The sequence below is a fragment of the Eutrema salsugineum genome, unplaced genomic scaffold (assembly GCF_000478725.1).
Source record: "Eutrema salsugineum unplaced genomic scaffold, Eutsalg1_0 scaffold_14, whole genome shotgun sequence".
NCBI lineage: Eukaryota > Viridiplantae > Streptophyta > Magnoliopsida > Brassicales > Brassicaceae > Eutrema > Eutrema salsugineum.
In genome coordinates, this window is record NW_006256877.1 from 4286229 (window position 1) to 4347948 (window position 61720).

The following is a 61720-nucleotide window of genomic DNA, read 5'->3' on the forward strand; positions in this document are numbered from 1 at the left end:
TTCTCTGAGAGTGGCTTCATAAGTATGTTGAGGCCTGAAGGAAGTTGCGTGAGTTATCTTATTTCTTTTCCAGAAACTATCCGGTGGTGATCCACTAAGCTTGTAGATCTTATGCAATTGTTCAATCTGTAAAACCAAGAATAAAATTAAAAGAGAAGACATCAAGATACAAGTTATGTAAGAGTTCATTAGCAAAATACAACTAATCCTAAGACGGTTCTTTTACCTCGGTTCTGCCTTTCAGGATTGGTTTTCCCATGAGAATCTCAGCAAAAACACATCCCACACTCCATAAATCAATTGATACTCCATAACTAGTGGATCCCATAAGAAGCTCAGGAGCTCGATACCATAAAGTCACCACACGGCTTGTCAATTGGTTTCTGTTCTTAGCTGTGACCATATTTGCTAGACCAAAGTCTCCAAGCTTCAAAACTCCTTTGTTATTGACCAAAATGTTTGATGCCTTAATGTCTCTATGCATTACGCCTCGCATATGACAATGCTCTAGTCCCCAAAGTAGTTGCTGCATGTAACATTTGACCTTGTATACAAGAATCAAAAAGAAAGAATCTCAAAAACTCAAGCCAATGTCAGAGGAAAAAAATGGACACAAACCTTGATTTAATTTTTCTACAAAAATTACCGGTTTTGTACCTGTGCCTCAGTGAATCTGATGTCGGGATTCGAAGATAAACCCGCAAGATCGTGTTCCATATACTCGAAAACAAGATAAATGCTGCTTGAAGCACGAGACGTTACTATACCCTCAAGTTTCATGATGTTTGGATGGTTGAGTTTCCGTAGAATCAAAATCTCTCTTGCCATAAACCTAATGCTCTCTGGTTGAAGATTATCAAATTTTACCTTCTTCAATGCCACCATTTTCCCAGTTTCTACTTCCCGTGCTCGAAACACGCTACTATATGTTCCTTGTCCAATCTAATACAGACCAACAAAATTTCATCAATCCATTTCTATATATAAAATGGTTTTTGTGGTTACTTTCCTTCACAAGAAACCATATGTTTTACCTTCTCCAACTTTTGGAACGCCTCTGCCTTTAAAGGAACCCAACCATGGACAGCCTCAGACGCAGCCGAACATAGCCAAGCAGGCCAGCCAGCAGCCGCTTGCTCAGCCTCTACGTTCCTATGAGATAACCCGGAAATGAGGCTCACACCAATCCTTAAATCAGAACCGGCGCCTAACCTCTTTGATCTCCTTGACCGTCTGCTATTGTGACTCGTCTCCAATGAATGATCAACAAAAGCTCGATGTTGCTGGTTCGTGGAGAATTTGGGTTCCGGGACGTTTTCTTGGACCGGTGAGACACTCTGGTCCGTTAAACATGAGACGTTCTTGGAGCTGATGCAACCCATTTTTAGAGATAATTGTTTCCTGATTCGGAAACGGGTCTAATATCAGGGGAATCAACCCCTCATTAGACCAAAAAGATGAAATGGGATTGCAGACAAAGAACAAGAACAAAGATGAAAAAGAAAGAGGAGGGAAAGATAGAAGAAAAAAAATATTAATGAATCACATGACAAAATTATTAAAAGAAAAAAGGAACTTTTTTTTTTTCGTTTGAGTCTTCTTCTGAAAGAGAGGTAAGGGAAGCTGCAAAACACAACCGCAAAAACAGCAACAGAGAGAATTGTGGGACCAAAATTGGGTAAAAATCTTTTTTTTCTTCTTTTTCTTGTGTTAGCAAAAAAAAAAAAACAAAGATAAAGTGAAAAAGACATATTTAGCTTTGTCACCTTCATCATTTTTTCCTCTGTCATCTATCTGACAGAGAGAGAAATCCAAATCTGTTGGTGATAGAGATACCTAACAAATAGGGTAAAAAGCTAAGACACAATTAAGGTGGATTAGTTAGTTAATCTATCCCAAGTTGTTAAGATGTCTTAACAAAAACCTGAGCTCTCCAAAAGTACAATCATCATAAACCTAAATATCTTCTATGTACAAAACAACGGATTTCAAAAGGTATAATTAAGACGACTAGAAGGTGGTGTTTAATACTACTAAAGCTTATTAAAGTTGTACAAATGATATTTTTGGTCAAGATCATTAGTGCATTACTTTAAAGGGTTTTCTTTTTTTTTTTTGGTAAAAGGTTAAGATTTTGTACCAACAGAACGATTACATAGTTTGTCGCAAGCGACTACATACAATAGCAAAGATACAAAAAGACCCGATCTATTAGCTCAAGAAACCTAAATTCTGAAAATATAACTCAAGCAGGGAAGGAGTAGAGTGAGATTGAGCAGGGAAGCTGAGCAAACGATCCCGGATAGCCCTATCCACCGCACGCCGGATGACTAAAGGCGACGAAGAAGATGCCCTGAAGATCCTCGCATTTCGTTCCTTCCAAATCTGATAAGAGATGACTTGACATTGAAGCTTGAAGATGGTGTTGAGACGCGATAAGAGGTTGTTGCTATCACTGAGGAACCACGTCGACAATGCAAAGATGGAGAGAGGGAGGTTCGGCCAGGCCGATCCCTTGAATGGGGTCCAAATTTCCGAAGCAAACGGGCAAGAGAAAAACAAATGCTCATGAGATTCGGCCCGCGAGTTACAAAGAACACACTGACCAGAGACGGAGAGACCCCAATTAATAAGCCTGTCTTTCGTGGGGAGCCGATGCTGCATGATTAACCACAATATGAATGAACATCTCAGGATCTCTTCCCAGAACCAAACGAGCTTATGCCAGGAGACCGTTGGGCTGTGAACCCTCAGAAAATTTCAAGTTGCTCGGGAGGAGAATGACGGCACATGGTTGCCTGCTTGGTTTCTCCAGAGATAAGTATCATTACCGCGTGAATTGTCCGGGGGATCCAACACAGCAAGAGTAACATGAAGCAATTGGGTCTCGTCTGAACGAGCCGGAGGAAGCCTCCAACCACCCCGTGAAAAAGCCATACGGACCTTAGCGTCAATATGGATCCTCAGGTTACGCGGCCCATGGTTACCAAGTAAGGAGATCAGAGGACCTAACTCGGTCCAGGAGTCGAACCAAAACGATGCTTCTTCACCATTACCAATTTCACATCGCAAGAAATCAGCTAGATGGTGCTTCACCTGGAGCATACCGCGCACAGCTCTAGAGAATCGTCCAGCATCCTCTGTAATCCAAAAACTCTTCCTGCCAAATATATGCTTACGCAACCAGGCAACCCATAGAGATCCCGAGTTCGAAAAGAAATTCCACACCTGCTTGAGTCTGAAGACCATTTGGAAATCCTCCAGCAAGCGAATCCCTAGCCCGCCTTCCTCTTTAGGCCGACATAAGTCTCTCCAGGAGACGCGAGCACCTGAAGCCGAGCCAAGCTTGTTCTTCCATAAAAACGCCGCACACAGAGAATCCACTTTGGTGTAAAAGCTTTTAGGCAGGACGAAGACTGAACTCCAGAAATTAACCATGCCATACACAACGGAGCTAATGAGTCTTATCTTCCCGGCAAATGAGAGAAGTTTGACTGTCCAACTGTGCAGCTTCCCTGTTATGCATTCCAAAAACGGCTGCAAAGTGGTGAGCGAGATCCTGCGAGGATTCAGAAGGAGACCAAGATATCTGGTCGGAAACACTCCCAAAGAAAAGCCAGAGATTCCACTAAGCACTGCAGATTCAATCTCGGAATAGCCACTAAAGAATATCTCAGTTTTCTGCACATTCATATCAAGCCCAGATATGACCTTAAACTCGTTCATCACCTCCTTGATGCCTGTAAGAGAGTGCCTAAATCCATCCGAAAAGATCAACAAGTCGTCGGCGAAGAGTAAATGGGTGATACACGGGTTTTCGCATTGAGGGTGAAGCCTTATCAAGCTGTTATCCACCGCATTCTCAAGAAGCTTGGAGAGGGCCTCCATAACCATTATAAACAGATAGGGAGAGATGCAATCACCTTGCCTGAGTCCTTTCTTACCCGCGAAGAAGCCCGCGAGCTCGCCATTCATGGCGACCGAGAATCGAGGAGTGGAAATGCTTTCTTGCAACCAAGTTCGGAACATGGGAGGAAAAACCTGAGCTTCCAGCAACTTTAATGTGAAGTCCCAATTGACCGTATCAAAAGCTTTTCTGATGTCAACCTTGAGCATACAGCTTGGTTGGCAAGAGCTTTTTTCGTAATGCCTGATAAGTTCCGAGGCTTGCAAAACGTTTTCACCAAGGCTTCTGCCTTTCAGGAAAGCAGCCTGATTTGGGCTGATACACTCCTGAAGCACCGGTTTCAGCCTATTTGCGATGATCTTTGCGATCACCTTGTAGATAGTATTGCAACAACTGATGGGCCGAAAATCACCAAGCTTGCACGCACCGGACGTCTTGGGGATCAGAGCAATGATTGTCGTATTCAGATCCTTCAAGAGGCGACCATTTCTGAAAAACTCTTGAATGGCAGCAACCACATCGTCACCAACAATTTCCCAAGAAGCATGGAAGAACTCGATAGGAAAACCATCGGGGCCGGGGCTCTTGCTTTTAGGCATAGAGAACACTGTACTGAGGACTTCTTCTTTGGTAACAGGCCTTTCCAAATCCGACGCTTGCGCAACCGAACACCTAAATGGCATGAGCGCTTGGAGCTGAGTGACCGAAATCAAAGACAAAGGCAATTCAGTCTGGCCGAGGATATTCTGGAAATATTGCGCCGTGTGAGATTTGAGATCCTCAAAAGAAGAGAGAATCCTGTCATTCCCATCATTTAAGAAATGTATATGATTCCGGGTAAGGCGCTGGGAGACTGACCGATGAAAGAAACTAGTGTTGCGGTCGCCGAGCTGCAACCATTTAACACAGGATCTTTTTTTAAAGAACTTCTCCTCTGCAGAGATCAAGGATTGCCATTTCTCCCTAGCCAAGTGTTCTTCTCGGGCAATAGAAGGATCAGGGGAGGTTAGGAGAGCTTGTTGTAACACTGCCATCTTCTGCGCTTGCTCCTTGACCCTCGCAGATATCCCACTAAAGTGGTTTTTGTTCAGTTTCCTTAACACAGGTTTCAAACCCCGAAGTGCTCTGACCAATTTGAACTGATTACTCCCTACAATGTCCTCCAATTTCCAAGCATCCTGGACAGAACTCAAGTAAGATGGATGATCGATAATATGGTTATAGAACTTGAAGGGCTTCCGAAAGTTCCTCTTGACCGAGGGGATGTGGAAAAGACATGGTGCATGATCCGATTGGTCTGGCTCTAGAAATTCTGCATAAGAGTCAGGAAAACAAGCCGACCACTCTTGATTGATGAAAGCATGATCAATCTTTTTAGATACCACATCAGCTTCTCTGCTATTCCACCAGGTGTAAGTTAAACCCTTTGACTGGACCTCAAACAAGTCAGCATCCTGAAGCGCCAGGTTGAAGTCTTCAATTCCAGCTGTGTCGACATCCTCTGAGAGCAAGTTCGAGTTCTGAGAAACCCTCATTATCTGGTTAAAGTCTCCTGCCACCGACCACGGGTATCTGCTTGCAGGGGTGCAGACATTAATCTCTTTAATCTCCTCCCAAAGAGGAAGCCTGGCTTCTAGTTGATTGAAGGCATATACAAAGGTTACCGTCAAGTTTACGCCTTCAGCAGGGATGAATACTCCGCACGTAACCGCTTGAGCAGAGGCCTTATAGATAAACACGGTAACACTAGGGTCCCAAACTACCACCACCCTAGCTGTTTGATGGTGATCAAAATTCCCAAAAAACATCCAACCAGCTGGCACCGCTCTTAATAATCTGCTAGCATTTATTCGTTGAACATGCGTTTCGCAAAACGCGCCAAAAAGAGGCCTATGGATGTTAATCCAGCCTTTAGTCATGTTGTGGCGTCTGTCACTATTTAGCCCGCGTACATTCCACACAAAAAAACTCATCTTATATAGAGTTAAGCAGTTTTTGTGACCTTACGGCCACTCTTTCGGGATTTAACCAAAAAGAAAGGAGCTTCGTCATTGCTCTTTGCACCATCTATGTCACCGCGAGTAAGCAAGACCTCCGGAGGATCAGGTTCCATGACGGGAAGCGAAAGTGATTGTCCATGATTTCCAGCCTCCACCTGGTGGAGGAGATTATCGCCCACCGAGCCAGCAGTGTTCTTGATTTTAGGAATATAAACCTTAGTTGATTTGCTTCTCTTATGTGTTAGGATACTCCTTGTGGATTCAGGAGGCCTAAGCACAAGCGGCTCCTCAACACAGCCTTTAGCAGCAGTTGCCCCATCAGGAAAGGCAACAGCTGGTGGGATCTCTCCTTCCTCTAGGGCAGACTGCGCATCCCTCAAACGTGACGCTTTAGCCCTGCGAGCTCGTGATCTTCCCGGTCCTAAACGCAAAGGGTCTTCTTCTTCATTCAAAAGAGACTTTAATTAGTTTATACATTTTCAGCAGCAGAAAATAAATGTATATTATTTCATACATTTATATGGTTAGTTTAAATCTACAAATCGATATCAATAGAATCACCATTATATACACTTCTAATATATATAGTCTAAGAGCACACCTGATTGAACTTTCGCAAATGTAAAGTACATTGGCTGTAATGTCTCTCAAAATTTATGTTGGAGAAGTGTGCTGGTTGAAATTAAACTTATAAGATCATTCACAATAACATAAGTTATAAGAAATTATCACCTTAAAATGAGGAAGTACTAGAATTGTTTACATGGTCTAGTTTTCCCTTATCAACCATTTCATGTACCACAACAATTAGGTTTCAGATAGCAAAAATGAAAACCACATGTCCGGATATAATTTTTATTTTGTTCGCTTGATTTAGAAAGAGATATATGGCAACAAATGTTCATAAACCAATCCACTAACCGAACAAAAATCAAATATAGATGATGAGTTGCCAAACGCTAATACAACTAACTCTTGCATTAGATTAACACAAGGCTTATCAAATTTACATTCATGCTTAATTAGCATCTAATGGAAGTTAAACGAAACTTGGTTGTAACTCGGATTTCATATTGCATTTACACAAACCGAGCACACCTTGCTTTTGTAAGAGTTCGAGACTCACCAAGGCAATGTGTGTGATACATAGAAGAGCGGGAAGTTTGAAGAGTCCGCAAGTGACATGTAGGATTCAAAGGAGAAAGTTGACATGGCACCACAAGTGCAAGGCAAGTGAGAAGATCTTATGAAATAAGAAAAGAAGATCAGAATCTCAACAAGAAAGGAAAATGAAATATACACATGCTCGCGTGGAGATGTGGTACATATTCTGGATGATAGAAGCTTAGAAGGGTTGGCCGTTCTGAGCAAAAGAAGAGAGAATTATCACAAGAAATCTAAGAGAGGGTTTAGGGTTCTTGGTGAGCGATTGTATCCTAGTTGCACAACTGTTGTTGTGTTAGGTTGGGTAGATTAGGAATTGGTCAGTGTCAAATTACGTGGCAAAGCTGTGTAAAACTGATTAGACAGATCTGCAAAGATTGTCTAAGTTATTTCCAATAAAGAGCAAATAGTAGTTTGCAAGATTCATGTGTTTTCTTCAAGAGTCTCTGTGGTATAGTCTTACAATTGATATCAGAGCGGGTTGCCTATCTAGAAATTCTTTTCTATATCAGGTTGAGATCCTGTGAAGACCATGGAGACGTCCAAAGAGCTGATAGCTGTGCAAAAACTACGTGCTGGGAACTTTGGTCACTGGAAAGCTCGCATGCGTCATCACATCAGGGGTATTGACGAGGATGCATGGACTGCAGTAGAGGAAGGGTGGAAGAATCCAACAGTAGCATCAGAGGATAAGGACGGGAATAAAATTCAGATTCCGAAACCTAAGAACACCTGGAGAGAAGCTGAAAAGAGCCTCTCGAAGTTCAACTCAAAGGCCATATCAGCCATCTTTGTCGCAGTTGATCTGGATGAGTTTGACATTATTCAAGGCTGTGACTCAGCCAAAGAAGTCTGGGATACTCTTGTGAATCATTTCGAGGGGGACACAAGTGTCAAGAGAACTCGAATAGATCACCTGGCTTCAGAGTTCGAAAACCTCAAAATGGCCCCGGATGAATCTGTTGCTAGTTTCACCACCAAGCTGAGCACCATTGCAAATGAAGCTGTTGTTCTTGGTAAGACATACAAGGACAAGAAACTAGTTAAGAAGCTTCTTAGATGTCCTTCCGAAGTTTGCAGCTCACAAAACAGTTGTAAAATATTCCATGGACACCGACAATCTTGAGTTTGACAAGCTTGTGGGTCTCTTTAAAGCTGAAGAAATAGAAGCCACGGATGATCAAAAGACTGCTCAGAAGAGTATTGCGTTCATTGTGACAAGTGAAGAAAAGAGGATGTCACAAGTGGAAGAGAACTTGAGCCTTCTTGCAAGGAATTTCAACAAAATGCTGAAAAGAGTTGAAAAGGGTCAAAATCGCTACACAAAAGTTCAAAGATCTGACTCTGATCGAGGAAACTACAGGAGATCTGAAGGTGATCGATCTGGAAGAAAAAGAGATTTGCAATGTCATGAGTGTGAGGGATTTGGTCATTTCAAAAATGATTGTCCGCTGACTAAGAGAAAAGAGATTAAATATGTTGAATGTAAAGGGTTCGGTCATACAAGAGTTGAATGTCCAAATAACCTGAAGAGCAAGGACAAATCCATGATTGTCTTCGAAGACTCAGACACTGATGAAGAGGAAGAACCAGAAACTGAAAATCTCATGCTGAACTTTGTGGCTTTCACCGCTGATGATGAAGGCAAAGGTGAACTGACACATGTTGTTTCTGAATCAGAGTCAGATGATGAAGAGATAGACCCCAAGGCAGAGTACAGGAAACTGTATGACAGCTGGGTAAAGATGAGCACAGAGAATCTGCAATTGGTGAAAGACTCAGATGAACATTCTGGAAATGGAACGAACCACAACGTCAGTGGATGACTCTGAGAAGACCTCTGGTGAAGCCCGTGTAGAGGATGTGAACCTAAAAAGCGATTTAGCCAAAGAGCAGGAGAGCAGAAAGAATCTTGAAGACAAGCTCGATAACTTAAGAGAAGTGTGTCACCTCGAAAAGGAGAAGGCCAGGGATCTACAAAGTCAACTCGTAGATAATCATAAGAAAATCAGAATGCTTAATACTGGAGCAGAAAATCTAGATCAAATTCTGTCAGTAGGTCAACCACTGAAGAATAATTGTGGTATAGGGTACCGGTGAATTTCAAATTGAACGACTCACTCTTCAAGCTGGTATGTTACCAGGGTTTGTATTTGGGAGGACATCTTTCAGTAAAACTATCTAAGGAGTTCATCAGTGAAAATCAGATGAGACAAAAACCAGTTGCATCCGAAAAGAACTTCAAGAGTGTCAGAAGAGGGAAGAGAAAAAGAACCTGCTTCTTTTGTAACAAGGCTGGTCACTTGAAAAGAAACTGTTACAAACTCAAAAAGATCATAAAAATGCCTGGATTCGGCGTCTGTGCTATCCTGAACCAAGACACTTTGGAATGGTGTGGATAGAGAAACGAGTTCTCTATGGAAGTCCAGAGAAAAGTGATAATTCACAGAGGAATGCACCAGTCGAGGATATCGTGTGTAACTTTGCCAGAGTTAAGATCATTGAACCGGAAGTTGTAAGGCATGTTACTTATACCTCAACAAATGGAGAAACAGAAACCGCCTTGTACTTTGATAGTGGTTGTTCCAGACATATGACTAGAAACCATGAGTGTTTCGATAAGGTTCAGAAAGTTAAAGGTGGCCAAGTTACATTTAGTGACAGAGGACAAGGGAAAATCCTTGGTGTTGGCAGTTTGACTGGAGAAGAGCAACCACAGCTGTTGAACGTGTACTATGTACATGGACTGAAGGCAAATCTGATCAGTGTGAGTCAGTTGTGTGATGATGGTCTGAAGGTAATTTTCACACGTACTGATTGTTAGGCTGTGGATGAAAATGAGAACATAGTCCTGTATGGGATAATGTCTGGTAACAATTGCTACATGTGGAGTATCTCAGATAAATGTCTGTCGGTTCGGGAATCTCAGTTGGATTTGTGGCACAAACGCCTTGGGCATATGAACGTAAAATGTCTTAGCAAACTTGTTAGAGCAGAGGTTATCAGAGGGATACCCAGCTTGGATGCATCGTCTGAAACTGTATGTGGAGCTTGTCAAAAGGGAAAACAAGTAGAAGTGCAGCACAAACCACTAAGTGAGATACGGTCTTCCAGAATTCTTGAGTTGTTGCATATGGATCTCATGGGACCGATCCAGACGGAGAGTACCAATGGCAAGAAGTATATCATTGTGCTGGTAGATGACTTCTCTAGATATACATGGGTGAGGTTTCTGAGGGAGAAATCAGATGCTACAGAAAGCTTCAAGATACTTGCTCTGCAGTTAAAGACCAAGAAGGGTAACATAATTCAGATTCGAAGCGATCATGGCAGTGAATTTCAAAATGATGAATTCAAAAATTTCTGTCAAAGTCAGGATATCATACATCAGTACTCAGCACCTCGAACCCCTCAATAGAATGGTGTGGTTGAGAGGAAGAACAGAACCCTCCAAGCATAATGGCCAGAGCAATGCTCCATGGGAATAATGTGTCATCCAGATTTTGGGCTGAAGCCATAAACACTGCGTGCTACATAATCAACCGGGTGTATGTCAAGCCTGGTACCAAGACCACACCCTATAAAATCTGGACTGGTAAAACACCAAACCTGAGTTACTTCTATGTCTTCGGCTGTGTCTGCTATATTCTGAATGATAAAGACAATCTTGGAAAGTTCGACTCGAGGAGTGATACTGGGATATTCTTAGGTTACTCTCCAAACAGCAGAGCATTCAGAGTGTATAATCATCGAACAAATATGGTGGGAGAATACATTAACATGGTATTTGATGATCAGAATACCTGCGTTCTAGAAGAAGTCATCTCTGAAGAAGTAAGGAACACTGACAGTTGTGTGCCACAAGCTGAGACTCAAGATGAGGACGAGTGTGAGAATGGGAATGATCTTAAAAATTCCTCCGAGTGTTGTCACTCATGGAAAAGTTCACAAGAATCATTCAGCTGATGATGTTATTGGAGATGTCTTTGATGAACGAAGGACTCAAAACAAGAAGATCGACTTCAAAGCTATGGTCAAACTCGCTTGCTTCATTTCTTTTACTGAACCAAGCACAGTGCAGCAAGCCTTGGAGGATAAGTTCTGGGTATCTGCTTGTCATGAAGAGTTTGAACAATTCGTACGACTGGATGTGTGGGATTTGGTGTCTTCTCCACAAAATGTCAACATTGTTGAAACCAAGTGAAAATTTAAAAACAAGACTGATGAGGATAAAAATGTCATCAGAAACAAGGCTCCTCTTGTGGCTCAGGGGTACTGTCAGATCAGAGGAATATATTTTGATGAGACCTTCACCCCAGTAGCTTGCCTGGAATCGATCAGATTTTTGTTTGGAATTGCATGCAAACTGAATATCACCTTGTACCAAATGGATGTGAAAAGTGCCTTCCTGAACGGCATGCTTCAGATAGAGGTGTATGTTTCTCAGCCAAAAGGTTTTGAGGATCCTGACTTTCCTCACCATGTGTACATGCTGAAACGAGTACTCTATGGATTGAAACAAGCTCCCAGGGCATGGTATGAGCGGTTAGCTCAGTTTCTGATGACTGCAGGTTTTCAAAGAGGCAGCATAGATAAAACCTTGTTCATCCAGACACTGAAACAAGATACTCTGATTGTTCAGGTCTATGTCGATGATATAATATTCGGTGCCACATAGCAGAGTCTCGTTGATTAGTTTGTGGTGACCATGATAAAAGAATTCCAGATGAGCATGGTTGGATAGTTGAGCTACTTTCTTGGGTTACAAGTGAGACAAACGTCAGATGGTATCTTTGTCTCCCAAAGTACCTACTCCAAGAATCTGGTTAAACGATTTGAGATGCAGACTAGTAAACCGACAAAAACCCCTATGAGCACTACCAGCAAACTCTCTAAGGATGAAGAAGACCAATGTGTGGATGAGAAGATTTATCGAGCCATGATAAGCCGTCTATTGTATCTCACGGCAAGCCGACCTGACATCTGTTTCAGTGTCGCTCTGTGTGCTCGATATCAGGTCTCGCCTCATGTGTCACACTTAAATGCTGTGAAACGTGTGATAAAATACGTCAAAGGAATATTGGATTATGGCATCTATTACACTAAGGAGACTAATGTTAATCTTGATGGCTATTGTGATGCAGATTGGACAGGTTGTCTCGACGATAGAAAGAACACGTCAGGTGGATGTTTTTTCCTTGGAAAAAACATGGTGTCATGGCACAGCAAGAAGCAGAACTGTGTGTCTCTATCAACAGCATAGGCCGAGTATGTGGCACTAGGCAGTTGCTGCACACAGCTACTCTGGATGAGACAAATGCTTGCAGATTACGATATCACTTCTGAGTCTTTTCTTATTAAGTGTGACAATAAGAGCGTTATTGATCTCACAAAAAACCCTGTCCAGTATTCACATACTAAACATATTGATACCAGACACCATTTTGTTCGAAGTCTGGTTAAGGACAAACAAGTTGTTGTTGAACATGTTGCATCTGAGTATCAGTTGACAGATATATTTACCAAGCTCTTGGATTTAAACAGTTTCTTCCACATGCAGTAAGCCTTAGGAATATGCGAGTACTGAGCCAACGTGGAACTGAGGAGACTGTGTGAAAATGATGTAATTAATCTATGCTTAATCTTGTACAGTTTTTTTTTCTTCTCTAGGCGAATCCTTGATCTGGTGGCAATCTGAGTCTCGGAGTATCGGCATCGGAGGAGACATGTTCCAATTGATAGTCATTCAGGTTAGGATAGGGTGTCACCACACTTTACTTTAGACACTGATCACTGACTTGATTGGGGAAGAGTCCATAAATTCACAAGTAAAGGTGAGAATGGTTGTAAACCACATTACTGTATTTGGCATCACGTTTGGTCGTGTGTGAAAGCTACTTGGCTGAGAAAGCTGCACAAATGTGTGACAGTAGTAACCACAGAGAATCAACCACCAATGATCCTTCATAATTTTCAAAACAAAAACATTGAAAACGTTTTCGTGAAAAAATCTCAAAAGTCCTCAAGAGAAACAGTCGGGCATAACAACCATTGACTAAATGTGAATGCTCATCAGCTGAAGAAATGCAGCACTGTGTTTCTCTGTGTGGATGGTCTGGTCTGATCTGGTTGACTCTCTGTGGATCACTGAATGTGGGACCATTCGCTTTTGATGGATGAAGAGCACATCTTGAACGGTTCTCATGGATTTTTCGATCAAACTTGTTCTCTCTAGATGTGGAGAAATGAGGCGAGGAATTGCAACTGGTATAATGATGAGGTGTGTGAAAGCTTCGTGGCTAAGGGTATGCCGCACATATCAGCCTGGAGAATCAAGTTTTTTGCTTTTCTGCATCATGTCTCGTTTCTAAGTGTTTCACACTCTTCAGTGTCTCACGTTGCTCTGTCCGTTCTACCTCGAGGGCTGGTTCATCATCTGGCTGGTAATTTCTGCCTTGATACTTGGATGAGATGTAGTTCTTCACAGCATGGGGTCATCTTGTCCTTTCCTTGTACAAGATTGGAAGTTTTTGTGCCTGTGAAAACTAAATTGATTGTCTATGTCTCATGGTTGTGATGATTGGGCCTGTTCTTTCTTTATCTTTTTGGCTGTTGGCCAATTTGTATTCTGATATTAGGCTGAAGCAATTCTAGGGTTATTTTCCGCGACCCTTTAAAAGGTGCTTGCTGACGTTTCCTGTGCCATGAACCCTAATTGTGTGCCACAGCCTCTCCAGAATTCTCTGCACCTCACGATGCCGCGAAACACTCGCTCCGCCACTGCAAAAATGCTCGCCTCCGCCATTGAAACTTCACACCGCCGTGATCCTGCTGATGAAGAAACTATAAACGCTGCACTTCTACGTCTCCGTGCAAAGCGGAAAACTCTTCAGCGCCCCGGAAAAGAACCCATTGAGATTCTGAGTGCTGAAAAGGATGAGAGTGATGGCTCCACCGGGGCTGACGAGTTTCAGCACCTATTTGAAGGGTCGTCCATGCGACAGAAGAGCTCTCAAACCCCTTCGCTCAGTCATCTGATGATGCAATGGACGAAGATTCCGCAGATGATCTTGACGACTTTGTTTATCCGCAGAAACCTGGCCATCCTCTCTATCTGGATCTTGAGTCGCGGTATGCAGCCAATCGGCGCGAGCAGGTGGAGCGCGACCGCATGCATCCCGAGCTCACTCGCCCGATTCGTTGGCCTCACAACAACTGTGCCTCCCTCGCTGCTCAGGACAGGTTTGTCTCTTTCCGACTTCGCTCTTTTCATAATCAGAAGTTCCTTCCCCTGGATGATCCAAAGTTGGTCGGAGCTTGGAAGATACCTGGATGCTGCGGGTTTGATTTATACTGTCATTGATGTGGAATCGTATCGTCCGACGGTTGTGCATGAGTTTTATGCGAATGTGGGGGATCTGGAGTATCACAATGGCACAAATTTCATTTACATTCGTGACTAGATGTTCGAGTTCACACAAGAGATAATCAATAAGATGTTCCTGGTCGATGACTCTCTGCCTTACGGTGTCTGGTGGTCGGAAGAATCGTTGTAAGGATTTCCGTTCTCGGTATCTCATTCCACTCTTTGGTGTCATCTACAAACTATGCTGCTGTAACTGGATGCCTACATTGACTACAAACAACACCACCATGGTTAAAGAACGAGTCCGACTCATTGCCTACATTGTTCAGGGCAACAAATCAATTTCGGCAAGCTGGTGTATGACCAAATTCTGGTAGCGGCTCGTACTTCCGAGATGGTCAACAACAAGTTGATGTTTCCCAATCTTATTTTCCAGCTGCTTTGATTTCAGCGTACAGTGCCAGGACATCGCGGTGATCGGCCCCTGGAAGGCTTTCCTCTCAAGATCACCCTGGATCCGAAAGCAGGGAAAGGCTCTAGTGACGATAAACCTCAAACGGCTCCGTCACTGGCTGCTGATCTGGAACAACTAGCTACGTGGCTCAAACGGGTTCAACTTCATGTTCAAGGTAAATCTCTCTATCTGGATTCCTCATGATTATGCGATTTGTTTTATCTGAATATGTGCTCAAGCAAGGGGAGAATATGCTGAGCTGAGGAAACCAACAAACGAGGATCGAGGTGGATCAGTTGAGGGGGAGCAGGTTGATGATGGATCAGCTGAGGAGGAACAAGGAGAAGATCTTGAGGATGAGAACGAATGGACAGGAAACTAGATGTGTTACGAGTGCCTTTCTGAGTGTGTTTAGGATTCCCGTATGTTAGACTATGTGTCGTTAAGACTGGTTGTGTCAGTTTTTGTGTCAGCTTTTATGGCTTCTCGAACAATGTGTTACTGTGTTTTGGTTAATCATTAATCCTAAGCATTCACCAGTGATATTCATTTATATGTTGATATCTGCCGTATGCGTATTTGGGTGCTGGTGTGTGTCAATTGTTTCAGGTAACTTGGAGCATCATATTCAGAAAAAATGGGGGAGAATGTAAGAGTTCGGGACTCACCAAGGCAATGTGTGTGACACATAGAAGAGCGGGAAGCTTGAGGAGTCTGCAAGTGACGTGTAGGATTCAAAGGAGAAAGCTGACATGGCACCACAAGTGCAAGGCAAGCGGGAAGATTTTATGAAATAAGAAAAGTAGATCAGAATCTCAACAAGAAAGGAAAAGAAAATATACACATGCTCACGTGGAGATGTGGTATATATTCCGGATGATGAAAGCTTAGAAGATTTGGCCGTTCTGAGCAAAAGAAGAGAGAGTTATCACAAGAAATCTAAGAAAGAGTTTAGGGTTCTTGGTGAGCGATTGTATTCTAATTGCACAAGTTGTTGTGTTAGCTTGGATAGATTAGGAATTGGTCAGTGTTGAATTGCATGGTAAGATCGTGTAAAACTGATTAGACAGATCTGCAAAGATTGTCTATGTGATTTCTTTTTTTTTTTGAATCTAATGTTAAATTATATTCAAAAGAAAAAACATACGTTTTACAAGCGTTTTTTAGAACATTTTTGAATCAAAAGATTGTTAAGCTTCTAAATTTATCTCGTTGAAAACCAAATCTCCAGCCCGTCCGCGTACTTCATGGTTCCACAATTTCGAATGGAGCTAAGCTGATTCCGGATTTGCTTATCCATCATCTTAACTAGTCGTACAACCGTAGAGGGTTTTTCGCCATGTCGTCTGTCATTACGCTCCCTCCAGAGTGAATAAACCGCGATATGGAAAGTGTATTTTACCAAGAAAGCTGTTGTGGTTTTGGGAAGATGAGCAAGCAGAGTCACCAATTGCCCCCAACTGTGCATATACTGAGGCCCAAGCAGTCGCCTTACCAGCAGCTCCCACACCTGTTTCGTTTCAGAACAAGTGAAAAACAAATGGTCTCTAGTCTCCAAAGCATTCTTGCAGTATACGCAGGTGGTATCCACGTTCAAGTTCCATTTCTGCATTCTCTCTCCAGTTGCTAATCTGTCCTGAACAGTTAGCCAGACCATAAAAGAGTGTTTTGGTGTAGCTTGTGAGAACCAAACACCTCTGTACCATTCCACCCTCTGTTTGACTGTTCGAATTTGTTGCCAAGTGTCTTTGGTGACAAATTTGGGCTGAAAGTTCCCGTCCATGCCCTTCTATTTGCTGATATCCTTTGCAAATAAAGAGCAAATAGTAGTTTACAAGATTCGTGTATTTTCTTTAAAAATCTGTGGTATAGTCTTACAGCTTTAAGAGCATGTGCAACGGCATTTTTTTAGGCGTTTTTTAATTTTTAATGAATTTAATTAAATTAAAAAGGAATAAATTTGTCAGAGACATCTCTTAATCAAATATAAGAAACATTTCTTATTACATGTGGTGCCGTGTGAATGGACAAAAAAATTAGAAGACAAAGCTTTGTATTTTTTTTTTTCCTTTTCTTCTCTTCGTGCGCTGTATTTTTTTGTTTTTAAGAACACAACTAAATTTCTACCATTGAACACCTTAAAATGAGAGTTTTTAACATAGATCTTTAAACCCAACTTAATAATAAAAGAATGATAAGAGATCCATGAAGGTCTCTCCCATTAAACATGCTATAACAATTTTTCTAACATTTTTTTTGGATAACTTCGGAGAGTACAGAAAAAATGATAGAGAAATTTGTCATTGTCACGAAATCCACAAATTTGCGAGAAAACAATTTATAGCATGCAATGTTACGACAAATTTGTCACGTACTTGGAAATCGAAATACGTGACAAAATCGTGGTAAACGAATATTTTATAGGTAGACTTGTCAAGGATCGTCACTAACCTTCCATGCCATGACATACGTGGCAAAATTTGATGAAGTCTCAACCATTTCATCGCCACAAACGACAAAATCTTTTGTCCAACAGTCGCACTGCATGACGTTTATCTTTCGTGTGCTAAATGTGAAACAACGCGTAGTTATAGTAATATCTTCCTACTGGTTGTCGTTGTCGGTGGACACAAATCTCCATAAAAACTATCTCGCAGAAATATCTCTCTCCAAGCCAAAAGTATCTCCGTCTCCGAATCCGATCACAAGATGAACCCAACCCAACAACCCGGCCAGGTTTACGATATCGTCATACTCGGAGCATCTGGATTCACCGGCAAATACGTCGTTAGAGAAGCTCTCAAGTTCCTCCAAACTCCGTCTTCTCCGTTAAAGTCACTAGCTTTAGCGGGTCGTAACCCGACCCGGTTAACCCAATCTCTCGAATGGGCCGCCCGCCCGAACCCGCCTCCTTCCTCTGTCGCTATCCTCACTGCTGATACATCCGACCCGGATTCACTTCGCCGTCTCTGTAGTCAGACCAAACTCATCCTCAACTGTGTTGGACCGTTTCGTATCCATGGCGATCCCGTCGTCGCCGCTTGTGCCGATTCAGGGTAAAATTGTCTTCTTACTCTGTTTTAGCTGTTGTGTTACAGTGTGAACTAAAAAATTGGAACTTTGTGTTTATGGGTTGATGCAAAATTAGTTTGAAATGATTGTCGAAATTTGTGGTAACTAAGATCAAATTTTTAGGTTTTGTTATCTCGAGTCCTTGACAAATGATAAGATTATGTTCACTTCTTCAGGAGAAAATACTCAAGAAAAAGCTTTCCTATTATCAACTTTAAAGAAAAGATTTAGCTTGTAGCTTGAAGAAGTTAGAACTTGATGAAGACAGAGTAATCCTGTTAAGCTCCATTTTCTATAGGAGCAAATGAAATGATTCGTTAAGACGTAAGAGAAATACTGAAGAATGCCTTTTGTTATCAAATTTATGGAATGATTAAAGTTGAAGCTTGAAGACGTTCGAAAATCCATTTAATGCTTAATGAAATCAGTCTAATCCTGTTAAGTTACGTTTGCGATATTATTTTTATAGAGTGATTATCTTCACTTGTTTAAGAGATAAAACTTAAGGAATGATTAAAGTTGTAGCATTGATGAAAAAAGTGTAATCTTGTTATGTTTTGGTTTGCTTGCTACGTGGTTTCTTATAGGTGCGATTATTTGGATATAAGTGGTGAACCTGAGTTCATGGAGAGAATGGAAGCTAACTACCACGAAAGAGCAGAAGAGACCGGCTCTTTAATCGTATCAGCTTGTGGTTTCGATTCAATACCTGCTGAGTTGGGACTTCTCTTCAACTCCAAACAATGGGTGCCTCCATTGGTTCCTAACCAGATCGAAGCATACCTCAGCTTGGAGTCTAACAAAAAAATCGCCGGAAACTTCGGGACTTACGAGTCTGCGGTTTTAGGTGTAGCCAATGCAGAAAAGCTCAAAGAACTGAGACGCTCAAGACCAAGAAAGCCAAGGCCATCGGTAAGTATGCATATAACATAATGTGACATTGAGTTTGAGATATTATCCACTTAGCATCTAGTAAAGTTTCCATTTGTACATTCTTGGTAATTAGGCTTTGGCTAATATTGAACTTTTGAAATGTATTTGCAGATTCGAGGTCCACCAGCTAAAGGACCAACACTAGAAAACCAGAAGAAGATTGGTCTTTGGGCTTTAAAGCTACCTTCTGCTGATGCAGTAGTTGTTCGTAGAACTCTCACAACTCTAACAGAGAAACCACATGGGCTTCCTGGTCTTAACGAGAGCCCTGAACAGATACAAAAGAGAGAATTATTCTGGTCAACGATCAAGCCAGCTCATTTCGGTGTAAAGATAACATCCAAATCTCTCTTTGGGATATTCCGATATGTTACTCTCGGTGTGTCCCTTGGTCTACTTTCCAAGTTCTCCTTTGGAAGGTGGCTTCTTTTGAAATTCCCTTCGGTTTTTAGCCTTGGTTGGTTCCAGAAGAAGGGTCCAAGTGAGGAAGAGATAGAAAGCGCTACGTTTAAGATGTGGTTCATAGGCCGTGGCTACAGCGAAGAGAGTCTCGTTTCAGAAGGAAAGACCAAGCCTGACATGGAGATTATTACTAGAATTTCAGGACCTGAGATTGGTTATATAACCACACCGATAACACTTGTTCAATGCGGTTTGATAGTCTTGGGCCAGCGCGAGAGCCTAGTTAAAGGAGGAGTCTACACACCTGGTATTGTGTTTGGTTCAACCGATATTCAGCAGCGACTTGAAGACAATGGCATATCCTTTGAGGTGATTTCAAAGATCAAGACACAAGGCTAAAAAGACATCTCTTCTCATGCTTTTCTTTTCTGTTTTTAAGTTATGTTTCTCCATATAAGTTGCTTGTGTTTGAGCTTCACACAGACACGATGAAAGCTTAATGTTAAGTTTTTTTTTTTTTTTTCCGATAGTAATAAAACCGTTTCCTTGACTTTTGATACAGAGATGTAAACTTAAACTGGAAATAGACCATCCTAGTGAAAAAATGGATGGCGAGAGAACCCCAAAGATCACATTACGTCTACCATTTACCAAAATTGCAGTCCCTGCTTCAAAAAAAACATTGTTGAGAAAGCATTCGTTTGCTGCTAAGATTTCTCATGTGCCTCTGCATTTGTATATGGAATCAGCCACTAAAGTGTTTGCAGGATCAGCTTGAGCTATTCAGAACCCTTCTGGTGGCTGCTCTTCTGAAACAGAACTGTTAAAAGACTCATAATCATATGATATGAGCTTTAACGATTCGATTTTAAAAGAGCTGAGACGGAGGCTTCAAGAGATTGAAAGGTCACTGCGGGAAACAAGCTTTCCGGATTTGGTAATAGCTGGACCAAAAAGCAGCTCCAAGCTAAAATCAGGACCAGATATTGATCTTCCATTACCACCAACTTTATCCAGCTCCCTTATGGAAAACTGCAGGAGCAAAAATGGCTATTGATAAGCATGTCAAGGAGAATATATAGCAGCTTAGAGAAATTTTTACCTGAAGCAAGCCGTTGGTTATAAAAGCTGTGTTGAAGCAAGTATAAAAGAGACGGCTTCCAATCATTTTCTGGTAGAATGTGATGCGTATGTCTCCACTCACCTTTCAAAGAATCACATGCTTTTTTAATCAGACAATCTTATCTAACATTGTCTGAAACATTTTGTTTTTTGTGACTTACTTTCACAGGTTTGTCAAAGTAGAAATCAAGACATGTTTTCTCGTCGATAATGGAACTCTCTGTATCCATTTGAACAACAAAGCGCGGCTCTTCTCCATCTGTTAGCACCTCATCTTCTTCTGAATCATTCACATGTGATATATAATACCGTGGACTCGAGCTTCTACAATACCCTCTCCTGAACTGTCTACAGCAACCTCTTGCAAGTTCTACAGATGGTCGATAGATCTCATTCGGAACCTAACATCACAAACAGAGTCTTCCTTGCATCAAACCATATATAATACTAAGCCGAAACCGAGTCTACAATGCATCAAAGTGAATGCACCTTACTAAGGTCTAGAGAGTTCCAGTTTATTTATCCAATACATAATATCAAGCAGAAACAGAGTCTACAATGCATCAAAATGTGTATATCAAGCAGAAACAGAGTCTACAATGCATCAAAATGTATCTGTCAAGCAGAAACAGAGTCTACACTGCATCAAAATGTATATATCAAGCAGAAACAGAGTCCAAAGTTGCATCAAAATGTATATGTCAAGCAGAAACAGTCTACAATACATCAAATTGTATATGTCAAGCAGAAACAGAGTCCACAGATGCATCAAAATGTATATGTCAAGCAGAAACAGAGTCTACAATGCATCAAAATTTAATGTCAAGCAGAAACAAAGTCTACAATGCATCAGAATCCATATAACAAGAGGAAACAGAGTTTGCGAGGCATCAAAATGTATATGTCAATCAGAAACAGAGTTTCCAATGCATCAGAGTCTATATAACAAGCAGAAACAGAGTCTGCGATGCATCCAAGTGAATGAATCAAGCAGAAACAGAGTCTGCGATGCAACAACGCGTATTATATCATTACCTCCTGAAGTTCTGAGACCACAAAGAAGACGGAATCAACGTTGGCTGTGTCGTAAAGTCTAATTCTCAGCAACTCTCTGCTATGTTCTTGAGGTAATCTAACCTCTGGAGGTCCGTTTCCGATTCCTTTACGAAAAGAGAGTAAATTTGACCAATATTTCACATAACGACGTTGGCTTGGTATTGAGACCTGTCAAGGTATGAATCAAAGAGCGATTTAACGTAGGGTTGGTTTTTTTGCCTATTCGTAACTAAAGTGAGGACTTACTCCATTATTGTTTGTGGTTCTTCTGCTTGCATACATCTCAAGAGCTTCTTCAGCTGACATTCCTCCATAAACAAGGTACGCCGATACCATTAACCCTGTTCTACCTTTTCCTGCCTGCAACATACGTACATTAGAATCTAATGAAACCAAAACTGTGGAAGAAACTTGGTTTCGGTTTTGTCGTTATATACCATGCAATGAACAACCGCGATGTTCTTGGGATCTAACGAGAGCCAAGAGTGAACACTTTGGCAGAAAAGTTGGATCATTTTAAGAGATGGGACATGGTTGTCATCAAATGGAAATCTCTCCACGCGGCCATAAAAGTTGTCTGGATCATAAGATTCCTCTATGCATAGATTATAGACCTAAACAAAAGTTTGCAAGAAATGTATTTAGAAAATGGATTGGTTTAAATGTTTTGATTTGATCAATTGCATCTCTTCTTGACCTTGTAGTGATCAGGATGTCGCATATCGAGCACGGACTTGACTTGCCAAAGAGGGTTTCTATAAACAGCTCTCATCCGTTCAGCGGGAAACGACATAGCCAACAATCTGTCTGAGATGTAAGACATGTCGAGATCATATCCACCAATGATTAGCCGTCTTCGTTTCTTGGACACCAAGCTACGTAGGTAAGAGCTTGTGGTTAGGTAAGTCAGAATGTGGCCCCTCGTTATTTCCAGAGTTGATTTCTCTTTTCCAGGCCCTCTTGAGAGCTTGAGACCCATTCTGACGGAATAGACGTATATATTAGGTTATGTGCCGTGAGTTGCAAGAAAAAAAGATTCTAAGGGTTTTTTGACCTAGAGAATTGATCATGAAGCTGAGGAAGCGATTTTCAGGTTCCCAAATTTAGGGAATTGGGAACCTGAGAAAGAAGAAGAAGAAGAGTTCTTGAGGCAAAACGAAACAGAAAATGTTTAAGCTTTTTGGGAGAAAATGGGTTTTGTTTCACCTGAATGGAGAAAATGATCATAGAAGAAAATGATGAACAACGACGCAATTCCATTTTTGGAGCTCCTGAAATTTAGCTAAGCTTTTCTTTTAAATTTAGGGCTCTCTCTCTCTCTCTCCTCTTATTTCTCTCTTTCTCCCTGTAGCAGTTAGTTTTGGCGAATTATTTCGAGTGGGCTATATATGTTGATAAGTATGCACAGGGAATGCAGAATCTAGTCTTCAATACAAATCTTGAATGAAACAATAAGGTATAAATTTGTTTTAAATGATAACGTCTATGTTATTCAATCTTGAATTTTTTTTAAAAAAACTCTAAATTTATTGTTATTGGTTATGATTTTTAAATGTCTTTTAAATCTTATAGTACTAATGTTGAATTGTTCAAAAACATTATTTTGAAATGTACTGTTTTCTTACTTCATTTTCAAATATACTTTTTGATAATGATTTTCTAAATATACATTTTCAAATACATTGTTACTAGGTGTTTAGCCCGCACCTTGCGGAGGCGTAAATGTTTCATAAAATGATCATATTAATTAAATGATTAAATTTATTAACGAACATATATTATGAAACATTACCTTAAAAACAACAACATAAAACTGATAAAGTAAAAAACTACATTTATAATCAGAATAAACCGAAATTAAAAACACAGAAGTGATGAAATAATAGTGATAGAATGTCGATCAATCACTCTATCTCACTTTCTCTCTCTCGCGCGCTCTCTCTCTCTTTCTTTCTTATGTACACTTAACATGTATTTGAAAGTTTTAACATTTTTGTTTAACCATGTTAAACAGAAATAAAAAAAAAACATAAGATATACAAATAAATGATGATAAAATATTAATCAATTGCATGTCCCAGAAGATTTAACTTTCTCTCTTCTTTTTCTCTCTCTCTCTAAACACCTAATTTAAATCTCCCTTCATTCTTTCTCGAAAATCTCCAACATGTTCTCCTTCATAAAATATAATTTCGCAATAGATAGGTTGAGCTTTGTCTCCTTCAATTTCTCCTTCTCTCTTTTGTTTTCTTAGTTTACCTCCAAACATCTTTGCCTTCTTGTATTTCTCATTCTTCATATCAAACACACATTTTTTCGCCGTCAAAATATATTCATCGCTTTAACAACTATTTTACTGTACATTTTCCTCAAACATTTCAAGCAAGACTTGGAACCAGTTTTAAATTATCAAATTCAATATCTCTGAAATTTCTTTGATCATACATCAATATGCTTTGAGGATCATTACCATTTTCTCATGTGATATTAGAGCTTAGGTAAACAAACCATTTAGTAGCTTTCGTCTCTCTTTCTTGTCGAGTCTTGTCTTTCTCACAAATATAAGCGAAAAACATGATATCAAACGTAGATAAATAATTCTTTTCGTAGTTTTGATACCATGTTAAGATTTTTGTTTTCAACAATTTAGCCATACCTGAAATCATCTTTCTAATTTGTAACTGATTCTTTTTTTTTTCCGATGTTTTAGTGAAGGTTTTAAGCGGCAGAAACATAGACTTCACTGCCTGATTTAAGCATACTCTTTTCTTTTTTTGTCGAGATTTAAGCATACTCGTGACCCAAATATTTTTAATCTCAGATTCTGCACCACCATAAATTTGGAGATTTCATGTTTTAGGTTTCACCAGTTAACATGTTTCAAATGAAATTGTAATTGCTATTTTTTGTTTGTTTAATAAGACATTTAATTGGAAAAACTAATGCACGAGCTATTTTAATATGTAATGCTAGTTTCACAAATTAAGAGTCACTAATAGAAATTGAACCATTTATATAAACACCCACTACAAAACTATTCCATTTTCTCCAAAGCGACATTAAAGAAAAATGAATTAGATTCATATGTATTATTATTATATTTCTAAATAACATTTTAATCACTTCTTTGACACACAATTGACACACAATAAACTGATTTGAGTCTCAAATCTAAGGAAAAAAAAAAAACAAATTTGGGTAACATATCATATCGAAATTATTAACATTTCTTTAAAATAAAAAACCTCTTCAAAATATCAATGCTCAGAACTTTAAAACAATATTAAAACAAAAAAAAAATTGATTGAAGGAACAAATCGTTATCATCTGTAGTTCCCACCTTTTTTCAAGGGTTTGACAACAGCAAATTTCGCATAACTCATTATCATTTTCTTAGATCCCAACTTCCCATCTGTAATAGACTCTTCTTTGATCTTTGTCTCCATATAAATTGGCTTTTCAACTTTTCTGTTAAAAGAATAAGTCACATGTCTGCAAAAGTAAAAAAATCCCCCAACGAATTTCTTCAGAAAAACCTCATCACTCGTAATACATCAGTTCTCAAAATCTCCTTACTTCCCTTTTTTTACCTCTCCTTTTAATATTATAGCCTCTATGACCACACTTGCTGCATGTTGATTTATCAAGAATATCCACATTTTTCTACACGTGCTTTCTGCATATTTATCAAGGATTGTTCAACAAAGTACGACTAAACCACAATCAAGAAAGCTTTGAGATGTGGTATGTCTTTGTGATTAACAATAAGACACAAAAATGGCGGACACACAAAATTAAAACCATGTTAAGTATACAACCGCAGATTCTCGACACCCTTTATTTCCTCGTTTAATCTGCATTTTGAGCAAAAATAAATCACACCAGATGCAAAACACAGAAGAACTCATTCAAAACTGTGAACGAACGCATTTTAAAGTGGAGGTCAAGGTCAGGAAAACACATTAAGCAAAACATTTGGACACAGACACAGTAAGATTTATGATCAGATAAGTGTATATTAAGATCATTTTAAATTTACATGAGGCAAGAGTTGAAGTAGAGGTAATCTTTTTACCGGGTTCAAGAATCATATCCGCTTTGGAACCATTTAGTTTTGGAATTACATTTCACACTCCTAACGTTTGTCTCCAAGGAACAAACAAAGAGAGACTCTTGATATTGACCAACGGAAACAAACCTTATGAAGTATGAATTAATATATTTCAAGCCCCAAGTTGTGTTACATTTTAAGAAACAAATGATTTAAAGAGAAGTGTAACTGCTTCAAATGGCTCACAAGAATCCTAAGAGATTAGGAAAAGTGACTCAAAATCTCGAAGAGAAACTGAGCACATAGAGGTCAATTATTGATCCAAAGTCGCAAGCTTTACAGCTTTTTTCAATCAATTCAAATACTCATGCCTACCAAGGAACATGATTATTAACAATTTAAAACAGAATAGATCAAAATCAAATTTCTAGAATAGATCCATCTCATAGCTAATGAAGTGAAAGTATAACAAAGGATTGATGGGATTGTGTAATCAGAAACAAATGATGACCAAAACCCATTTACGGCAAACCAGAGCCATCACCACAAATACTGAATTCAAAACGAAAAAGATAAAAAGGAAACTGAATCCAATGAGAAAAATAAAATTTGGTATGTTGATCATCATAAAATATTCTTCTTACGAGTCAACATGTGCATTTGGTGCCTTTTGATCTTGTATTTATGATGGTCTTTAGGTATAAAAAGGTACCTCATTGACACCAGGTTCAAACCTGTAAGCGTAATCCTCGGCAGCCTCCACCGCAACGGCACCTTGTTTCTGAACAGACCCATGCCTTTGCTATGAAGCTTCCTCGGACTGTCTTTTCGAAAATAGAAAAAGGACAATCGACTGATAGATTAAAAGATAACCTTAAGTGAATAAAATAAACAATAACATTTAAATCCAAGGCTAAGGGAATCACCTGAATAAGATGTAAGAAAACCAAAGCACTTAAACTCAGCCTTGCAAACTCGTCTGTATAGACAGCAATGAACACAATTCCTGTAACGGATACAAAACCACAGAGTTAGTTACACAACAACCACGGAACTCAAAACCATGTAACAACAGAAGATAACAAACTAAAAAAAACAAAGACGAACGCAAAGATATAAACAAACAAAACAAATATGTGGTTAAGAAAATAACATAGACCTAAACTAAATAACAAACGACAAACATTAAGAACCAGCAAAAACTATGAAAGATTTAGAAAGGCAGGTTGATATAAATGTATAGTAGTCTAAAGATCTAGGTCAAGTTAGTTTGTAGGTTATCTTTTTTTTCCATTAAAACAGTAGCTATATGTCAAATGGATTATAGACCCAATTAAGTATTCTATGTATTAAAACCAATATTAAACTACACTACAAATTATAAATTGAAACCGGGTTTGGCGTTTTTTATGTAAACCATGTTAAACTTAATTTAAACCATTAATTAGGATATTAACCAAATTTTAATAAGGGGTAAAAAGTAATTAACCACTATAAAATTAGATGAGAGGCCTTAAAACTAAAAATTTACTTCGCTTTTAATATATATGATTTTGGAAATATTTAAGGACTATTTTTTCATGACTCTAAAATTTTTAAAAGGATTTTTAGTTAAAATACCAATATCCAAATCTTATAGTTTTAAATCTAACTAATTAAGTATTTTGCACATATATTCATTCGATTGTATGTTTAAGTACTTTTGTATTACGTACAAACATATTTCAACTAATGTGGCTTATCTTTGTCCTGTCGATGTCACTGCTACTGTGAGCGTTGTGATCGCCGCCACCACCACACAACATGCTTAACAAATTAAATTAAAATCATCACAAACAGGAAAAAAGGAAAATGTGATGACAACAACAAATTTTAATCCTCTGAGTGATATCGTCGATTAGCCCACTCATCAGGTTTTCTAATGGGCGCCCTAACGTGTGACACCATTTTCGACTAGCCAAATAGAAATGGTTAGATAATTCCGCATTTGCAGGGAATCAATCCATGACTTAATCCAGGCAACTCTTCCACAAGTGCAAACTACTAGTACACCACCATTACAAAAAAAAGCTTGTTATACATTATTTATTTTAATTATTTATATTACTTATAAATGATGCATCATTTTAAAAAATGATTCTAAAAGTGGTAATTCAAATATTTTGCATCGATTAGTTTAAAACCGATGTAAACATTTTGAATATTTGCATCGATTATCATAATTGATGTAAATATGTGTCAATTGCAAAAAATGATGGTAATTTTAGTATCATTTATAAAAAAATAATGTTAAAATTAGTATCTATTTTAATAAGTGGTGCTGATATTTGTATCATTTATAAAACATAATGTTGAAATAAGTATCAATTTTAATAAGTGATATTAATATTTGACCCGTCCAAAACAAAAACAAGTATTAAATTTTAAATACATGTCAAATTAAGAGTTTACAGAAGACCCTTAATTGATGCAGCCGAATTTAGTGAAGCAACAATTGATGTATGCACACCCTATTATATAGAATTTTTTTTTAGTTTTGTCTTAGCTATTTTGTCGATGTCGGACAGATTATGATGAAGATGTTTATTGGCTGAGGGATTGGAGTAGACCTAGTTTAGGAGCGAATTCGTCTATCACAGATAGTAGTTATATATTCTTTCTATTGATTTAAAATTTGTACTATTTTTATAAGTGATGTTAACAAAAATAAATAAATATATTGATTATCTAATTGATGTAAATTAAACATTTACCATCAGTTTTGTTGAATTGATACAAACCAATATAAATTGTATCAATTAAAATTAACTGATGTAAAATATTTAATTATAGAATCAGTTATTATAAATGATATCAAACCATGTATATTTGTTTCACTTATAAATAAGTAATTTAAACTAATATCACTTAGAATTGTGATACAATTTAAGTGATACAATACAGTCTTTTTTTTTGCAGTCTTTTTTTTTTGTAGTGATTCTGTTTATGATATTTTTTCTTTTGGATAAATTTTAAATTTGCTAATCATAATGAGGATTTTACAAAATAGGAGACCAGGCCAGTCACTATTTTGATACGAAAGGCAACATCAGTAATGCTCAAAACTTTCTGCCGATACAAAAGGCAACACCAGTCACTGGATCTAAAAAGCGTGAAGGGGTTAGTATCAAAAACCCTCTGCCTATACAAAAACATTTCATGCAAACAACATCATCGAAAGATAGGAACACTTAATACTAATGTCATTTGAATTCGAACATGTTTAATAGTGCTATGTACTGTGTGAGATTATTTACTTATGTTTTAAAAACTAGTTGTTTCCACTTTCAAGACTATGATAAAACATGTAACTAAATTATAGCAATGGTGTTGTTATTTGTATATTTATGTCTGTTTGTGACAATAAACTGCAGAGTAATTCAGAGAAAGAAGATGTTCCTATGACAGATAATGTGAACGTTGGTGAGAGTGAGAGTGTTAATGCCCCAGGGATGCAAAAGGAAAGAAGGCTGCCGTGGACGAAGAAGAGGCCCCCGATGCAAGCATTTTTTAAGTTGACCCGGCGACGTGTGATGTTGACTTCGGCGCGGTTCAAATTGCAAAATATAGCAAAGCCAGAGCAGCGGCTCAGATAGTTGCCCGAGCAAAGAGTGAAAGAAATCGTCAGCTTGCTGCAACACAGAAGAGTAATTTCATAGGAAATAACACCGCAAAGTCGATCATTCCAGCATCGGGTTCTCACTCCGGCCGTGGTCGTGGATATGATCCTTTCGATCAAACCGGTGTTAAAGAGAAGCATATTACTCTAATGAAATTTGTGAAATCAAACCCATAAGTAGACTTCTCTACTTATGTTAGTAGACTTCATCACATTCTTATTTTCCTTTCTGACTTGTTCACTTATACAGTGCCTGGCCAAAATGTCCAAGACACTCTTCGATCGAATGATATTATATTCTACGGACACCGACCAAATGGCTAGCTGATACGGTTTGTGTTTTAACCTTTAATAGTAGACTTCATACATAGACTTCATACGTAGACTCCATATGTAGACTTATATAGTAGGCTTTGTTTGCAGACTTCACTCATGTATTATTTTCATCAATGTGCAGCACATGGAAGCTTATATTAACTTACTCAGGCTCCGATTAACCAAGCATCCTGAGTGGTTTGTATCCGATCGGATTTGCTTCCTCAACTCCATGTTTGCTACGGTTTGGAGGCGTGACTAAAATGACTTCGTTAACTCTGATCTGAATGAAGATGGTTCTGGCAAACTTCTACCACCAGGCGCGTATTCGTACTTCACAGGCGAATTACCTATCTACTGCCAGACTAAAAAGATGTGGACCTATGAAGTCGACCATTTGTACTCAGTGTTGCACATCAGGGGGGACCATTGGGTAGCTATCTGGGTTTCATTTGTGACGAGGCATATCACGATATGGGATAGTCATGCGGGAACCAAACATGCATCTGACGCCTAAATTGACGAAGATGTGGAGCCTCTGGCTGTTATGATACCCTACCTTCTTCAGACATGTGCACCTAATGAAGAAAAGTGGAGATTCTCCTACGCGCCTTTCACACATTCGCGAGTACCAGGTACGGAGACACCTCAAAACCATCAGAGTGGTGATTGCAGAGTCTACTGCCTGAAGTACATCGAGTGTCATGCTTTGGATTTTCCATTTCCTCTGCAACTTTGTGATAAAAACATCCGAGCAATCAGGGAGAAAATGGCTGCAGAGATCTTTGAAGAAATAGGTGCTAAGGGTAATGAGCAGTTAAATGCTACCAGACTGGATCTCTATGATAGGAAAGAATAGGGTATCTGTTTTTTAAAACTAACTTTGTTTTTATGGCAACTTTTGGGCTACTTGCATAAATGACCTTCAATGTGATTGCAGGTCATTTTAGCAATTGGTAGATGATAGGTGTGGAAGTTTTTTGGCCAGCTATCGTATAATTAACATGCCAAATATGTTGTACTTTCGTTTAGAATATTGTAATTGTACTGAAGTCTACGACTAAAGTCTACGACTGAAGTCTACGACTGAAGTCTACGACTGAAGTCTACGACTGAAGTCTACGACTGAAGTCTACTAAGTAATTAACATGATTGTATTTATAACTACCGATTATCTACGTAACACTGAATCCTGTGAAATATTATTGAATATGGACTATTTTTCATGTCTACAGAAAAAATTTGGTAGAAGTCATAAATATACTATATTGCTTACAATAAATATAAGTTTACAAACGAAGTCTACTACATAAGTCTACTAGTGTCAATTAAACATAGAAAGCGAGACAAAAACATTAAAAATAGAGTCAACTAAATTCAACGCGGCCATTCATTTGCAAATCTAAGAATTGTTATCTAGAATATGGCACATTCCAACTTCCAGAAGCAAGGACTGCATAGTTTGTCACCATATGAGTCGACAAGGCTTTCATCATTCATCCAGCGCTAGTTTGGCAGATTCATACAAGCACAACTCCTTGATTGGGCCTTAGCAAAAACTTGGAAGACCGGTTCGTGAAACTCGTGAGGCTTCTTATAAGTACACAGAGACCTGTTGATGTGCTGCATAGTCTTCCTCATCTTCGTTGCCTCTGCCATCCATGGTTAAAGAGAACATAACCATGGAGTAAGTAGCCATGAGGCATCCTCCATTTGATGATACTTTTATTAAATCAAACCCTGCTTGGATGCTGTCTTCATAGAATATTAGAGAAACACCTTGCAGGAATTGCGATGTAGGATTCCTACACTCCAAACAGCACCAAAAGAATGCGTCAACCCTCCCATGTTGATCCCAGACCCATGGAATGTTCAAGGTTATTAGATCAACAGCTCTTAAAAAACCCTTTTCATTAGAAACCTCATTTAGATTTTTGGAAAAAAACCCTTGCTTTACATAGAGCACCGTACGAATGAGATGTGTTTTTTAAAAGGATATCCCACAGAATGTCGGAAGGGAGAGAGTTGAAGTTTATCAGGTTGGACATCTTCTAGGGTCTGGAATGAAACTATAAGTCATGGTCATCGAGAATTTATAAGCAGATTTAACAGAGACAAACAGATACAACGGTTATATGCACTGTTAAAGTCGTTAAAGCAGTTACCTAAATGAAGTCGTTTCAAATCTAACCGTCAACCAAATTTCACATAGACTAATAGCGTAGACATACATAGTAGTCTTCTAGCGTAGACTTCCAATGTAGACTTCCAGAAAACAATAACAGCCTTGTCGTTCTATTCTGGAGCCTTCTTGTTATTGTCCTACTGAATCTTCGACGTCTAAGTGAGACACATCAAGTTTAGTAAATAAATCTGATAATATTATAATAGGACATTATTAGTTGAGTAGCTCAACTTACACAATTCGGTAGGGTATAACCAGGTTGCTTGCATTGTGAGCAGCTGTACAGTTTGTGCAACTTCCTTGGCTTCCTGCTTTTCCTCCTAGCAATTTCTAGCCATGGTTGCCACCGAGACTTCTTCCGTCTGCCTGGTTTGCGGCGAATATCTGGTGGCAGACATAGTAATAGTTGGACTCCTTGCACCTCTGAAATTTGGGGAAATATGTTAGCGGAGTATGCAACAAACAAGTAGTTTTTCGAGTAAGTAGGACATACAAGGGAATCCACAGCTATCCCACCGGCTAATGCAGCTGCAATAGCATGTGAACAAGGGATTTTTTTTTTTTGATATAAAACACACCACATTCACACATTCCATTTTCCAAATCAACAAGACAATTAATGTTTCCTCCTTTCACATAGTATTTCCAAGTGTCAATTCGTTCCACCTCCATTGCATCTGCATAATATCCACGAATCGCCAGCAAATACTCAACTCCCCAAGTATTATGTGTTGTGAGACTCAAAGCATCCTCTCTGCGTTTTAAAAACCACCGACCAAGGTTCTCTCGTATGAAATCCAAGAGGAATGATATGGGATAGCCACAAGCCTTCTTAAGTGCAACATTTATAGACTCTGCAACATTGATAGTCTTAATATAGTATCTGTCTCCAACAAAATGAACTCGGGACCAAAGGGAGATATCGGTTTCTTCCAAATAGTCAGCGAACTCAGGCTTGATCTGTCTTAACTCTGCCATGTACCGGTTGTAGTCATAGAAGTTGTAAGCATAAGCCACACGTTTGACCAAGTACAGCAACTGCTTCCCCTTAAACTTTGTTACTATGTTATGTTGTAGATGATAGTAGCATATCCCTCGTTTAGCCCATGGGAAAACAGTTTGACAAACTTTCTTAATAGAAAGATGCCTGTCAGAAACTATCACCAAAGGATAACCATCTAAGACAAATTCACGCAGTTTAGAAAAAAAACCATTCCCATGAAGCATCATCTTCACTATCAACAATTCCAAAGGCTAAAGGAAATATCTGAAAGTTTCCATCTTGTGCGGTGGCCACCAACAAAGTACCTTCGTATTTTCCTGTTAGATGACATCCATCCACCACAATAACTCTTCTCATGTACTGAGAACCTGCAATCGATGCTCCAAATACGAGAAATATATATTTGAATTTGTTATTGGAATCTACATGAAGAGCTGCTACAGTTTCCAGATTGGCTTTGTTAACTGAATGTAGGTAAGCTTGGAGACCCGCATATCCATCTTCAGCTGTTCCCCTGACCAATTGTTGGGCATATATCCAAGATCTGTATGAAGTAGTGTAATCCATCTTGATGCCAAACATATGCTTCATTGAATCCTTGACATATTATGGTATAAGACCATCAATGATGCCCAAATGGCTTATAAACAGCTTGCCAATATACTTAGGAGTAGACTTTCCACGCTGAGCCATTCATTGTCCTATAGAACATGTGTGGTCTTTCACATATTTTGTCACCCAAAACGTGGATGCATCATTCTTCACACTCGCTCTAACCATCCAAGCACATCCTTCCACTCGACATTTAGCCACAAACAGGGTCTTCGTAGACTTCTCTGTTTTAAAAGCAAATTTTAACATGATCGCAGTCAATCTAACCTCTGATAACAGCTTGTCATTTGTAGGGAAACTTGCCCTAACATATATATTATCAGACCATGACATGGGCGTGCTTCCTGTTTCACCATATCGGTTTCTGACATTATCAATACAGATTTCATCTTCATCATCATCCTCTTCTTTCACTTTACCGTAGACACTGTAATCTTCTCTTCTCCATCCTCGTTCTCATCAGAACTAGCTGCCTCATCATCGGTAGAATGTTCTGAATTTTCCTCAGACTCCTCACCTAAATCATCATCTGAGCCTTCACGGTTCTCCTCAGTATCCATCTCCAGTCGACTGGACACATAAAGGCGTACCATATGCACTCTGCTTAATGCAATCAAGCTTGAAACTTGTCTGTCATTGGTGACATGCATTGGAGGTGTATCTGGAGCCATAGTTTGCAACATAGAGTCTGGTAGTGAGTAGGTTAACTCGATGAGCTCAGTCTTCTTGTCCAAGTTATAATCATCTCGCGCCATCTCAGTAAGCTCCCCCAAGGTGCAATCATCGTTCAAAAAAAAACATTCTTCCATCTTTGCCCATGTCAACCACAAAATGCCATGAATTCTCCTCAATCTTCCATTCCCCGTACACAACAGGAATTTGAGACATTCTCTGAAAAAATAACCAGATAAACCATATTAGCAAACACTGTAGAAAGACTTTTGTAGCAAGAGTAGACTTCTCCCGCAAAGAAGACTTCAAACGTAAACTGGAGGAGAAGTCTACTTTTTCATAGTGAAGTCTACTAAAGAAGTCTACTTAAAAACATGTTATTTTTGCAATTGACCAATCCGTTGACTTTTCCTTCTGTAGACTTCATAAGTGGACTTCTGGCCAAAAAGTTACTTTAGCATTTGACCGAGCCATTGACTAACAAAGTAGACTTCTATTGTAGACTTCACAGTTTACTCAAAAAAAAATATTCCTTCTAAGTTTGACCAAAAAATATAAGTAGACTTCCCTAAGAAGTCTACACTTTTTTGTGAAGTATACTAAAGTTTTTCGGAATTTTTTGAATTTTTTTTTTTTAAAACTTTAGTCAAACACTAAAATGACCTATACATTTTTGGTCAAACTACAGAAGTAACTTTAACGTAGACTTCTTATGCAGATGTAAACAGTAGAATTCATACGGAAGTCTATATTAAAAAGTCAAAATACGGTCAACTACAAAAATAACCTATTTTCTTTCGTAGACTTCTTAAGCCTTCAAACGAAGTCTACTAAGTTTTTTTTTGTTTTCAAAGGATATCGAGTAGACTTCTCGTGAAGTTTAATGAAGTCTACTTTTAAGAAGTCAATTGCAAAAATAACCTTATGTTGACTAGTAGACTTTAATATACTTTACGAGAAGTCTACTTTCGCGATATGAAAACTGAAATGTGGAGAAATTGAAGTGTGACGATTACCTTTAACAAAATTGAGCTTGCCTACGGTTCTCTTAAGCACACAAAACTCAGGATTTCACCAAAAATAAACAACCTAGGTGTCGAGTAACCAGAAATCACCGAAAATGCATGGACTTTTGCATTGTAACTTAGCCCAGATGTTTTGGAGAAGAAATTATGAAAGAATGAGCAAGGTTATGAGTGAATGAGCTCAGATATTTACTTATTACAGCTTTAAAATTGGTTGAGAAACATTTATTCCCATTTTGTGGTTGTTCATGGTGGTTGAAGGAATTGAAGAAGATGGCATTCTCGTAATTAAAAGGTATTTATGAGGATCAAGGAGACTTTAGCCAAATTAAGGAAAAATCGAACTAACAGATGTATAATGGCATTTTCGTTAATAGTTTGAGTGGAAATGATAAAATTGTGACAAAATGACAAAAGTTGGAGAGAGAAAAAAAAGAGGTTAGTTTGGTGTTTAAACTTTAAATATAGGTTAAATCTGAAACTCTCCCTTTTAGTATTGATCTTGAAGCATTAATTTAGACATTGTATCTTTTATTATGGAGCAGTGCTAAATACATTAGCCTCGAATATCCTAAACTCGATGACTATGTAGACAAGCATTAGATAATTAAATTGAGTCATATCATTTTGTTTTTGGTGGCTTTATAGTGTTTAGTTCAAATTCTTAATTCTTTTGATCTAATGTTGTGAAAAGAATAGAATGAAGAGTTAAATAGAGCAAATTTTTCTTCAAACTTATATTTCTCATATTTTATTTTGTTTATTTTCTTTTTATAAAAAAATAATTGCACCAGTTATATCTATTTTATGTCTATATTTTGATACCCATTTTATAATAGTTTACATATTATATAATTTATATATATTATATAAAAAAATACACATATACATATAGTGTGTACATGGATATCATATTATCGTGAAGCAGCATGTATATTCATGTAATTGCATCCACGTGTACCATATTATCATGGAGCAGCATGTATGTTCACGTAATTGCATCCACGTGTACCATATATGCGTGAATATGTTTATATATCCATGTAACTTCGTCCACATGGACCACATATTCGTGGATACGTCTAAATATGGATACATGTACGTATCCACGTGGACACAACTATATAACTGCATGTATGTTTTATCTAATTGTACGTATTACATATAAGTAAACTATCGAAAATGGTGCTCAAAATATAGATATAAAAGAGATATAATTGATAGTGTAAAAATAACTATGAAATTATTTTTTTTTTTAAAAAAAGAAAATAAACTAAATAAAATATAGAGAACATAAGTGTGAAGAAAAGAGAGGAAAGAGAAAGAAAAAAAGAAAAAAAATGTCAGAAAAAGGGAGATAAGAGAGAGAATGTGACTTTTTATTTTTAATTTGATTTATCTTTAGTCCAAAAATTACAAAGAATAAAAGAAGAATAAAATTGTAATATAGCCAATGTAAAAGCTGAAAAAGTATTATAGTAGCAGAAAGTGATATTCTGTGTAATAAAAAGACATAAAATGATATAATTTGGTTTGAGTCGTTTAGTTTGTTGGAGGCGTCATCTTTGTCGAACTCAACAACGGTGCGGTAGATGGAAGCGTTGGTGAGGAGGAAGAAGAAGGCGAGAGTTGCGGAGAAGAGGAAGAGCTTGTTGGCCATTTGCTATATTTGTGTATGTTTTGGTTTGAGTGAAGAGTGAAGTAAAGGGTCGGTTGGTTTTTATTGACAAGAGAGGAATTTTGCATGGAGATCACGTGTAACATTGCATGCATGCATTTGTATGTTTCTGATTGTGTGAGTCTGAGAGAGAATCTCTTAGGCTGTTGTCGGAATTAGGTGTTGGAAACTCAAAATGTGAGGAGTGATGAATAATAACACGTGAACTCACCTAAATTAGCTGCATGTTTGTCTTGAATTAATCCTTGAAATTGAATCCGAGTGCATATATAGCCTTATAGTTATAAATCATGATTCTCGTTAATTAATGATTGGATAGTAAAAAAATCATAACATCATGATGAAGATGAACCACCACGTTTTTCCGTTCGTAAAGACTTTGTCATTCATTATGTAGCTCATTGTCATCAGACTCATCACCCCAACAGTGAGTGTGAGTCAGTACCATATCAGTACATTAATTGATATTTTATATTACGATTGGATGTTTTAGTATTTTTATATTAGGTAAGAATTTGTGGTTAAGTAAGTCAACATTGGATAAGCTTGAAGTTAACTTAGGATAAAGTTAGAATATTTCCTAGAGTAATTAGGAAATACTTATTGATGTTTTAGGAGTTATCTAGAAAAAGGAAATTAGTAGTTCTAAAGGAATTAGGAGTCATCTATTCCATCTACTATATAAGGAGTTACCGGACTGTGGTATCACTTATGAGTTTGTGTGAGAAGCTTAAGTTTTGAGTGAGTTTCTTAAGCAATAAAAAAGAGTTATTTCTTTAAGTTTTATGTGTTTCTAATCTTTGAATTATAGAATTGGTATCAGAGCATTATCTAGAATTCAAACACCATGGGCGATATAATACCAACGAACAACAAAACTAAGAAAGGAAGCGGAGCAACTTCCATCCAATGCCCTATGCTTAGCACAACAAACTATATGGTTTGGGCCATGAGGATGAGAGTGTGTCTCAAAGTACACAAAGTCTGGGAAGTTATCGAAGTCGGGACAGTAGATGACGAGAAAATCAACTTGGCGATGGGATTATTGTTTCAATCCATACCAGAAACCCTTGTTTTCTACAAGTCGGTGAACTAGATACAGCGAAGAAGGTTTGGGAAGCAATAAAATCACGACATATGGGAGCTGATAGGGTTAAAGAAGCAAGATTGCAAACCCTAATGACTGAATTCGACCGCCCCAAGATGAAAGATACAGAGAATATTGATGATTTATCGGGTAAGCTATCTGAGATCTCATCAAAGTCTGCTGCGTTGGGAGTAAACAGTGAGGAATCAAAACTAGTCAAGAAATTTTTTAAAAGCCTCCCAAGGAAGAAGTATATTCACATAGTCGCATCTCTAGAGCAAGTTTAGATCTTAATGCTACAACCTTCAAAGATATTGTTGGGAAATTGAAGGCTTATGAAGAACGTATCTATGAAGGAGAAGAAGAAGAAGCTCAAGAAGATCAAACTAAACTAATGTGGACAAATACAGAGTCTCAAAAACGAAATTTTAATGGTGAAAACAGAGGTAGAGGACGCAGAGGACGGTACTACTCAAGAGGAAGAGGCCGTGGACGTTTCAATGGAGAAAGAGATCAATCACGAAACGTTGATCTATCGCAAATTACCTGTTACCGTTGTTACAAGCAAGGTCATTACGCTTCGAGCTGCCCTGATCATCTTCTCAAACTGCAGGAAACTCAAGAAAACAGCAAAGAAGATACAGAAAATGCGGATGAGCCTTTGATGCATGAAGTGGTATATTTAAACAAAGAAGAATTGTACTCCAAGCAAGTATGAAGCACAAGTCGGTGAAGAATACTTGTGGTACCTCGACAATGGAGCGAGTAACCACATGACAGGAGATTGCAGATACTTCACAAAGATTGATGAATCTGTGACAGGAAAAGTCCGATTGGAGACGATTCATTAACTGACATCAAGGGCAAAGGATCTATATCATTTGTCGACAAAAACGGTGATATAAGAGTGATAAAGAGTGTTTATTAAATTCCAGACTTAAGAAGCAATATAACCAGTCTTGGACAAGCTACGGAATCAGGTTGTGATATAAGGATGAAAAGAGATTATCTAACAATGCACGATAATGAGGGAAACTGCTTGTCAAGGCAACCAGATCACGAAACCGCCTTTACAAGGTTCGAATGCATATTACAGATGATGCATGTCTACAGCTAACAACAATGAATGAATCAAACAGATGGCACGCCAGGTTAGGGCATGTCAACATGGCTAATATCAAAAGTATGATACAAAGAGAGCTTGTAGATGGAATTCCACAAGTCGATATCGAGAAAGGAGTCTGTAAGTCGTGTTTACTTGGCAAACAAACCAGGAGGGTATTCAACAAGCTACATATCGAGCCAGCAAGAAACTCGATTTTGTACATGGTGACTTATGCGGACCAATAACACCAAGTACAGCAGGAGGAAACAAGTACATCTTTGTACTTATTGACGATCATTCAATATATATGTGGACCATCTTACTAAAAGAAAAAAGGGATGCTTTGGACAAGTTCAAAAGATTCAAGAGTTTAGCAGAACAAGAAGCTGGAACAAGACTACAAACCTTTAGAACAGATAGAGGAGGAGAATTTGTCTCACAGGAGTTTAATGATTTTTGCGATAAACATGGAGTAAAATGTCACCATATATGCCGCAACAAAACGGTGTGGTGGAAAGACGTAACAGAACGATGATGGGAATGGCAAGAAGCATCATGAAACATATGCAAGTGCCAAACTACTTATGGGGAGAGGCGATAAGACATTCCACTTATCTCCTAAATCGAGTTGCTACAAGATCAGTTAAGGACAAAACTCCTTATGAAGTTTACCGAGATAAGAAGCCAAACATCAGCCAAACATCAGCCATCTTCGCATATTCGGATGTGTTGCTTATGCTAAGATGGAGAGTCCTCATCTCAAGAAACTAGAAGATCGATCAAGGAGGCTTGTTCATCTTGGAACAGAACCTGGATCGAAAGCATATAGGTTGCTAGATCCTCAGACTCGGAATATTATTGTCAGTCGTGATGTCGTGTTCGATGAATCAAATGGCTGGAACTGGAACTCTGGTAATGCAAATCAGCGTCAAGATGGAAGCTTTGAGATAAAACTCAGAAATTTTGGAAATCACGGCATCGAAACAGAGCAGTCCGAAGCAGAACAAGAAAAAGATACAGAGACTCATGAAGATGAAGATGAAGCAGATAATGATGAAACAATAACTTCTCATGAAAACAACGACTTTGACAACGAAACACTTCATCAGTCTCCACCAGTTCTAAGAAGGTCACAAAGAAAACCCGCTAAACCAAAGTACCTCGAAGATTTCGTTTGTCTTGCAGAAGAAGAAGGAGAGAGGTTATTGCTGTGTCTAAATGATGAACCAAGGAACTTCATAGAGGCGAGTGAATCAAAGGAATGGACGATGGCTAGTGAAGACGAGATCGCGTCGATTAAGAAGAATCAGACTTGGAGTCTCGTAGACTTACCACCTGGAGCAAAAGCGATCGGTCTGAAGTGGATTTTTAAACTCAAACAAAATTCCAACGGAAGCATTAATAAACATAAAGCTCGTTTGGTCGCAAAGGGCTATATGCAATGATACAGAATTGATTTTGAGGAAGTTTTTGCTCCAGTGGCTCGTCTTGAGACAGTAAGACTCCTCATTAGTCTCACAGCTTCTAGAGAATGGGAGATACACCACCTTGACGTCAAAACGGCGTTCTTACATGGAGAGTTGAAAGAAACCGTGTTTGTGTCCCAGCCAGAAGGGTTCGAAGAAAACGGAAGTGAAGGAAAGGTGTACAAGCTGCATAAAGCCTTGTATGGCTTAAAACAAGCTCCGAGGGCATGAAATAATAAATTGAATCAGATACTTGTTCAACTACAGTTCAAAAGATGCTCAAAGGAACCGTCAGTTTATCGAAAGAAAGAAAAATAACATCTTCTCTTAGTGGCAGTTTATGTGGATGACTTGTTCGTAACCGGAACCTCAAGAAGTGTTATTAACGAATTCAAGGAAAGGATGGCATCAAAATTTGATATGAATGATCTCAGCAAGTTAACGTACTATTTGGGAATTGAGGTTCATCAATACAGGGGAGGAATATCATTGAACCAAAGAAGATACGCTTTAAAGATCTTGGAAGAGTCTGGAATGGCAAACTGCAATTTAGCACACACACCAATGGAGAACGGAATACATCTATCGAAATCCATCGAAGAGAAGGAAATCGATGCTACAAAGTACATGAAGACAATCGGATGTCTTCGTTACTTGATCCACACACGACCGGATCTATCTTTTGCAGTAGGAGTTCTTAGTCGCTATATGCAGGACCCCCAAGAGTCTTATGGAGCTGCAATAAAACAGTGTTTGCGGTATCTACAAGGAACTACTGAACTGGGTTAGAGTTCAGGTGCTCAAGGTCAGAGATACCAAACCAAAATTAGTTGGTTATAGCGACATTTCACACAATGTTGATCCGGATGATGGGAAGAATACAGCCGGACACATCTTTTATTTTGGAGAGAGTCCAATCAGCTGGTGTTCTCAGAAACAAGAAATTGTGGCTCTATCATCTTGTGAGGCTGAGTTCATGGCAGAAACAGAGGCAGCAAAGCAAGCAATATGGTTGCAGGATTTACTTAGTGAAGTTACTGGTTCACCGAATGAGAAGGTTGCTATAAGAATCGACAATCAATCAGCAATTGCACTAACCAAAAGTCCTGTCTTTCATGGAAGAAGCAAAACACATTCATAGGAGAGTTCATTTCATAAGAGAGTGTGTTGAGAATGGACAAGTTGAGGTTGAACATGTTCCCAGCAATGAGCAGAGAGATGACATTTTGACCAAAACTTTAGGAAGGATCAAGTTTAAAGAGATGAGATCTCATTGGTGTGCAAGTTTTGAAGAAAGATGACTTCAAGCTTAAAGGAGAGATTGTTGGATAAGCTTGAAGTTAACTTAGGATAAAGTTAGAATATTTTCTAGAGTAATTAGGAAATACTTGTTGGTGTTTTAGGAGTTATCTAGAAAAAGAAAATTAGTAGATCTAATGGAATTCGGAGTCATCTATTCCATCTACTATATAAAGAGTTACCAGACTGTGGTATCACTTATGAGTTTGTGTGAGAAGCTTAAGTTTTGAGTGATTTTCTTAAGCAATAAAGAAGAGTTATTTCTTTAAGTTTTACGTGTTTCTAATCTTTGAAATCTAGATCAGAATGTGACCCCTCATTATTTCCAGAGTTGATTTCTCTTTTCCAGGCCCTCTTGAGAGCTTGAGACCCATTCTGAAGGACGAAACGTATAAACTAGGTTAGGTGCCGTTAGTTGCAAGAAAATGATATTTTAAGGGTTTTTTTACCTAAAGATTTGATCATGAAGCTGAGGAAGCGATTTTCAGGTTCCCAAATTGAGGGAATTGGGAACCCGAGGAAGAAGAAGAAGAGGTCGTGAGGTGTAACGAAAACGGAAAATGTTTAAGTTTTTTGGGAGAAAATGGGTTTTGTTTCACCTCAATGGAGAAAAGGGTCATAGAAGAAAACGATGAACTACGACGCAATTCCATTTTTGGAGCTCCTGAAATTTAGCCAATCTTTTCTTTTAAATTTTGGGCTCTGAAACTCCCTTTCTCTCTCTCTCCTCTTATTTGTCTCCTTCTACCTGTTAGCGGTTAGTTTTGGCGGGAATGTATAAGGGTATTCAAGAAGAGAATGTCTCCTGTACTATGGAGTGGTTATGTTGATAAGCATGTAGAAATATTGCAGAATCTAGTCTCCAATACAAATATTGAAGATAATTGGTTATAAATTTGTATTGAATGATAACATCTAAGTTATTCAATCCTGATTTTTTAAAAAAAAAAATCAATGTTGTTGGTTAATTATAATATTTAAATGTCTTATTATTGTTTTCTCTAATATTATTGACTTATATAAAAAAACTCATAATTTCTCAGTTAAACTTAAATTTCATAATTTCATAAAAACTCATAATTTTATCATTCCCACGCGTAGCTACTGGCGGTGAGGGAGTTACTTAAAAAAAATAGCTCCGTGAGTGGGTCAATTAACTCCAGTAAAATTTATAAATATATATTTTTGTTTATATTTTATGAGTTATCTGAACTCAAGTGTGTATATTAACCTCCATGACTTTAGGTCTAGTCCTCTAAATAGGATATTGACATTTGTTAAGTTCTATAAATAGAAATAAAATCACGAAGATTATGAATCGTAGCAGCTGTTGTGACCAATTAGGCAATAAGAAGAAACGAAGTATAGTTAGTTTGCTGCCTAAGTTTTTCTTCATTTTAAGTTTCGCAAAGAAATTTGCGTTATATTACGACAAATTTTTTCTACGAATTTATCAACATGTTAAAATATTATATCGTTAATATAGATTAAAATTTCAAAGCTCTAAAAATATCTCCAATAGTGAACCTCACAAAAGAGTTTTTAGCCATTTTTAATAATTAATTTTCAATTAATGAAAAGGTTGGAACTCCATAGTTTTTCCTCTTGGTGAACCTCGTTAGGGGTACTTACCCATTTTTTTTTCAACTGATCGTAACAGAAAAATTTTGGTAAATTGATGTGTGATTCTTGCTAAATTTGGTCACAAAAAGATCGAGTAAACGATTAACTGTAGCCATAACAACACTTGTAGGTGTGCATTTGTTGTTTTGGTGCTTCTTCTTTTGACATGGCGAAAGGTAGCAATGCTTAAAGGTCAGAAAAACAAAACTAGCTATGTCGGTTTACTATACACCATTTTGGTTCACCCTTTGAAGAGAAAGATCGGTTAATTCAGAGAATTGAAGCTTTAACAAGATGTGAGTGCTCTGAAATTGGGTCAAGCTCAACGAATTGCCACCAATCTTCGAGTTTCAAGTGTTATCTACTGTAACAGAATCTTTTCTCTCTGTTTTATAGACTTGGAAACTATGAAACTACATGGTGATTATAATGAACCTTCAGAAACTGAATTTCACAAATGCAATCCAATATACTCTTAAGCGAAAAAGAAAAAAAAACCGGAGAGAATGTATTCAATTGTCAAGAGAACTACCAAGCGTCGTTAGCTCGACTGGTAAAAGGACCTTAGGCAAGGTCACAGGATGGAGTGAAACTTGGGACGAAACTAATATTACATGAAACTAATATTTGTGGTTTTGGGGTTAGGGGATTATGGGCTTTGAGAACTCTGACCAACAACAAAATGGCCAACAAAGAGAGAAAATTCGAAAAAACAACAAGTACTTAGAGAACAAAACAAAGTTTTAATGGCATTTGAATAATAAAGAATATCTAAGCTTTGATGACTCTACCATAGAACTTGGCTTTCTCTTGAGCAGTCTGGAAACGATCGTGTCCAAATTTGGAAGAAACATCAATGAACTTGAGCCTGATCTCCACCATAGCAACTCTAGACGTCTGCTTCACCAATGACTCTCTCAAAGTCTCTATACCATTCTCCTAGTTCACGTCCAAATCCACTGCGTTTGATTCCACCCCATGGAGCTTGCGTAAAGCAAGGCTCTGAGCAGTTAATCCAGATAATCCCAGCTTCAAAGGCCTAACAAAGTAATAGAATGAATCATTCAATTAATGATATGTGGTTTGATCAGAACTTGTGAAATACAATTGGGTTCATTACCACATCAGAACCTGGCATAACATCATGAATAAATGAGAAGCTGATAAAAACTGAACCAATCCGCTAACAAAATAGTGTAGATAAAGGAAGACAAGTGCTCTCAGGCCTGTTTTGAGTGAAATATAAGTGCTCTCAGGCCTCCTCTTGGCCGCCCGCGCCGACTACTGCGATTTGGCGTATCTCCAAAGAAGAGATGAAATTCATGGACCGAGACACCTTGGATGCCATCAAGATGGGATTCGATTTCGCTGGGAAACTCAGATCAACTTTATCCTCCTCCTGCGATTTGAGATTCTTCAGCGCTGGCTGCTGCAAATCCTCCATAATCGTTTCGAGGATGAGAGAAAATAAACAAAAATAGACATTGGAAATTCACAGAAAAAAAAGCCAATAACAAGAAGATACATGTCTCTAAGAGACAGTCTCTAAAACACCTAAGAACCGGTTCTTAGCAAACTGGGCCTTTTCCTTTGTATTTTTTAATACCAGTTTGCCTTTTGGAGGTGGTTTTAGAGCTTTAACCCCTGTTGAAGGTGGTCTTAGAGTCTTCTGATGTTTTTGGTCAAGAACCCCTCTTGAATCTCTGTTGGAGGTGGTCTTAGAGCCTTCTGATGCTTTCTTTATCATCTATAGTTTTGTTTTTTAACTATATTCGCACGTATTATCACGCGCCCCCAAATTCTCTCTATAATAGGAAAAAAAAAACCTAAATCATTTTCTTTCCGACTCCGCCGTTGCGGTTTCATTGCCGGCTGCTTCCCGAAGCTCTTCTACAAAGGATCACTAACCTCAGACATTGGTGGTCCAGTCATCTCTTTCATTCTCCCGTTAGATCTTTATTTTCACCATGGTTACAGGAGAAATTTCAGTGACTGATTACGATTCAATGATACCGTCGTTGGAGAGGATAATGAACTCGATTACACTGGAACTAATTCACCCAGCGGCAAAACTTGCTTCTGGAAGCTCTCTGGTGACGAAAACAGTCCCTTCTACCAACAAAAACTCTCTAAAGCGCAACATTTCGGAGACTTCCGACATTGTCGCCGTTAACTCCTCTTCTCCAGATCCTCGGTGGCCTATTCTGAATCGGTAGTCGGCTCATTCCACTCAATCCTCGCTGCCCTTAGTAAAAGAGACTTTGCAGATTGCATCCAATCCTGATGCATCTCTTTCTGTGACTTGTGTCTCAAATCCGGCAGAATCCTCAGTTCCAATTGTTGATATTCCAGTGTCGTCATTCTTTATCCCTTGAGGTTAATCAGAAAAACTTGTTGAAGCTTCGAAGACTTGTGAAAAGCTCCCAGCTCCCACATTCCAGAAAAGTTCACAATCTTCTCAGGCAGTCGCTAATCCGGAAAATACACCGGTCTAACTGATAAGTGGCTTTAGCAGAGGATGTGAGTGTCTGGAAGGCATTGGAGCAAAAAGAGATGAAAGTGAGCAAAAAGGAGCAGATTTTCATACGCAGTTGGAGAAGTTTTCTGCGGAGCACCTGCTCCCGATTTCGACCTTCCGTGGAGCACCTGCTCCAACCTCTGGAGAAAAATAAGGAAATAATTTTACCTAGCTCCAAGTTGCGTGAAAGGGAATAAGAATACCAGAGCCGCCTATTCTGTTTTTCTACGCTTTCTTTTACAATTTCTAGACTAGAGAGTTTTTGCTTGTAAGCTTTTGGGAGAGGAATTCCTGCTACACTTTGAGAAGAATTCTGAATCCCCTTATCGTTTCTTAGATTTATTTCATGAATTCCTTTTCATTTGTTGTTGTGTTTCTTTTCTTCATGTCTGAGTAGATCTCTTAGCTAGATTAAGGTTTTCAAAGGATTTAATGAGTTAGAGAATTGGATACAAATAGGGCTTGATATCGATTGTCTTCACCATTGTTAAACTTAATGCTTAAGTTAAACTTATCACTCAATTTACGATCATAGGTTAATCTATTCATCAAAAGTGTAATAGGTTTTGTCCTTAGCCAACGACAGTTGAAGTTAAGACAAATCGTGGACAGATCAAACCTGTTTGTTAATGCTTGTCTGCAATTTTCTAGGTTCAAACGACAGTTTAGAATTAGGTTGCTAGACAAAGTTATCGGTGCCACGACAGTGGGTTGATATGCGTTTATGTTTGAGTTCGAGACCTGCATTTAAATTGTTTCCTGAATAGTCATTTGATTCTCTTCTCTGAAACTCCTGCCAATTTCCTTGGTCTAGTGCTTGTTTTAATTCGAATTTCAATCGTCTTTAGTTTGCTTTTACTTGTCGTTAAAGTTAAAATCAAGTTATCTTTCGTCTTAGCTTTGTTTCAGTCCTCGTAGAGTCATAGAGTAACACTGGTCCTCAGGATTTCAAATCATTTATATTAAAATCTCAAAGATGTTCTATTGCAGTAGAAACTAGGAGATACATCCTGTTAGAATCAATTTTTGGCGCCATTGCCGAGGAGGAGGTTAAACCCGAATCTACAAGATGTTGTTAAGAAGGAGATAATGAAGCTTCTAGAAGCTGGTGTGATTTATTCAATTTCAGACAGTAATTGGGTTAGTCCGGTAATGTTTGTTCAATTACTCTTTTACCCGCAAATGCAATATAGGCATATCCGCATGTACATTCCCATAATGATGCTGTTTTCGTTCATGTAGTTCTTAAGAAAGGTGGCATCACTGTGATCAAAGATAATAGGAATGAATTGATACCAACTAGAACTGTTACTGGGCATCAAATGTGCATAGATTACAGGAAATTGAATGCTGCAACTCGCAAAGATCATTTCCCTTTGCCATTTATTGATCAGATGCTTGAGATATTGGCTAACCATCCTTACTACTGTTTTTTAGATGGTTATTCAGGTTTCTTTCAGATCCCAATCCACCCAGACGACCAGGAGAAGACGACATTCACATGTCCTTATGGCACTTTTGCATACTGCAGAATGCCATTTGACCTGTGCAATGCCCCGGCGATTTTCCAACGCTGCATGATGTCGGTTTTTACTGATCTGATTGAAGACATAATGGAAGTTTTCATGGACGATTTTTCTGTATATGAAAGCTCATTTTCTGTCTGTTTGTCTAGTTTGTGCAGGATCTTGCAGCGGTGTGAGGAGAAGTATCTGGTGCTCAACTAGGAGAAATGCCATTTCATGGTGAGAGATGGGATCATGCTGGGACACAAAATCTCAGAGAAAGGGATCAAAGTAGACAGGGCAAAGATCGAGGTGATGATGAGTCTGCAGCCACCAACATCAGTCAAAGAGGTCTGCAGTTTTCTGGGTAATGCTGGGTTTTACAGACGCTTCATCAAAGACTTCTCAAAGATTGCTAGCCCTCTGATGCAGTTGCTGTGCAAGGATGTGAAATTCGAGTTCGATGATGCATTTAGGAGGCATTTCATACGATCAAAGGAGCTTTGGTTAGCGCTCTTATTGTCCAACCACCAGATTGGGAACTGCCTTTTGAGGTCATGACCGATGCTAGTGACTATGCAGTAGGAGCAATGCTGGTTAGAGGAAAGAAAAGAGGCTCCATGTCATTTATTATGCCAGCCGAACACTCGACGAAGCTCAGTGCAGATATGCCACAACCGAAAAATAGCTTTTAGCAGTGGTTTATGCCTTTGAGAATTTCAGGTCTTACCTTGTTGGATCGAAGGTTGTTGTCCACACTGATCATGCTGCGCTGAATTATCTCTTGACGAAGAAGGATGCCAAGCCAAGGCTCCTTATATGGATCCTTTTGCTGCAGGAATTTGATTTGGAGATCAAAGACAAAAAGGGGATCGAGAATGTTGTTGCAGATCACCTTTCAAGGCTGAAGATGATTGATGATGACATTCCACTAGATGACAACCTCCCTGATGAACAAGTATACGCCATTGATGTTTCTGGGTTCGACGAGCACCTGCTCCAGCCTAGAGCACCTGCTCTGACAAATTTTTGCAGCTCAGTTGAAGTAACTTGGCATTCTGGTTTCCCTTGTTTTGGAGAGATTGCAAACTACCTTGCTGCATAAAAGGAACCTGTGGATTTCGTGGGAATAAGAAGAAAAAATTCTTGAAGGATGTGAGACATTACTTTTGGGATGAGCCTAACTTATATAGACATTTCTCTGATGGGATTTTCAGGAGATGTGTAGCTAATGAGGAGGTACCTGGGGTCTTGTTTCATTTCCATGGTTCACCTTATGCTGGTCACTTTGCCACTTTTAAAACAGTGTCAAAGATTCTCCTGGCTAGGTATTGGTGGCCTACTATGTTCCGAGATGCGCAGAGATTCATATCCAGGTGTGACACATGCCGGAGGCAAGGCAACATAAGCAGGAGAAATGAGATCCCGCAGAACTTCATTTTGGAAAGTGGAGATTTTTGATGTCTGGGTTATCGAATTCATGGGGCCATTTTCATCATCTTATGGCAATGAGTATATTCTGGTGGCAGTTGACTATGTGTCAAAGTAGGTCGAAGCTCTGGCTAGCCCTACAAATGACGCTAAAGTAGTTTTGAAGATGTTCAAATCTGTCATATTCCCAAGGATTGGTGTGCCTCGAGTTGTGATCAGCGATTAAGGTTCTCACTTCATCAACAAATTTTTTGAGAACTTGTTGAAGAAGAATGGTGTAACACACAAGGGGGCGACTCCATACCATCCTCAGACGATTGGGCAGGTTGAGATTTCCAACAGTGAGATCAAAAACATTATGCAGAAAACTGTAAGCACCACAAGGAAAGATTGGTCGGTGAAGCTTCATGAAGCTCTTTGGACGTATAGGACGGCTTACAAGACACCTTTGGGGACTACACCATTTCACTTGGTGTATGGAAAAGCTTGTCATCTCCCAGTGGAACTCGAGTACAAAGCTGCTTGGACAGTAAAGTTTCTGAATTTTGATGCTAGAAGTGCTCATGAGAGGAGAGTAATGCAGCTGCACGAGTTGGAGGAGATTAGGCACCTGGCCTATGAAAACTCGAAAATTTACAAGGAGAGAACCAAAGCTTTCCATGACAAGAGGATCCTCAGCAGGAGTTTTGCACCAAACGATCAAGTGCTGCTGTTTAATTCTCGATTGAAGTTTTTTCCTAGAAAGCTGAGATCAAGGTGGTCTGGACCCTTCATCATCAAAGAAGTTTGACCATATGGAGCTGTAGTGTTACTGGACACTAAAAGAGGAGAGTTCGTCGTCAATGGGCAGAGGTTGAAGCCATACCTCACTGGTCCACATGTCACGGAAGGTGAATCACTCACCTTAAGCGACACTCCTCAAGCCTGAATGGCCCTCAAAGTCAAGCTAGTGACTTAAAACGAGCGCTTGGTGGGAGGCAACCCACCGGTAAGAGTCTCTAACTTTGTGTCTTTCAATTTCTTTTGCTACTAACTTTGTTTAAGGTTCTTTGTTTTCAAACATAAAAAGAAAAAAAAGAAAAAAGAAAAAAAAAAAAGAGGTAGATAGATTTTCAGCAATGGAGGTGAAAAGAAGAAGAAGAGAAAATCAATCAACCAGAGCACATGCTCCGCCTGCTGGGTTGGTTGCTCACCACGTAAAATCTGATGAAGGAGCACTCCCCCCCCCCCTGTCGGAGCACCTGCTCCACGGGGTGCTCACCACGGACAATGTCACGAAGGAGCAACCAGAGGGAGACGGGAGCACCTGCTCCGCTTGGTGCTCCAGACGAAGAAAAGACGAGGGAGCACCCTGCTCTGGTCCAGAGCACCTGCTCCGCCAGGGTGCTCTGCGCTGCCAGGTAAGTTTTCAAGAAAATTGGGAATTTTAAACGGAAATCGGGGACCAATGTGCAATTTTTTTTAAAAAAAAAAGATTTTTCCCATAAATCTTTTATCCTACCCGACTTTTCCCTTTAAGACCCCGACCCCAAACTCTTTCTCTTTCCTCTCTATTTCTTTGCCATTATCGACCCTTAAAGCTCCAAAACCCAACTTTTCCAATTCTCCTCCGTTTTCAACGTTTTTTGGGTCTAAATCGATCGGTTTTCTGCCCTCTATCTGTTTCTGCAATCAATTTTGACACCCAGCACAGGTATAATTCGCAATTCCCCTCTTTGAAATTCGGCAAAAAAATTTGAAAGGGAGTTTTATGGTGTCTAAGTGTTGATTTCGGTATATGCATGTGCTGTTGATACTTTAGAGTAAAAATGATTCCAACTGGATGTATCTCCTAGTTTCTACTGCAGTAGAACAGTGATGAGATTCTAATAGTGATGAGATTCTAATAGTGATGAGATTCTAATATAAAAGATTTGGAATCCAGAGGTCCAGTGGTACTCTAAGACTCTAAAAGGACTGAACTAAAGCTAAGACTAAAGATGGTTGCTTTATAACTTTAACGACAAGTAAAAGCAAGCTAAAGACAATTTAAATTCAAATTAAAACAAGCACTAGATCAAGGTAATTTGCAGGAGTTTCAGAGATGAGAATCAGATGACTATTCAGGGCACAACTTAAATGCAGGTCTTGAACTCAAACATAAAAGCTTATCGATCCACTGTCGTGATCTCGATAACTTTATCTAACAACCTAAATTCTAAACTGTCGTTTGAACCTAGAAAATTGCTGACAAGCATTAACGAGCAGGTTTAATCTGTTCACGATTTGCCTTAACTTCAACTGTCGTTGGCTAAGGACAAATCGCTCACCAGTGTTTGTTCTAGCAACCTATTACACTTTTGATGAATAGATTAACCTAAGATCGTAAATTGATTGGCCAGTTCAACCTAAGCGTTAAGTCTAACAGAGGTGAAGACAATCGATTTTAAACCCTATTTGCATCCAATTCTCTAACTAATGAAATCCTTTGAAAACCTTAATCTAGCTAAGAGATCTACTCAGACATGGCGAAAAGGAATTCATGAAAATAAAATCGCAGAAGTAATAATACGGTTCAGAATTCTTCTCAAAGTGTAGCAGATTTCTTCTCCCAAAAGCTTATAAGTAAAAACTCTCAAGTCCAGAAAACTGTAAAAAGAATACATAAAAGAAAGTCTGTAAAACTTCGTTCTGTTTTTGAGGCGGCTCTGGACTTTTTATTCTCTTTCTGATCCCAAAATTAGGTAAAAGTCGATTTCCTTATTTTTCTCCAGGCGGTTGGAGCAGGTGCTCCACGAAAGGGTGAAATCGGGAGCAGGTGCTCCCGACCAAGAATGATCTAACTTCGTGTAAATTGGACTCTTTTGCTCAGCTTCAGCTCCTTTTTACATCAAAAGCTCTAGCTGCTCCAATCCATCGCCTTAACTCTCCTAGTTACCTGAAACGACTTGACAAAGACTCAAAAGACTCAAAAAATATCAGTAAACACAGGTTATAATGAGTCAAAATTTCCACTTATCAATTTCCCCAGACTTAGACCTTTGTTTGTCCTCAGACAAACTAAAATCTAGTTCCAGAAAAATTGATTAGACAATGGTGGGAACTCGCAAAAACTCATAAGACCGTAAATTTGACCATAGCATGCGAACGACCTGTTGCAACATTAATCCAAATCGAACCTTCATGTACTTCTCCGCAGACATTGCAGCTTCCCAGATTAGATCCATAATTTCACGACATTATCCATATTCCATCATCGCTGGGTCTCACTGATGAAACCAATTCCAATAGCCTTCTAGACTCATTCCCATACTATACCATGACAAACTGACCAAACACACAAAGGTACTCTTCCTCTCCCTCGAACTTATTCATTTGCAGCCGTTTTTATTTTTTTATTTTAAATAAAAGTTGTAGGTGAATAATGAGGTCACAGGAAACTTTCCTACCTTTCACTTCCAATCCTTGTGTGATCATTTCTCTCTAAAGTAAAATAGTGAGGTCACAGGAAATTTTCTTACTCCTTTACTTTGAAAAAAAAATCATCTCATCTTTTCAGCTTTAGTTAAGGGAGAGGAGTACCAAATTTTTTTTTTTTCATCACACAGGTCCTTGTTTGTCAGGTATGAATGAGGAGTCAAGTCCTGTGAACACTGATCACATCGATGAGGTAAAAGGAAGAACTCAGAAATTAGGTCAGGTCAATGGATTATGTCAGAAACATGTACGCCTCTAGTCCGCTGGTCAGCCCTTAGATTTTCCTTTAGTCGGATCTAGACTGATTTTGCAGCATGGTCACTAAAAAGAACATAGTCAAAATTCACAAATTGTCTAAACTCATCATAGATTTGGTCCTAGTTCTCACAAGTTTTGACTTAACTCATATGACAGACTCACTCAAAAAAACAAAATGACTCAAAGAAAGTAAAAACAACTGACTCAAAGAAAGTGCTAAAAGAGTGAGGATAAAATAAATAAGTACAAGAGGCACGACCCTCCCCCGGACTTACTTCACACCGTCCCTGGTGTGAAAATAAGCTAGAGAAGTACCTAGAAAACTTACCTTGTTCGCACATGTAGAGCACCCTGGCGGAGCAGGTGCTCCGGAACAGAGCTGGGTGCTCCCTCGTCAATTGTTTGTCTGGAGCAGGTGCCAGAGCAGGTGCTCTGGTTTCCCTTGGGTTGCTCCCTTGTCAATGTTTCGTCTGGAGCACCCCGTGGAGCAGGTGCTCCGACAGAGGTGTGGGTGCTCCTTCGTCATTTTTTTACGCTGCGAGCATCCAACCCAGCAGATGGAGCGGGTTGCCTCTTCTTCTTCTTCCTCACATCCTTTCTCACGCTGAAACCTTCTACCTGTTTTTTTTTTGATGAAAACAAAGAACCTAAAAGCAAAGTTAGTAGCTAAAAATTGAAAGACACAAAGTTAGAGACTCTTACCGGTGGGTTGCCACCCACCAAGCGCTTCTTTTAAGTCACTAGCTTGACTTGGAAAGCCATTTAAGCTTGAGGAGGATCGCTTAAGGTGAGTAATTCACCTTCTGCGACATTTGGACCAGCAAGATATGGCTTCAACCTCTGTCCATTGACAACGAACTCGCCTCCTTTAGTGTCCAACAACACTACAACACCATATGGTCGAACCTCTTTGATGATGAAAGGTCCAGACCACCTTGATCTCAGCTTTCCAGGAAAAAGCTTTAATCAAGAATTAAACAGCAGCACCTGATCGTTTGGTGCAAAAGTCCTATTGAGGATCCTCTTGTCATGGAAAGCTTTGGTTTTCTCCTTTTAGATTTTCGAATTCCCATAGGCCAGATGCCTAATTTCCTCCAGCTCGTGGAGCTGCATCACTCTCCTCTCATGAGCACTTCTAGCATCGAAATTCAGCAACTTCATCGCCCAAGCAGCTTTATACTCGAGTTTCATTGGGAGATGACAAGTTTTTCTATACACCAAGTGAAATGGTGTAGTCCCCAATGGTGTCTTGTAAGCTGTCCTATACGTCCGAAGAGCATCATCAAGTTTCACTGACCAATTCTTTTTTGTGGTGCTTACAGTTTTCTGCAAAATGTTTTTGATCTCCCTGTTAATAATCTCGACCTGCCCACTTGTCTGAGGATGGTATGGGGTCGCCACCTTGTACTTAATTAACACCATTCTTCTTCAACAAGTTCTCAAAAAATTTGTTGATGAAGTGAGAACCTCCATCACTGATCACAACACATGGCACACCAAACCTTGGGAATATGACAGATTTGAACATCTTCAGAACCACATTTGCGTCATTTGTAGGGCTAGCCAGAGCTTCGACCCACTTTGACACATAGTCAACTGCCACCAAAATATACTCAGTGCCATAAGATGATAGAAATGGCCCCATGAACTCGATACCCCAGGATGAAGTTCTAAGGCATCTCATTTCTCCTGATATTGTTCCCTTGCCTCTGGCATGTGTTACACCTAGATTTAAAACTCTGTGCATCTCGGAATATAGTAGGACACCAATACCCAGCCTGAAGAATCTTTGACACTGTTTTAAAAGTGGCAAAGTGACCAGCATAAGGTGAACCATGGCAATGAAACAAGACCCCAGGTATCTCCTCATCAGCTACACATCTCCTGAAATCCCATCAGATCAATGCCTGTATAAGTAAGACTCATCCCAAAAGTAGTGCCTCACGTCCTTCAGAAACTTCTTCGTCTTATTTCCCACGAAATCTGCAGGTTCCTAATCTGCAGCAAGGTAATTTGCAATCTCTCCAAACCAAGGAAAATTGGGATGTCGATCTACGTCAACTGAGTTGCAAAAACTCGTCAGAGCAGGTGCTCTAAGCTGGAGGAGGTGCTCGTCGAACCCAGAAATATCAATGGCGTAAACCTGTTCATCAGGGAGGCTGTCATCTAGTGGAATGTCTTCATCAATCTTCAGCCTCGACAAGTGGTCTGCAACACCATTATCAATCCTCTTTTTGTCTTTGATCTCCAAATCAAACTCCTGCAGCAAAAGGATCCATCTAAGGAGCCTTGGCTTGACATCCTTCTTTGTCAACAGGTATTTTAGCACTGCATGGTCTGTGTGAACAACAACCTTCGACCCAACAAGGTAAGACCTGAAATTCTCAAAGGCATAGACCACTGCAAGAAGCTCCTTTTTCAATTGTGGCATATCTGCACTGAGCTTCGTCGAGTGTTTGGCTGGCATAATAGATGACATGGAGCCTCTTTTCTTTCCTCTGTCCCAGCACTGCTCCCACTGCATAATCACTAGCATCGGTCATGACCTCAAAAGGTAGTTCCCAATCTGGTGGCTGGACAATAGGAGCGCTGACCAAAACTCCTTTTATCGTGTGAAATGCCTCCAAACATGCATCATCGAACTCGAATTTCACATCCTTGCACAGCAGCTGCGTCAGAGGTCTAGCAATCTTTGAGAAGTCTTTGATGAAGCGTTTGTAAAAACCAGCATGACCCAGAAAACTGCGAACCCCTTTGACTGATGTTGGTGGTTGCAGACTCATCATCACCTCGATCTTTGCCCTGTCCACTTCGATCCCTTTCTCTGAGATTTTGTAAGAGTTTGTACGTCTAAGGTACCTTACCCAGTTCCACCAAAGAAGTCCTGCAAGGACGTAGAGGAGACATAATGCAGGGAGATGCTGAAGGATTTAACTGTGAAACTCCCTCTAGCTGATGCTGTCCAGATGATACCAGCCCTTAAGCGATACATGAAGAGATTAGTTTCTGAGAAAGCTGGTGAGGAAGAGAGTGTCATGATGGTCTCGAAGGAGTGCAGTGCTGTGTTGCAGAACAAGGTGCTGAAGAAGAGAAGTGATCCAGGAAGATTTGTTCTCTCAGTCAGGATTGGTAATGTGCTGTTTGCAAGGTCCCTCTGCGATATGGGTTCAAGTGTGATTCTGATGCCTTATTCTGTAGCCAAGCGATTGGGGTACACTAGATTCAAGCCGACAAAAATCTTGCTGGTGTTCGCTGATAGATCAACCAAATTTCCTGTTGGTATACTTGAGGATCTGCATGTTCAGATAGGCGATACACTCATTCCAGTAGATTTTGTGGTGCTGGAACTTGATGAAGAACCCAAGGATCCTTTGATATTGGGTCGATCCTTCTTATGCACAGCTGGTGCAATCATAGATGTGAAAAGAGGTGTCATAGATCTCCAGCTGGGAGATATGGTGGTGCGATTTGAAATGAATAAACTCCTCAAGAAGCCAATGCTAGACGGATAGAAATTGTCATAGATGATGGTTCAGACATTGCTGAAGAGGTTTTGGCCATTGATCCTTTGGAAGTTGCACTCACAAAAGCCGAAGGAGAGCATGGGTATTTGAGTGAGGAAGCTGATGGGTTTGCAAGGATGCTGGATGCAAGGATGCTGGATGCAAGCACGAGGATGCAAAGGCTGGTGGCATAAATGAGCTTGGAAGGCAAGGAGAGGTCAACTGCAGAAAAAGTCGATGGAGTACCTGCTCCGAATCCTGGAGCACCTGCTCTCGATGGCTTGATTGATGGACCTTGGAGCGAATTGAGAGCTCTGAAGCTTGAGCTCAAACCCCTTCCTGTGGGGCTCAGGTACGCGTTTCTAGGACCCAATTCGACATACCCTGTGATAGTGAACTCTGAATTGAACAATGTAGAGATTGCCTTGATTCTTTGTGAACTTAGAAAGTATATGAAAGCTCTAAGATATTCACTAGATGACATTCTAGGGATTTCTCCAGATATTTTCATGCATAAAATACATCTAGAAGATGAATCGATGACTTCTGTAGAACATCAGAGGAGGTTAAACCCGAATCTACAAGATGTTGTTAAGAAAGAGATAATGAAACTTCTAGAAGCTGGTGTGATTTATGCGATTTCAGACAGTAATTGGGTTAGTCCGGTTCATGTAGTTCCTAAGAAAAGTGACATCACTGTGATCAAAAATGATAGGAATGAACTGATACCAACTAGAACAGTTATTGGGCATCGAATGTGCATAGATTACAGAAAATTGAATGCTGCAACTCGCAAATATCACTTCCTTTTGCCATTTATTGATCAGATGCTTGAAAGATTTGCTAACCATCCTTATTATTGGTTTTTAGATGGTTATTCAGGTTTCTTTCAGATTCCAATCCATCCAGACGATCAGGAGAAGACGACATTCACATGTCCTTATTGCATTTTTGCATACCGCAGGATGCCATTTGGCTTGTGCAATGCCCCGGCGACTTTCCAACGCTGTATGATGTCGATTTTTACCGATCTGATTGAGGACATAATGGTAAGTTTTCATGGACGATTTTTCTGTCTTTGAAAGCTCATTTTCTTTTTGTTTGTCTAATTTGTGCAGGGTCTTGCAGCGGTGTGAGGAGAAGCATCTGGTGCTCAACTGGGAGAAATGCCATTTCATGGTGAGAGATGGGATCGTGATGGGACAGGAAATTTTACTGGAGCAGATGGCTGGAGCAGGTGCTTTATCGTCGGCTCAGGGTGCTCAATCGTCTCTTCTACGTCTGGAGCAGGTGCTCAAGAATTCGGAGCAGGTGCTCCAGTCGAGAAAGTATGCTCTTTCGTCGTTTTTACGCCATGAGTTGGTGCCCCTTCTTGGAGCAGGTGCTCTACGTCTTTTTCCTTCCTCTTTTCTGAGACAGCGCTTGTTGGTGCAGCATGCAGAGTCTTCTCACTTCTCAGCTCAATAGCATTCACAAACTCATTCCTGGGGTTTTCACCTTTTCCAGGGAGAGTTCCGGGTGATCTCTTCACAGCTTATGCAGTCTGGACTACCTGAACATCCAGCTTCTTCACATGAGTCCACATTGTCTCATACTTGCCATTCAAATCATTGTACATGGTGTCCATTTTGGCATTAATCTCCATGGAAGACTTTTGCTGATTAACCAGCAGTTGTTGCATCAAGTTTTTCAGCTCATCATGCGAGTTATTTGGGAAACTCGAAGAAGTCTGCAGACTTGTGAAAGGCAACTTCTGCTGATTTCCACCTTGAAACCGATTCTGATTGGTGATGAACTGCTTTCCTTGGAAGTTGCTGGAGAATTTCTTCTGAAATCCTGACTGATTCTACACTCCTTGCTGTGGATAGACCTGATCATGAGGGTTTTCAACATTGTTGCTTCTGTAGGACAAATTCGGGTGGTTTCTGAAGTTGTTGAAGCTGCGATTCTTCACATACCCTTATCCATTCACAAAGTTCACCTCCATCTGATCATGATCCTCTGCTTCTACAAACTCTTCAGCAAGATTTGTATCACCGATCTCATCAGCAAAATGTACAGATTTCTGGTTCTCTTTCAACAGCAGATTCACCTTTGCTGTAAGCTCATCGATCTTGCTCAACTCCACACTATGAACTGCTTTGCTAGACCTGTCATACTCTTGGGATTTATTGCTGGAACTTGCAGCTAAGTTCTCAATCAACTCATAAGCACCTGATTTGGACTTAGTCATGAAATCGCCATTGCTAGCTGCATTCAAAGCATTCATGTAATCCCAGTTGACACCATCATAAAAGGTTGAAAGAATCTGCTCATCAGAGAACCCATGGTGAGGGCACTCTCCTCGGTACTCCTTGTACCTTTTCCAAGCTTCGCAGAAAGCTTCACTAGGTTGTTGTCTGAACGAAGAGATCTTATTCCTCAGAGCTGCAGTTTTGGACTTAGTGTAGAAGTGGTCCAAAAACGCTGATCTGCACTCTGTCCAAGTAGTCAATGACCCAGCTGGCAATGACTTCAACCAGCGCGAAGCTTTATCCGCAAGTGAGAATGGAAAAAGCTTGCACTTCAGAAAATCGCTTGGTATCCCATTTGATCCAATCGTACTGAAAATCTCCTCAACATTCTCAGCAGGAATTTCAGCAGGAAGCCCATGGAATAGATGCTGCTTCACCAATGAGATCAACTGAGGTTTGATCTCAAAGTCTTGCCTGTTAATCGTTGGAGGATCAATCGCAGCTCTGTTTTGGTAGAAAGCATGTGGATTGTTCTTGTCTCCGATCGCAGGTTGTAGCTGTTGTCTGTCTTGCTGAGCTTTTTGCAACTGGTCCAATTGTTGCCGAAGCTGCTGCATCTCAGCTAACACGTTGTTGTTGCCCTGATCGCCCATGTTGGCAAAAATAGGCCTTTGACGTCTGTTTTCTCGCTCGACTCTTGCTAGCTCGGCGTTTGACAAAGAAACAAGATCCTCGGTGCAGCTGCTCCTTGTAGACTTGTTTGTCATGCACCTCAAACACACGCAGACAAGAGAAAAAGAGAAAAGTTAGTGAGGTCTTAGTCTGAATTTCAAACCAAGAATCAGAGGTTACGAATTGGTCCATGTCGCAACAGCGCCAAAAATTGATTTCAACTGGATGTATCTCCTAGTTTCTACTGCAATAGAACAGTGATGAGATTGTAATATAAAAGATTCGAAATCCAGAGGACCAATGTTACTCTAAGACTCTAAAAGGACTGAATTAAAGCTAAGACAAAAGATGGGTGGTTTGTAACTTTAACGACAAGTAAAAGCAAGCTAAAGAAAATTTAAATTCAAATTAAAACAAGCACTAGATCAAGGTAATTCGCAGGAGTTTCAGAGATGAGAATCAGATGACTATTCAGGGCACAACTTAAATGCATGTCTCGAACTCAAATATAAAAGCTTATCGATCCACTGTCGTGATCTCGATAACTTTATCTAACAACCTAAATTCTAAACTGTCGTTTGAACCTAGAAAATTGCAGACAAGCATTAACGAGCAGGTTTGATCTGTTCACGATTTGCCTTAACTTCAACTGTCGTTGGATAAGGATAAATCGCTCACCAGTGTTTGTTCTAGCAACCTATTACACTTTTGATGAATAGATTAACCTAAGATCGTAAATTGAATGGCCAGTTCAACCTAAGCGTTAAGTCTAATAGAAGTGAAGACAATCGATTTTAAACCCTATTTGCATCCAATTCGCTAACTCATGAAATCCTTTGAAAACCTTAATCTAGCTAAGAGATCTACTCAGACATGGAGAAAAGAAACACAGCAACAGATGAAAAGGAATTCATGAAAATAAAATCGCAGAAGTAATAATAGGGTTCAGAATTCTTCTCAAAGTGTAGCAGATTTCTTCTCCCAAAAGCTTACAAGTAAAAACTCTCAAGTCCACAAAATTGTAAAAAGAAAACGTAAAAAAAAGTCTGTAAAACGTCGTTCTGTTTTTGAGGCGGCTCTGGACTTTTTATTCTCTTTCTGATCCCAAAATTAGGTAAAAGTCGATTTTTTTATTTTTCTCTAGGCGGTTAGAGCAGGTGCTCCACGAAAGGGTAAAATCAGGAGCAAGTGCTCCCAACCAAGAATGATCCAACTTTGTGTAAATTGGCCTCTTTTGCTCAGCTTCAGCTCCTTTTTGCATTAAAAGCTCCAGCTGCTCCAATTCATCGCCTTAAGCTTCATAGTTACCTGAAACGACTTGACAAATACTCAAAAGACTCAAAAAATATCAGTAAACACAGGTTATAATGAGTCAAAATCTCCACTTATCAATTTCTCCGGACTTAGACATTTGTTTCAAACAAACTAAAATCTAGTTCCAGAAAAATTGATTAGACAATGGTGGAACTCGCAAAAACTCAGAAGACCGTAAATTTGACCATAGCATGCGGACGACCTGTTGCAACATCAATCCAAATCGAACCTTCATGTACTTCTCCGCAGACATTGCAGCTTCCCAGATTAGATCCATAATTTCACGACATTATCCATATCCCATCATCGCTGGGTCTCACTGATGAAACCAATGCCAAGGGCCTTCTAGACTCATTCCCATACTAGACCATGACAAACTAACCAAACACACAAATGTACTCTTCCTCTTCCTCGAACTTATTTATTTGCAAACGTTTTTTTTTTAATCAAAGTTGTAGGTGAATAATGAGGTCACGAGAAACTTTCCTACCTCTCACTTCCAATCTTTGTGTGATCATTTCTCTCTAAAGTAAAATAGTGAGGTCACAGGAAATTTTCTTACCCCTTTACTTTGAAAAAAAAATCATCTCATCTTTTCAGCTTTAGTTAAGGGAGAGGAGTACCAAATTTATTTTTTTCATCACACAAGTCCTTGTTTATCAGGTATGAATGAGGAGTCAAGCCCAGTGAACACTGGTCATATCGAATAGGTAAAAGGAAAAGCTCAGAAATTAGCTCAGGTCAATGGATTTTGTCAGAAACATGGACGCCTCTAGTCCGCTGGTCAGCCCTTAGATTTTCTATTAGTCGGATCTAGACTGATTCTGCAGCATGGTCACTAAAAAGAACATGATCAAAATTCACAAATGGTCTAAACTCATCATAGATTTGGTTCTAGTTCCCACAAGTTTTGACTTAACTCATATGACAGACTCACTCAAAGAAACAAAATGACTCAAAGAAAGTAAAAACAACTGACTCAAAGAAATTGTTAAAAAAGTGAGGATAAAAGAAAGAAGTACAAGAGACATGACCCTCCCCCGGACTTACTTTACACCGTCCCCGGTGTGAAAAGAAGCTAGAGAAGTATGGTGTGAAAATAAGCTAGAGAAATACCCAGAAAACTTACCAGAAGAATAAGAATGTAATGACATATCCGATTTGACCTATGGACTATTATGCAAGCATACGTTTCATGCTTGTTTGAGTAATAGCAATGAGATTCCCCAATATCATGCTAAGAATAGCTAGGATTTCCAGAAGAAGATGCCATTCATTTGATGAGAAATAAAAAGGATGCTCGAAAACTCGAGTGGGTAAAGCTAAAGCAGCTACTTTCGAAGTAAACAGAAAGAAAGCAACGACTGGAGTGGGAGAGTCAGAGTCGAAAAGAGGATTCCTCACTTCTTTCTCTCATTCAAAACCGTGCATGAGACTTTCATCTCGCACGGCTCCTAAGTGATAAAAGTAAACGAAGGAACTCATCTTCTTTCTTTGTTGATTACTTTCCTCGCGGATGGATAAAATCGAATCCCTTCTAAACGGAATACTAATCCTTAACTTTTCGAGGAATC

General features: G+C 39.3%; 6 protein-coding genes and 1 non-coding gene across 7 annotated transcripts in view; 4 read left to right on the forward strand and 3 right to left on the reverse strand.

The window, feature by feature from the left end:
* Nucleotides 1-1503, reverse strand: part of LOC18022585 (protein IMPAIRED IN BABA-INDUCED STERILITY 1) — a 3239-nt gene extending 1736 nt beyond the window's left edge. Inside the window, exons 1-4 of the mRNA XM_006405567.2 lie at nucleotides 1035-1503; nucleotides 658-942; nucleotides 227-544; nucleotides 1-126 (exon numbers count right to left, since the gene is read on the reverse strand). The exon at nucleotides 1-126 is cut by the window's left edge and continues 102 nt beyond it. Of these exons, the coding sequence (XP_006405630.1) occupies nucleotides 1-126; nucleotides 227-544; nucleotides 658-942; nucleotides 1035-1382 (1077 nt within the window). The 5' untranslated portion in view covers nucleotides 1383-1503. The remainder of the gene's footprint in view (nucleotides 127-226; nucleotides 545-657; nucleotides 943-1034) is intronic.
* Nucleotides 1504-17529: 16026 nt separating this feature from the next.
* Nucleotides 17530-19855, forward strand: LOC18022586 (probable mitochondrial saccharopine dehydrogenase-like oxidoreductase At5g39410). Its single transcript, XM_006405568.2, has 3 exons — nucleotides 17530-17947; nucleotides 18551-18875; nucleotides 19008-19855. The coding sequence occupies exons 1-3, from the start codon at nucleotides 17601-17603 to the stop codon at nucleotides 19695-19697; spliced, it is 1362 nt and encodes a 453-aa protein (XP_006405631.1). The 5' UTR covers nucleotides 17530-17600; the 3' UTR covers nucleotides 19698-19855.
* Nucleotides 19856-19985: 130 nt separating this feature from the next.
* On the reverse strand, nucleotides 19986-22655 carry LOC18022587 (phosphatidylinositol 3,4,5-trisphosphate 3-phosphatase and protein-tyrosine-phosphatase PTEN1). The gene is made up of 7 exons (XM_006405569.2): nucleotides 22174-22655; nucleotides 21914-22090; nucleotides 21723-21836; nucleotides 21456-21644; nucleotides 20582-20821; nucleotides 20401-20502; nucleotides 19986-20330 (listed from the first exon to the last, which is right to left on the reverse strand). Exons 1-7 carry the CDS (start codon nucleotides 22453-22455, stop codon nucleotides 20190-20192), a joined length of 1245 nt encoding a protein of 414 aa, XP_006405632.1. The 5' UTR covers nucleotides 22456-22655; the 3' UTR covers nucleotides 19986-20189.
* Nucleotides 22656-40735: 18080 nt separating this feature from the next.
* LOC112088375 (uncharacterized mitochondrial protein AtMg00810-like) lies at nucleotides 40736-41122 on the forward strand. The gene has a single exon (XM_024158642.1). The coding sequence runs from the start codon at nucleotides 40736-40738 to the stop codon at nucleotides 41120-41122; it is 387 nt and encodes a 128-aa protein (XP_024014410.1).
* Nucleotides 41123-49067: 7945 nt separating this feature from the next.
* On the forward strand, nucleotides 49068-49637 carry LOC112088376. Its single transcript, XM_024158643.1, has 2 exons — nucleotides 49068-49420; nucleotides 49535-49637. The coding sequence occupies exons 1-2, from the start codon at nucleotides 49068-49070 to the stop codon at nucleotides 49635-49637; spliced, it is 456 nt and encodes a 151-aa protein (XP_024014411.1).
* Nucleotides 49638-53185: 3548 nt separating this feature from the next.
* On the reverse strand, nucleotides 53186-55209 carry LOC112088377. Its single transcript, XM_024158644.1, has 6 exons — nucleotides 55018-55209; nucleotides 54454-54941; nucleotides 54197-54307; nucleotides 53926-54132; nucleotides 53540-53684; nucleotides 53186-53368 (listed from the first exon to the last, which is right to left on the reverse strand). Exons 1-6 carry the CDS (start codon nucleotides 55207-55209, stop codon nucleotides 53186-53188), a joined length of 1326 nt encoding a protein of 441 aa, XP_024014412.1.
* Nucleotides 55210-58247: 3038 nt separating this feature from the next.
* Nucleotides 58248-58354, forward strand: LOC112088709. The gene has a single exon (XR_002900655.1). It is a non-coding gene; the product is annotated as a small nucleolar RNA R71 (small nucleolar RNA).
* The last annotated feature ends 3366 nt before the right edge of the window (nucleotides 58355-61720 follow it).

What these genes read in the sequence shown, in the direction of transcription:
- LOC112088376 (XM_024158643.1), top strand. Translation starts at nt 49,068, where the DNA reads ATGCAGAAAACTGTAAGCACCACAAGGAAAGATTGGTCGGTGAAGCTT. An exon ending in CCAAACGATCAAGTGCTGCT is followed by an intron (nt 49,421 to 49,534) that starts GTTTAATTCTCG and finishes GGACACTAAAAG; the next exon opens with AGGAGAGTTCGTCGTCAATG.
- LOC18022587 (XM_006405569.2), bottom strand. Translation starts at nt 22,455, where the DNA reads ATGGGTCTCAAGCTCTCAAGAGGGCCTGGAAAAGAGAAATCAACTCTG. An exon ending in TCGCGGTTGTTCATTGCATG is followed by an intron (nt 21,837 to 21,913) that starts GTATATAACGAC and finishes CGTATGTTGCAG; the next exon opens with GCAGGAAAAGGTAGAACAGG. An exon ending in TGGTCTCAGAACTTCAGGAG is followed by an intron (nt 20,822 to 21,455) that starts GTAATGATATAA and finishes TTGTGATGTTAG; the next exon opens with GTTCCGAATGAGATCTATCG.
- LOC112088375 (XM_024158642.1), top strand. Translation starts at nt 40,736, where the DNA reads ATGGCATCAAAATTTGATATGAATGATCTCAGCAAGTTAACGTACTAT.
- LOC18022586 (XM_006405568.2), top strand. Translation starts at nt 17,601, where the DNA reads ATGAACCCAACCCAACAACCCGGCCAGGTTTACGATATCGTCATACTC. An exon ending in GCCGCTTGTGCCGATTCAGG is followed by an intron (nt 17,948 to 18,550) that starts GTAAAATTGTCT and finishes GGTTTCTTATAG; the next exon opens with GTGCGATTATTTGGATATAA. An exon ending in CAAGAAAGCCAAGGCCATCG is followed by an intron (nt 18,876 to 19,007) that starts GTAAGTATGCAT and finishes ATGTATTTGCAG; the next exon opens with ATTCGAGGTCCACCAGCTAA.
- LOC112088377 (XM_024158644.1), bottom strand. Translation starts at nt 55,209, where the DNA reads ATGATGAGTCTGCAACCACCAACATCAGTCAAAGGGGTTCGCAGTTTT. An exon ending in ACACGATAAAAGGAGTTTTG is followed by an intron (nt 54,942 to 55,017) that starts GTCAGCGCTCCT and finishes GTGATTATGCAG; the next exon opens with TGGGAGCAGTGCTGGGACAG. An exon ending in GAAGTGCTCATGAGAGGAGA is followed by an intron (nt 53,369 to 53,539) that starts GTGATGCAGCTC and finishes TTTCCTGGAAAG; the next exon opens with CTGAGATCAAGGTGGTCTGG.